General features: G+C 31.9%; 1 pseudogene; it reads right to left on the reverse strand.

The window, feature by feature from the left end:
* Positions 1-35,407: 35,407 nt before the first annotated feature.
* Positions 35,408-43,493, reverse strand: LOC144250066 (lys-63-specific deubiquitinase BRCC36 pseudogene; annotated as a pseudogene).
* Between the last annotated feature and the right edge of the window lie 28,596 nt (positions 43,494-72,089).

The raw sequence follows: 72,089 nt of genomic DNA on the forward strand, positions 1-72,089 counted from the left end.
TTTACTTTAAATGATATTTTAGTTAATTTCAAGCTTGGCAATTATGAACGAAGCTGCTATAGGATCCACATGCAGTTTGTACAGACAAAAGTCTTCAGCTCATTAGGGTAAACTGGAAATAGTGTATTTGCTGGATCACATGGTTACAATATGATTCTCTTTCAAAGTGACTACATGTACCATTTTGCATTCACATCTGCAATGAATGAGACTTCCTGCTGCTCATGTCCTTGTCAGCATTCAATGTTGTCAGTGCTCTTAATAGTGAATATTCTAACAGGTGGGACATCTAATTGCCATTTTATTTGGCATTTCCCTGATGGCCTATAATGTGAAAGATCTTTTCATATGATTATTTGCCATCTATATATTTTCTTTGACCAAATGTCTGTTAAGGTCTTTTTCCCATTTTTTTTAAGACTGCTTAGTTTTCCTATTGCTTAGTTTTAAGAGTTCTTTTTATATTTGGGGTAACATTATTTTATCTGATATATCACAGATATTTTCTCCTTATCTGTGATTTGTCTTCTCATTCTCTTGAAAGTATCTGTCACAGTGGGAATCTTTAACTTTAAAGAAATCTATAGTTCCAATTGTTTTTTTTTTTAAATAACAATGCACCTTTATTTTTGTAAATAAAATGAAATTTCTAAGATTCAAAGTCATGTAAATTTTCTGATTTTATCTTCTAAAATATTTTTACTTTGGCATCTAACATTATATCTATGATCCATTGTATGTTAAATTTTGTGAAGTTTCTGTCTAGAATTTTTTTCTTGTTTTTCACATGGATATGCAGGTTTTAGTACCATTTGCTAAAACAAAAAAGCCCCCTATCTTTGGGCCATTGTATTGTCTTTGCTCTTTTGTTAAATATCAATTGTTGTTATTTATGTGGGTCTAGTTTGGGCTCTCAATTCTCTCTATTGATCTATTTTGTGTTAGTACCTCACTATCTTGATTACTGTAGCTTTTGGTATGTCTTGAAATTGGTAGTGACTCTTTTCCAACTTTTATTTCCTCCTTTAATATTATGGTGGCTATTATGGGTTTACTTCATCTCCATATAAACTTTAGAATCAGTTTGTCTCTGTCCAAAAAATAACCAGCTGGGATTTTAATTAAGATTGAATTGTTTCTATATATAACTTTTATCACCTTGACAATATTGAGTCTTCCTCTATCTAAGTGTGGAATAGCTCTCTAACATGAGATGGGAGGGAAAGGGAGAGAAAAGGGAAATTGCATGGAAATGAAGGGAGACTCTCATTGCTATACAAAATTACATATAAGAGGTTGTGAGGGGAATGGGAAAATAAACAAGGAGAGAAATGAATTACAGTAGATGGGGTAGAGAGAGAAGATGTGAGGGAAAGGGAGGGGGGATAGTAGGGGATAGGAAAGGTAGCAGAATACAACAGTTACTAATAGGGCATTATGTAAAATTGTGGATGTGTAAGGAGGTGATTCTGCAATCTGCATTTGGGGTAAAATTGGGAGTTCATAACCCACTTCAATCTAATGTATGAAATATGATATGTCAAGAGCTTTGTAATATTGTGAACAACCAATTAAAAAAAAATAAAATATTTAAAAAAAAGAATAGCTCTCTATTTAGTTTCTTGATACTTGTAACGTTTTTATACATTTCCTCATAGAGATTTCATATATTTTGTTGAATTTATACCTAAGTATTTAATTTTTATGCTAATATAAATTGATTGAGTCTTTAATTTCCAATTTCTTTTGTTCATGTACATTATTTTTAACCATATTTTTGCAATGCTTTTCATCAAAGTAGATGAAGAAGTAACTACATAGGTATACCCACCCAAATTTCCTACAGAGACAGCCTGAAAATAATTGGGGAGGAATAAAACATAGGAAACATTTGTTAATTTCACAGCTTCTACCAGTTGTCTACCAACCTGATAGTACAAAGATTGGATCACAATTAACAGAGCCTGAGGTTTACAACCACCAACCTAAGCCAATGTCATCTCTTCCTCACTATAAACAGATAACACTAAACTTGAGAAGTATGGAGTACATTCCCATTTCCTCTGATCTCTACATACATTGTACATCACATGGTTTTCATTGAATCAGGCCCTTTGAAAATGTCCTGTCTCAACTCCTTTTCTCCCATTTTCCTTTAAACTGGTTTTAAATAGGCTGTCTCCCAGTCTTTTTGTTTTCCTCCTACTAATTGAGTCCATTCCTTTTTCACTTTTCTTGCTGAAACCTCAACTTTCTCCAGCTTATGACAATTTCAGCCTATGGACCTTTTCTGTTCTTTGTTCCAGTAATAGCATCCTGTCTAGTGGTTAAACTACTTTCACAACTAATAACTGAACTCAGATATCTGACAGCTTATTAGACTTCACTTAGATATTTAGAGACATCAAAAACTGAATTCCTGAAACCCTTTCTGCAATATTTATTCCATATTCTGATGTCTTTACCTGAGGAACTCCACATTTCCAGTTTCTCAGGACACAATAGGTGTTTCTTCCTTTCTATCCTTTCTATCCCACAAGCACTAAGTGAAGAAATCTTTTTAAAATGTAATTTGGGGGATGAGGCTCAAGCTGTAGCACGTATGCCTGGCATGCATGCGGCCCGGGTTTGATCCTCAGCACCACATACAAACAAAGATGTTGTGTCTGCGGAAAACTAAACGATAAATATTAAAAAAAAATCTCTCTCTCTCTCTCTCTCTCTCTCTCTCAAAAAAAAAAATCTAATTTTGAAAATATATAAAATGCAACCAATCCTTTCTTCTTTGTTATGGACCTAGAATGAGCCAATATATCCTCTCATCTATTATGCTGAATGTAGTTGTTCTGTTATATCATGCCCCTCTTTTCAAAAACCTGTACTGTTCCTGTTTCCATTAGAATACAATTTAATATTCCTAAAATGACCATATTACATTTCTGAGTCAATTTCCCACAGTTATACCCCTCCCCTAACTCTTTCTGTCATGCTAAGTATGGGCTTGCAGTAGAGCATTTCCACTGATTGACTGCTCTGGATGGAAATTTCTTTCCTTTGAATATCCATTCCATTTTTTTCCAAGTCTTTGTTCCAGTATCATTCTCATAGTAATATTTCCCAAACTCTCATATATAAAACTGCTAACCCTCATTGCCTACCCTTATAAACTTTACTTTTCATTTTTCCCACATAGCATTTATCCCATTAAAAGAGAAGGCATAATATATTTTACTAACCTAAGAATGTTTTTCTTCTATTTTGTCTTCACATTGAATATAAACTTCAAGAGAGCAAGAAAGTCTATCCCTCTTATTTTTTTCAGTAGTTCCAGATGTCAAAGATATAGTAAGCTTTCAAAAGATATTTGAATTTATTAACTAAATCAATTTCTAGTAATTCACATTTTATAAATCACTATGAAACATTTATGAAATGTGATCATATATTAAGACCACAGAGAAACTTAGTGAATTTTTGAAGATAGGAATGGTAAGCACCAGTTTTTCTAATCATAATATTAAAAGTCTAATTTTTAAAGTAGGTGAGGGGAGAAACTGTGCATATAAAGACATTTTATAAGTATCTACTAAACAATGGTTTCACAAGAACAAAATAAAAATAGAGATAATAATGTTTTTAAAATGCACTTCAAACCCAAGGATTATTTATTAAGCATTAAAATTAGTAAGTTAAGCAAAGGAATGAAAAGTAATAAATATGAAACAGAAATGTTTTATTGAGAACAATTAGGCATCATAAACAAAGAGTTGACTTTAAAAATATAATAAAAAGGAAAGCAATAAGCTGAAATTAACAATAAAGGCGCAAGGAGGAAAATATATGAAATTATAATTATGTGCAGAACTCAAACAAATAGAAAAGTGCAATTGTTTATAAAATATTTTAATCACATTTGAAAATTTTTATGGAATTGATGATGTGTAGGAAATTAAATAGCTATCACCAAATCTCAAAGATACATGTAAAATCTCAATAGATCAATTATTATAAAATAATTAAAATGTTGTCAAAATGTAAGTACCTAATAAAGACAATGCCAAGAAAATTTCAGTTTATCTAATTAAAACAAAAATTTTTTCATTAGTGTTTAAACTTTACCATAGAATAACAAAAAAGAAGTACCAAAACTATTTTGCAGAACCAACAGTATACTAATTTATTAAAAAATAAAAGATTAAGAAGAAAATTCTATATAAATTTATTATAATATGTGGTCTTGCTGAAAATGTATGACTGTTATTAAAGAATCTTTATACATATAACATTGATAAAATATAAATGCAAATGAAAAGGGGAAAATAAACATGTGCAACAGATTATTAATATTACAAGAAATCTTTCAGGGTAAAAATATAAGAGAATCAATGTATTCGTAACCTCATGTAACTATACTAAAATGCATAACCAAATACATAGCCAAAGACATCTATTAGAATATCAGAATATCCACTGTAGTACAGTTAAAAGTAGCTAATAACAATAAATAACCAAAATTTTATCAGGAGTAAATACTTGTAGAATATTCCTACAATATAATACGATATAAAAATGAAAATAAATTATTGCTAGGTCTGATATAATAAAAAATTTCTCATTAATCATGATAATCTTAAAAATTGGGGCAGTAAAATTTTTATTAGAAGCAGAACATGGTTAAGGCGAGAATAGTGATTGAGTTGCTGCAAAAAGCGTTTCTGGAGTTCTGTTTTTTGTTGTTGTTGTTGTTTTAATTTTTAACCTCTTTGTACAAATATGCTCACTTTATAATGATTTACTGATCAGAGTAACTTTGTTTTCTAAACACAATTCTGTTTTATATGGATGAAATATTCTGAATACACACAGTGTAATTAACAACATTTATGTTCAAAGATGTACCAGAAACTGACCAAAGTACTTGTTTCTCTCCTACTTATTCCATCTAGAATACCAATTCCAATTAAGATTGAAAATCCCCTTCCTAAATTTTTGGAACTAGAAGTGTTTCAGATTTCAAATTTATTCAGACTTCGAAATATCTCCACATACATAAAAAGATATCTTTGCAATAGGACCCAAGTCTGAACACAAAATTTATTTTTATGCACACCTATAATATACACCAGAGATAATTTTGTACAATTTTATTTGTAATTCTGTTCATGAAACAAAGTTTCATGGTGCAGAATTTTCTACTTGTGGTACAAAGTCCATGTCAGTACTCAAAAAATTTCAGATTTGGATCATTTTATATTTTGGAATTTTGAATTAGGAATGCTCAACCTTAGATCATCAGTAATATCTGAAGCATCAATCCAGTGAAAGTAAAATTATTTCCCACCTCATGAGATTTAGAAACAGATTTTCAGGATTTGACAGAGCTCCGTCATTTATTAGAAAATCAAATTTCACAACCCTTAATTGTCTCAGTGTGTTTATATGTACAACTGGGGAAAATACAACATCTGCCTTATAGGGCTGTTAAGAAATTTAAATAGGTGAATTTTTGCATAGAACTTAGAATAGCACCTGGCACACTGTAGGACTATGATTGATAAATAAATAAGTCTATTAATATGGAAATTTCCAAATACCTAAAAAGATTATTTCCTTTGTTTCCTCATACATGTTTTGAAAATGATAACTCTGGATTAATCTAATTCATCACTTCTTAATAACCATACGAGTGCAGCTGACTGTGGCATGTTTTTCATGTACACATGGGCTTATGCTGAGAAATTTCACTCTGGATTTATGTATACTGTGTTCATGAGGCTTTTAGGGATTTAGATAATCATACTTTTTGTCTCCATTCATTTCACAATCTCCCAAACGCCCATCTCCTTACAGTATCCTGTATTTTTCTAACCCCTAATTTCTCAGTTCCTACACTCACACTCAGTTGCTGACCTATTTTCTTTTCCCTGAAAAAGAAAGAAAGAAAGAAAGAAAGAAAGAAAGAAAGAAAGAAAGAAAGAAAGAAAGAAAGAAAGAAAGAGAGAGAGAGAAATAGGATACACTGCATTGGAAATTCTCTAAATTCCCAAATCCTAGGTTCATGTATGTATACCTATGTAATCTTTCCTTCTAAAATTATTGAATGCTCCTTCTCCATAGCTAAGGCCAAGCCTTCTTTTAGGCATTTACTCCTGCTTTCTCTCAGCTAGTAACAGACAGATTGATGTGACAATGCTCATTATGTTTACCTCTACTCTGGATTATTTTATTCAGCATACAAACACACTTAAATTTCTTTTGTATTTTAACACATAACAAAACTCCTCCCCACAGTCAGCCCTTCTCAATGTTGTCATTCTATCTGTTTGAAAATACTCTTCCATTTTTTTTCCAAATTCATCCATTCTGATTTCACCCAACATTTCTAATATCTCCTGTGTCCTTCTTATTAATAATTAAAATATTTAATTCCACAAACCCAACCTTCTTCAGACTACAAGCAACATTGCACTCCTTTGGTTTTTATATTCTTCTTGTAACACTCTCTTTGTTTGCTGTTACAACACTGTCTCAGTCCTCATTCCAACTGGTTGCTGGTTCTAAGTTTTCTTTTTGTTGTTGTTGTTTTTTTTTTCTTTTTGTTTTATTTTCCTCGAAAAAAGTTAAAGCAATCTATGGACCCGTCTGGTCAATAATGCTTCAGTTTCATATCTATATAAAATCCCTAGATGATCAAACAGGTTCTACTTCAGTTTTTCCTAACTCAGTAAAAATTAACCAAAACATACCAATTCTGATCACAAAATCTTTCAGTTATCCTTAACCATTTTTTTCTCAAAAATCACATCTAAGAAATCATTGCATGGATTAAGAAATTATACTTGTTCAACATTCAAAAGTATCCATAAAAAGATCACCTGTATATACATCCATGATGTACTCACATAAAAGCTCTCAAAATTTCCTTCCTGGATTGTTGCTGTTGCCTCCTAACTGGTCTTACCACTTCAGATCTTACTCCACATCACTTTGTTTTCTACATAACTTGAAGAGTAAATGTACAAAACCATTAGATATATCATTTCATTCCCCTCCCAAAATATAAAAATTAACCGTTCATTTCACTCATGTTAAATGACATTCCTTACGAGAGTTTGCCAGTTCTACATGAGCTCTGATTGCGTCTTTCTGCATCATCTATTTTTGTTCTCCTTCTTGCTCATTCCTCTCCAGTGCCTTTGGACTCATTTATATTACTAGAGAATGTTAAGCACATTGCCATGTCAGGACCTTGGTTCTTTAGTGTTCTCTCCACCTGTACAGTCTCCCCTACCACTCCTGCAGTGATAATCATAGATAGCTCCTCAATTTTCACAGTTTGCTCAAGGAAATATCTTCAGAAACCTCATAAATACCCCATTGGTAGGGTTAAACTCTGTTTTGAAAGCTTTTTCAGTTTGTTTGTTTCTCTTGTAAATCCATATGTTTTACTCAATTACATTCGTGATCTCTGATTTCTCCACCAGAACACAGGTTGAATGAATGATATAATGGTGGCAAGTAGGAGATTTATTAGCATATAATGAGCCCTAGTATCAGCCTATCATGGCTGACAGGAAATAGAGTGCATTGGAATCCAGTAACTCAAGCGAATTACTATTCACTGAAAGGTCAACTAGTTGGGTCAAAAGAATGCTGTAGAGAAAGCCATCACATTAGACTTGTAGCTAAAGAAATGAGGATCTAGCCAGCTCATGAGGGAAATTTTGCAAGCATAGAGTTGGGAGATAATGTATCATTTAATTACATCCTTTTTCTTCTCTGTAATAGCATTACAGAGTTATCCATTGCCCATTTCCAGCCAGAAGTAGATGGCAAAGAAGCTCTTGGACACAGTGGAAAGATACCAAGAAAGATAAATTGAAGGTATTTAACATAGTACTCAATAAATAATGATAAATGGATGCTTTGGAGAATATCTGGGTAAATGCCTTGGGACACAAAACGATTTCCCTAGTTGTAGAATTATTAAACTTGAGTAAAACTATGTATTGACATAATATTGTGAAGTAGCATTCTTTAAAATTCAACAACAACACAACCCAATACAACAACAGAGTATAGGTTATCATTTTCTCCTCATAGCTAACCGTAAAATCAAACATACTTTTTGAACTTGTTTTAATTTTCTCTATAGCAAATGACAACAAAAATAATTGGGCAAAACAATAATTAATGAGAATTGGAACATAAACTAGTTTTCTCTATCCTTTAGCATTTTTCTCTTAGATAAACTCTGAACCATTTCCTAGAAATCCCCACCAGCTCTGAGACCTTATATTCACTAATGCAAACTGTATGGACTAATTTTCTTCATATTTCACTTGCTTATTCCATTTAGATGCTTCTCAGAATGCTCCCAACTTGCACATAAATCTTAATTGTCTCAAGATCTGCTTTTAAAAGGGTCAAACAAAAAGCATTAGTAATAGTGAAAAAAATCTATTGAAATTACATGCTGCAGACCACTTGGCCAGCATGAGTTAATAGTCAAATATTTACATTTTTCAAGTGATTTTATTTCATTTATGTTGACATAACAGTTTGTGGTAGGGGAAATAATGGTACAGATTTTTCAGAATTATTTATACACGGTTTTATTTGTTTATCTGTATATGTAGAATAATAAATGCAGAAATTTGCTGCTGCTAGTTCAGAGATATAAAACAAGAGTTGCAATGATAATATCGAATACTGCCTTCTCATCTTGTATGTACCACAACTTTCTTTTTTTTTCATTTTTAGTTGTAGATGGACACAATACCTTTATTTGTTTATTTTTACCACAGCTTTTCTTATAGATTAATAAAACTAATTACCGCCTCTGAGTTTCTCAGGAAAACAGTGCATATGTTCCACCTAAAAGAGACCTAAACCCCTCATCTCACCATTTCAGGTTATTTGAAACTTAAAGGAAACTCTTACATTTGAATCACATTAAATTAATTAAAATTCTGTGCATAAACACAACCTGGATGATTCTGATACAGTGTTTTAAATCAACTTTTTCACTAGTGTGATCGCAAGACCTAGAAGGAATAATTTTAGGAGGGAAAGTTCATTTGGGGGACTCATGGTTTCATAGGTCTATAACCATAGATGGCAGACTCCATTCATGGCGGCTGGATATGAATCTTAATAAACAGAGTTATGTTCAATTGAAATAATATTATACAAATATTTAAAAGATAACTGATTCATTAAGCTAATATACCATATTTTTCTCTATTAATTTCATCCTTTTACAGTCATCCATGTGCATCTTGATGAAGTATTAAAATTATTTTTAAATGATTAAAGTTTAAAATATCTTTACTCAGTAAATAAACTTGTATTAGTTTTTATAATATAAATAAGTGTTACAATAATGTAAATACAAATCTAGGATGTGAGAAATCACAAACCCTATTGTTATTTCAATTGAATATTTTGGGGGAGTGATTTAAATTGAAATCTATCATTAATTAAATTGATTTTTACCTCTGAAATGATACAACATTGAGAAGCTGTCTTTAATCAACCAAGGAAAAGTAGGTTTACTTTTTTTTTCCAAACCATTGTTCACCAGATCAAAGAGACTTGATATATCTTTGATTAAAGACAGAATAGTTCTTTGCAGATAACTAGTTTACCTTTTGAAGATTTTTTTTAAACTCATAAGTGAATAATTAAAGAATTCTGGATGACAAGTATCAATTCTTCATAAAAAAAGATACTTAAAATAAGAACAGCATTAAAAATATATAAGTGCAGGAGAATGATGTTTAGTTTTCTTAAATCAAACTTGGCTTTTATTTGTATATGATACAATAATGAAAGAAATTAACATGGCTCAGAAATGTATTATTTTCAAGAGGAAAACCAAATTTTTTTTTGTAAAATACTCTTTTTCCTAATCTTTGGAACATATTTGTTTTATTTTAATTCTTTCTATTTATTAGTCTTCAGAAAATTAACGGATGGAATGTAAGGTGTTGAATTTATGATAATATGTTTTAAAGATATGAATATATTTAACTCAGAAGAACAAATGTGCATAATATATTGCTGTATTTACACAGTAATTATCCTTAACTGAACTGAGTAAAAGATTATTTTTAAAAGATCATTTCTAGTGAAAAAAATGAACAAAATTTATGCCTATGATTTACATAATAACTACTTTTGATATACCCATGCTTTGGTCTGGATAACGAATAATATAATTATTATCATGTAAATAGTGCTAAATTGTAATACAAATCCGTGAGTTTTTCCAAAATATCCAAAACAGCTATTTGTATTTCATGAATTGATCACACTATTCCTCAATCTACAGTCCATTTTTAGAATAAAATCTGTTTTTGCATTTTTACAGAGAAAATATGTCACTGCATTTTACCCCTAGTAATTCCTTGTGAAGTTTCCTTTGAATACTTAATAATCTCTGAAGCAATAGTCTTGCTAAGTAAGCAAATAGTATTTTAGTGCAGCTGTTCTGGTACTACTATATTTTTTCATATAACAAGTTTAAAATTAGTTGAATAGTGGTGATTTGCTTTAGAAATATAGAGTAAAATCAGATCATTGAAATAGTTGTAGAAGAGAGGAACATTTGAAATGATTCCTATGGAGTGAGAGCTACTAATTAATTTCCTATTTTGTAGACTCTGGGCCTCCTTTTAAGATCCTTAAAACACTGGAGAATAGTAAAGATAAAGTACTATCCAGGTACACTATGCAATCTGCTCTGGAAAAACATTTACCCAAACAAGAGACAGAGAAAGGATTTTGTGGTATTTGAGAGTACAGAAATTCTAGAAAAATCATCCAGGGTGGGTTACATTAAAGTAGCATAAGAAAATTTAAAACTGAATTTATGTAACTTGTGACTTTCAACAAATGAAGATACCAGCATTGTTTTTTGTGTTTTTGTTTGTTTGTTTGTTTTCATACAAACAGTACACATCCATGCAAATAATGTTGGTAGTGCCCTAAACTTGAGCACCCTGGTGGCAATAGGACATGAGACATCTGACTATCTGATGTGGGAATATAGAGGTCACCTCCTTTACACAATAAGGAGTCATCCAAATTCCATCCAAATTGAATAACTGTGAATTCAAGCTGAGTCATATCTCTGTTTAGCTTATTTTCCTATTCTGTTTTGCTTCCATCACTCTCTTGTAGCATTTACCTGAGAGCACTTCCATGATAAAACATTAGCATATAAATTCCCTTTTCAACTTTCATGCTTTTCTTCTAAGGAATTATATATCAAGGAAATTGTGTTAGTCATATTTTCACCACTGTGACCAAAACACCTGACAACAATTTAGGAGAGGAAAGACTTATTTTTTTATTTGTTTGTTTGTGTTTCAGAGGATTCATTCCATGGTCAGCCAGCTCCATTGTTATGGATCAGAGTTTACAGAATTACATTGCAGAAGGGCATGGTGGAAGAAAGCTACCCAGTTAATGGTGACCAAGAATCAGAGAGAGTGAGAAATTTGCCTGTTCAAAATAAACCCTTCCATTGTATTGTCATGAGCAACTAATAAAAGAAAAGAAAAGAAAAAAAGAAAAGAAATCCTTCCAGGGAATGCCCTCAGTGATCTACTTCCTCCAACTAAGTCCAATCTTCCTATAGTCAGTGCAGGTATCAATGAATTATTAATCCACCAAATGGATTAATCCACTCCAATCTTTGCTTACAAACCCCATTTCTAAATCTTACCTCCATTGGATACCATGCTGTCAACACATGAGTTTGGGGGAACATATCAGACAAAACCATAACAGATACTAAGAAGATGAAATTAAAGACTTAAAATACATATATTATAGAAAAGACTGAAAAGTCAATAATGATTGATGACTTGAAATAAATTCATTTTGTTTCTTTTCTATGCATCAACAAAGATACTATTTCTTTCAAAACTGGATTATACTTCCTTTAGTGTTTAGTCATATGATTTGATGAAATTATTTTTCCCAAAATAAACCTTTATTTTACAGTAGTGTTAGGTTTACAGTACAATTGTGAACATAGAACACATAGTTTTCATATATTCTGCATTCTAATTCTCCTGCTGTTAACATATTTTAATAGTAACATTAGTAAGATGCTAACTTAATTCTGATATTATTTTAGCTATTGCAGTTTGTTTTTAATTTATATTAGCATGACATGTCTTTCTGCAGTTCTTCACTTTAAACCTTAGTATTTGTATTTAAAGTGGATTTCTAGTAGACAAAAAATAGTTCATATTTTTAATCCACTCTAATGATCTCTACCTTTGATCTGATGTATTTAGAGCATTTATAATTATAGAGTTTGTAATTGATATCTATATATTGCATTGATCTTTGTTTTCCCCTCTTTTTCTATCCTCTATGGTTCAATTTGGCCTTTTACATTATTTCATTTCATCTCTCTTAGCATACTAATTTTTAAATTTTAATTTTAGTTGTTGTCTTAGAGTTTGGAATATACACATTTATCAATTTAAGTCAACCTTGAAGTAACATTACGTAACTCCATAGATACTATAAGGATCTTGTGACAGAGTAATTCTAATCCCTTCTTTCTTTCTTTTATGACATTGCTATCATTAATTTCTCTTATTTATTTGCTATAATTATTCAGTATATTCTTATTGTTAATGATTCAAACAAATATTAGTTGTTAGCACATTATTATTATTAATGCTTTAAATAAATATTATCATTAAAATGATAAAGGATAAGAAAAATTACTATTGTATTCCCAAGAATTCACTTACTTAGTGAGTCCCTGTCTCAAAAATTTAAAACAGGGAGGGTTGCTGAGAATGTGGCTCAGTGCTAAGGTACTCCTGGCTTCAATCCCTGCTACCCCCAAAATAAAAAATATAAAAAATTACCTCTTTCACTTTTATACAGTTAATTATTATTTGACTTTCAGACAAAAACTTCCTTTGACATAATTGCTTCTTTAACCTCAAGCATACAATTTTAATAGGTTATTTTTTTAAAATCACAAGAAAACTTAGGTTTTAGGTGGATACTTACTCCTCAATTTACTCCCACTTATGTGACATAGGAATGTTCTGTTTTGTTGAACTAAAATAACGGTTAAGAGAGTTTCAGGGATATAAGGTCAGTAGGATATGTAAGAAATTTCAGGCCCTGATACTCCTCAAGAAACATTAAAGGTGGGTGGTCAACTAAAGACTAAATAAGTTTGTATGAGCTTAAGAAAACAGTCAAAGGTCTATGACTAACCAGGAAAAGTCCTCTTAAGAAAAAAAATAAAGAAAGAAAAAAACACTTAAAATGATAGGAAAAGCAGTGGTGTTTTGCTAGCTACTGCCCAAGCCCACCCTAAACTCAGAGTAGTGAGGAAATGAAGGAAGTGGACGGAAATGATAGCTTGGCTCCTTGTTCTCACCTTGAACTGAAAGTAGCAGAATGGACACTATTTGTAAAGTTCTGATTTACACAGAGTATGTCTGACTGATATCTCACCTAACTCAGAGCTCAGGTAGGGAAATTGAGATCTGCATAGTTAGAATCTCAGGCTAAGAGAAGGCTTTGTGAAGAAACAACTGAATTGAAGAAACTAAATTCAACAATATATTCAAAGGATTAACTATCAAGACCAAGTGGAATTTATCAACACACTAAAATTAATCAACATGAGGCAAAAGAAGAAAAGCAACATATGATTATCTCAATGAATGGAGAAAAAACTTTTGACAAAATTCAATTTTTTTCGTGATAATTAAAAATATGCAACAGATAAGGAGTAGAAGGAACTTACCTCAACAAAAGTCTACATTCATAAAGTTCACGGATAACATGATACTCAGAAATGAAAGACTGAAAGCTTTTCCTTGCTTATATAATTTCTATTCAAGACAATATTAGACATTCCATCCAGATTAATTAGGCAAACAAATGAAAGACATTCTTATTGAAAGAAAAATTAAATTATCTTTGCTCATAGATGACCTGATCTTATAAGTAGAAAACCCTACAAGTTAAACACACACACACACACACACACACACACACACACACACATAAAATGAACTCAGCAAAACTGCAGAATATAATACCAACATGCAGGCTGGGGATATAGCTCAGATTAAAGTGCTTGTCTCCTATGCACAAGGCCATGGGTTCAGTCCTCAGCATCACAAGGGGAAAAAAAATACATGCAAAAATCAGTTGTATTTCTACACACCAACAATGAACAATCAGAAAAGGAAATTAAGAAAACGACTTAATTTACAATATCATCAAAAAATAATAAACTTAAACAAGGAGGTAAAAGTTTTACAAACTGCAAGCTACAAAATTTTGTTGAAACAAAGTAAAGACCCTTATATGTAGAAAGGCATCCTTTGTTCATGGATGGAAGATTTAACATTGTTAAAATGTCAAAACCACCCAAAGTGATCATCAGAGTGAGTGCAATCTCTTTCAAAATCCTAATGGCATTTTTGAGATATTAAAATTGATTCTAAAATTCACATACAATATCTAGGGATCACAAATAACCAAACAATCTTTAAAAATATCCAATTTGAAGACCTCACAATCCCTGATTTAAAAACTTACTGTCAAACAACAGTAATGAAAACACTGAGGTACTGGCCTAAAGACTCATGTGTAGTCCAAAGGTATAATATAAAAGATCCCAGAAATAAACTTGCACATATAAGACATTTTAAAGACATTTAAGGATGTCCATTCCCTGCCATCATGAAGTTGAACACTTATTTTACATCATTTATCAAAACAAACTCAAAATGGAAGAATGAACAATTGTGAAAAGTAAAACTATGTAACTCTTAGAAGAAAACATAGGGGAAACTTCATCAGATTGGAATGAGCAATTATTTCTTAGACAAAACAACAAAAGCACAAACAGAAATACTAAACATAGATAAACTAGGCTACATTGAAGATTAAAGCTTTTATGTACAAAGGGAAATTTATGTCCACAAAGTAAAAATCCAATCCACAGCATGGTGAAGAAAGAATGATGATTTCCAGGAGCTGAGAGGATAGATATTGTCTCTACAGAATGTTAGAGATATTTGATAATATTAGATAACAGATTAAAATTTAGAATACACAAAGAATGCCTATGACTCAACAACAAAAGAAAAAACCCAATTGAAAAGTGAAAAAAGGAATTGAAAGATATTCCTCCAAAGAAGATACAGAAACAATCCACAAGCATATGAAAAGATGCTCAGCTAATCATTAGCTAAATATAAATAAAAACCAAAATGACATACTAATTTATGCCCATTAGGGTGGTACTAAAAAATAAGTATTGGCTAAAGTGTTGAGAAATTAGAATACTTTGCATTGCAGGTGGGAACATAAAATGCTATAGGTACTGTAGAAAGTGATATGGTATTTCCTCAGAAAAATAACTATGAAATTAGTATCATCTTAGCTGAGCATGCTATAGCAATGTACCTTAGACTGAGTAATTGAAAAATAATATAAATTCATTTCCCTCAGTTCAGAAGATTAGTAAGTTAAAGATCAGGACACCTGGGTTAGTGTCTGGTGAGGACTGTTCTTCGTGGACTGTGACTTTCAGAAAGGACAAAAGAGATGATTCTATGCCTTCATATGGCAGGGAAGATGGAAAGACTAGGTCACTGAAATTTCTGTTATGAGGACATAAATCACTCTCATAAGGATTCAGCCAATGTTAGTACCATTGCCTCACATTCAACATATGAATTGTGGAGGGACAAAGCATAACATATATGTTCCAGTGATTCAACTTCTGGGGATATACTCAAAAGAAAGAAAAGAAGGAACTCAAGAGGGTGCAACAATGTACATAACAGAGTTAAAAACATTAGTCCACAAGTGGAATAAGACCAAATCATCATGGGAAGATGAGTGAATGAACAAAATGTGGTATTTACATTTGAAGAAATATTATGCAGCCCTTAATATTGGAATTCTTGCACCTGTTACAACATGGATGAACCTTAAAAATATTATGCTCAATAAAAATATGACTAGAGTATCCAGGTTCTTAGGGACAGAAAAAAAAAATGATGGTTTCCAGAAACTGAGGCGATAGCTATAGTAATAAGTATGAATTTACATTTTAAGTAGATGAAAATATTCTGAAGATGAATGGTAATAATGGTTGGGAAGAAATGCAAAGTACTTATTGCAATTTACCAAATTTATAATAATTTTAAATTTTATGTTATTTTATATATATGCATATATAAGCATAATAAAACTATTAAAAAACAGACCAAATTAAAAATCCACATGATTTTTAAGACTGTGAGGAATGGGGCCTTTTTGAATATTTAATATTTTAAAAGTCATTTATATTTTGAAGAATTGCATCAAATTGGTAGAAAATATTAAAGCACTGCTAGAGTCTCTAAAATATCTTTCTCCCTTTAGAGCTTTGGTACTCCTTTGCCATGTGCTAAATTGAGATCATGTCAATATAATGTATCAAATGTGAAATAATTATACTTAAAAGTTACCATTGCTTAAGATCCTTAGACTATTTAGGTTATCAGGTAAAATCTATGATTAAAATTTGCAGGTTCAATTGCAGAACCCCAGTTAGAACCAGTACTTTCATTTCCTTTTTGGTGTAAGAAAGATGTAATTCAGATGATTAAATAACTTGTCCAAAGCTACACAGCAACAAAATCTGATTCAATGAAGGCCCTGATTCTTAGCCATTTTTTCAAAAATACACATTCTTTTTCCTCAATACTAAATGGCTGGCTTTAGTTACTGGTTCATTCTTCACATTCCACTATTGATTATGTACATTTCTAGTATTATTCTACTTTTATTCTACAAGATTTTAATAATCCTTCTGTATAACCTTTTAAGAATCATTTATTTTAAAGAATTAAACTAGACCTTTTTCTACAAAGGAAAAAGGAAATCAAGACATTCATTACAATTACTTTAAACATTCATGTGTAAGATGAATTGCAAAATTTGTTAGAGATTGAAAAAACATTGTAGTTTAAAGTTAACTCTTATTCTTATACTTTATTTATTGTTTGTTATCTGTCTTTTAGACAACTATGTGCTAGTTCCCTTCATTCTATTTGGACTGTAATAAGAAAAACACTGTTACCAAACAAAATCCTGGTACCTAAACTGGGATTTTTTCGCAGAAATTTCACTGCATTCAGGGATTGTAGTATGTTCTGTCTCATGAGAAATTATCTTCTACGTAGAACTGATTATTATTAATACTGGTTAAATTTTCATTTGGATAACTCATAATATGTGGATTTTTAACAAGTTGAAAATTTTAAGAATTTTATTTGTTAGTCTGATAGATTGATAAATTAGATTGATTGATAGGTATATGAAGAAAGACACATAAATAATAATAGGTATTACCATGACCTGCATAGCCTTTAATTCAGGTTCCCAGACCAGGTGGTGAGGAGATGGAGAAAAGACAAACAGACACACAAATAGGGAAAAGCCAGGTCTTGGTGGTTGACTACAACCCTCCTGGTATGGAGGTAGCAATGCAAAACAAGCTCAGCACTTTTATTATATAGATATAAACTTCAAAAGGATTTATTGTGAGAAAGTTCTTCAAAGTAAGCAGAACCAAGGTCATGAGTATGAGCAGCCCATGCCCATAACTTTCTATCCCATCCCCAACAGCTGGCATCTGAACCTGAAGGTCAGGAACTTAATAGCTCCATGGCTGGCACACAACATCTTATTGAACCTAGCATCACCATAGCAACTGGTCAGTCTCAAGTCAAGGTCTTCACACCCAGAGTTACCAAAAGAGCCATTGCCTCTGTCATAGGACAATTCAAGACCCATAATTCAGTTACTGCTTCTGACAGGCATGAATAAGAATACTGTTGCTATAGATATAGATAAACATATGTATATATATGCATACATATAATTTATGTAGGTTATATATATAATCAATATGTATAAACTGAATGAAATACTTGAGAGAAACTTTAGATCCTTATAATTAAGTTTATATGTGATGAATTCACTTTTTGAGTCTAAACAATTGAAAATTATATATCTTAAAGTTAATTCTCGTCTATTATTTCCTTATGATTAATAGTTTTTGCCTTAGTTATTTTCACTAAAAACTTGATTCAATTCAATATAAGCCAGTTGAAAGCAGGTAAATAAGTATGTGACATTGAAGCTGTTATCAAAATTAATAAATTATGTTTATTTCTGCATAATTATAGTGTTGATTTAAACATCTTTAATACTTTTCCCTCTTGTAGCTGTTTTTTTTCCTCTAGATTTCTATATCTAGTAAGTGAACTTTGAGGCACAGCTGTGCCTTTCAAGACAGGTAAAGTCCATGTCAGAGGGCATATATTTAAAATCTATCTATATTAGTATAGAAAACGATGCCTTATTCAAAAGGCCTTATCTATACCATTTTTACTTTTCATTCATTAATAGTGGCCTTCTCAATAGAACCCTGAAAGAAAGTTGTGGCTTTTATGTTGGTTCAAGTTATTATATTTCAAAGATTATTTTACACATATATAGTATATAAACTTAATTATATATATATGCATGTGTACATATGCGTATATATATATATATATATATATATATATATATATATATATAGAGAGAGAGAGAGAGAGAGAGAGAGAGAGAGAGAGAGAGAATCACAATTTATGTTCTATGTACTAGGTCAAATAATTGAGTTAGTTGCAGTCCTTGATGAAGTCAGTATATAAACTTTAACCAAATATTAGGATGTTTAGTACATGTGGGTAGGACAATAGAAATATTTCAGGTGTTATAAAAACCCTGACAAATGGTACAATATTTTAGTTGGATACCATGGATTCCTGTTAATAGAAGAACTTGGATACATTTGCTTTGAAATTCTTTAATACATTTTCCCTGTGAAAGACATGTTTTATCCCCACCCATTTTCCCAAATAACCATTAGACTACTCAGTATTTTAACAAAGAACACCTATTTGTGTCATTACTTTATAAAAAAGGATTTTCTTTCTGCAAGTATCTTAAATAATTTGAACATACAAATTATCTCTCTGGCATTTATATTTGCAAATGTATCTCCATCAGGAAAAAAAAACATTCACTGAGAACTAAACATTGCTAATGATGATTGCAATAAAAAAATATCAAGTACTTATGAACTAGATTATGGAATTATCTGTAGATATCCATCCTTCCAAATTTTGTTCTTTTTTTTTTTTCCTTCACAGTAGAAAGTCCATCTGTGGATTATGGCTTTTGCCTAATAAATACGGGGGAAAGGCAGGTGCGGATCTGTAGACTGGAAACTCACAGAGGAAAAGATTGATGTGCTGATTTGTTTTTGTATACCTGCCCAAGAGCTGAGGGATGAGTGTAATCTAATGATCATAAATAATAAATAACCCTCATCAGCTGGGATGGGAAAGGGAATGGTGGCCATCTCCATCAGAGAGAGGAGAACCAGCTGTTGCTGCTACCATGGAACAGAAATAGAATAAAGCCTGATTGAAACCATCCAAGAAGAACTGGGAAGGACAATGAGTAGCTATCCCTTCCTTCCAAAAAAAGCAACCTTACGAAGTTAAACAAAATGAATGCATTTTCCCTAAGATGAATGGAAATTTGAGAATAGATTTACAGTACAAGAGAATATAGGTTACGGAGATATTCATCAAAATCTCTCCCACTCTCAAAATGTTTAATAAGTCTCTCAGTTTTTCTCCTTTCCAGTATCAAGAAGTGCTGAGCCCAAGTTTCCCTCTTGGCTCCATAGTAATGAATGACAAGTTCTTCCGAACTGCATATATATTATTACGTACTGATGAGAATCTGTTTTAAATTACTTGGATTATTATAGTCATCATGACTTTCAAATAACAAACATTCTTCCAGAATTACAAAATAGTGGGTTCAGTTGGTGTTTTTAAAACTCTCAAAACAACATCCCTGTGTACTTCCCAGTCTTGTCCTTAGAGGAAACACTGGAAGGAGGTAGGGTACATGTAATTATAACAAGTTAACATCCAACTAAGAGAAAAAAAAAAGTCATACAGCTAATTAGAAAGAGAATCTAAACAACAGGCAATCTAGGTATCATAAGTTCTTCAGTATTACCATATTGTATTTCACTTGATTTTTAATATGTTTATAAAAATCTATGCTTACTATTTTTTTATTACAGACTGTTATGTTTTCCTTACAAATGACAAGGTTTCATATTTCCCTTTTCAGGTAATTAAGGATGTCTCAGAAAAAAAATTCTATCCTGTTTAGCCTTACATTTACATATTCATAAACACTTCATTGAGAAGTGATAAATTTTTTGTCTTCTTTCAAATGAAATTTAATTTCCAGGCTGACTATAGGCACAACCAATTGAAATACATTAACATAAAAATGTGTTAACTTGTATTGAAACACATTTGTCCGCATTTCAGAGGGCTACTGACAAAAACTCAGTTGCAAACAAAAACATACATGTTATAAAGTTTTACTGAGTAAAATATACAATTTTAAGGTAATGATATTGACCATAAAGCTCAGCTTCAATTCATTTCCAAATGTTGGTGAAAGAAGGAAAATAGATAATTAATAGGTATATATTTGGATCAAAAGGGAAGTTTTCTGTAAGTTATATAATTTCAAAAGGGAATCTTAGTCTAGCTCTATGATCTGTCTATGCTGTATAAGTAAATAATATTCTTGAAAGTCATATCTCATTTATAAAATAATAAAATAGCCAGGAATTGTTTATTAAGTAGTATAGAAATTTCTGATCTTCTTTTCCAAGTAACTCAAACATGGCAATATACATTAGTATTTCAAAGAATCTTTGAGTTGTTACCACTGGTTGTTATTTATTTCTTGAGCACAAAGTATACTTTGTGCTTTGATTTTATGAAATCAAAAGAAATTTTAATCTGTAGTACTTTGAATTCATGAATCTAAAGAAATCTTTTTAGTGGATTGATATTGTATATTGCTAGCTAATGTTTGGATTTGTTAAATTTTATAAATCTAGTTCTTTTAAAATTCAAATAGAATGTAAAAATATTTACTTTGGTTATTACTAAGGCTTGGTTTCAAATGAAGTCAATTAAGTTTACATGTTGTTCTGGATTTTTAGAATAGTTAATAAATGTACTGGTGAGTTAAAATTCACACTATATAGGTGTTTATGGGTTAAAAGCAAATCTCTCAGTGAATTTTTGTTGCCTGAGTCCCCAATTTCCATATTAGTTACCACAGAGGAAGAAGTTATTAGGTTTGCTCTTATAAAGGCTCATGGTAGCCCAGCCCTATAATCCCAGTGACTCTGGAGGCTGAGCTAGGAGAATCTCAAATCTGAGGCCAGCCTCTGCAATTTTCCAAGGCCTTAAGTGACTTCACAAGATCCTGTCAAAAAATGTATACATGGGTTGGGACCTGGGGTTGTGGCTTAGTGGTAGAGCACTTGCTTAGCATGTGTGAGTCACTGGGTTCGATTCTTAGTACCACATATAAATAAACAAATTAAATAAAGGCTCATTAATAACAATAACAACAATTGTTTTTAAAAAAATGATTGGGGATATAGTTCAGTGATAAAGCACCCCTGGGTTCAATCCCTAGTACCAAAATAAATAAATGAATAAATTAGGGGAAAAAGTTTCCTTGCATGTGAATACAGTAATCATCATTCATCTTTTCCTTTCCTCTTTCCATCACCAATGCTATAGGCCATAAGCCTTGTTCTAGGAGGTGCTTTATCAGTTAGCATAATAATTTAAGGGTAAGGTTCATCTCAATAGTAGTGGACACATGTTTTGTGCTTCTTTGTTTTAGTTTGTTTTGTTTTCTTTGTTTCATAGCATTCCATTTCATGGATATATACTTTAACCAGATTTCTGTTGATGGACATTAAATTTGCTCATCATATTGTTACTAAAAGCATATTGTAGTGAGTGGCATTTCATCTACTTATTTATACGCATGAGCCTCTGGGTTCAAAGTTATATGTGAAAATATTCCTAATACTTGAATTGCTATGTCAAAGTACATGACAAGTTATAATTCTGGTAGCTATTAAATGCTCACTATGTCAAAACTAGATGAAAGTATTACTTATCCCATACTCTGAGAAACATGATTTTATCTCATTGAACTTTCTTAATCTAGTAAAAAAAAGAAAAATATATTACATGCTTTTAATTTGCAATTTAAAGTGAGATTTTTTTATTTGTTTAAAGTTTGTTATTGCTTCCTATGACCTGCCAGCTAAGACACTGCTCATTTTAAAAGTATTGAGTCATTAAAAGAAAAAATGGCCAGGGATGTAACTCAGTGGTAATGTGCCCCTAGGTTAAAATACCCAGTACCTAAATATATATATATATATAAAAGCAGTGTCCCTTGTTATCAATTCAGATTTCTACATTTGAGTGTTCAAAACAGAACAAGAAAAGGCAAGATAAATATTTGTTATCTTATCTCAATCTCTTAAACATTTTACTTTTGATTCACAATTCTAACTGCTTAAGTGTTAGTGATTTCCCTATGTGAAAAATAAACAGGAAAAGCAAATTTTACTGTGAATGACTATAAATCTCATAAAATTCAGAAAGCTCCATGGAGGAAGAAGTTTGCTCTGATGTCGTAATTATTCACAGGTTAGTGCCTGTTAACTCCCAAATAAACTGTTTATATCCATTATTTACATGAATAGATATGCAGATGTTGCTTATTTGAGAAAAGGGTATAGTCTTACAGTAAATTTTATGAATAGATACCATGGTAACACAAAACCTCTACCCTAAAAACAGAGTAGCACTAAAATTAGTAAAATGTATAAACTGTTATGTTATGTGGTGACTGCTTCTAAAATGACTATTAGAGGAGAGTAATCACAATAAATGTTACAATTATATTAAAGTCGCAATGAAAATGTTATTTCCCAAAGCTTCTTCAAATCTCAAATAAAACTGATGGACCTAAAAGGTATTGAAATGTAGATAGTAATGAGTTTTTATTCCCAGGCTGAACTCTCACGTTCTTTATAAATACAGTTCTCAAGGCAAATAACATTTCCCTTAACACAGTCCAAATAATGTGGAGAAAACTCAAGTAAGAATGACTTTACTCTTTATGAATATTAAGATAAAGTATGTCATTATTAAATTGAGACTAAATCAAGGATTTCCTCTTAGATGAAAAACATTATGCATTGTGATATTCACAGTCCTCAAAAGAAATGTTGGTCTTCCTAAATTTACATTTATAAGATATAGAAGCAGGTGCAATAGAATCAGAAGAAAAGGAATCAGATAAGTATGGTGATGATATGCCAATGATTTTATTCCATATATCATTTTAAAAATAAAAAGAATTATAAATTATAAATTAATAAACAATCAAGATTGTTTAATAGTTAAAAACAATCAAATCTCACAGAAATCCAATCATCTTAGGTATCAGGTTGACTCATTCTCTGCAGTGCTCCTGTGGCCTCCTACAGTAGAGCTTCCCTTACAATGTGACACAAGTACCTATCTTTGCAAGAATTAGTCTTCATTAACCAGAAGACTGATTGCAAAGATTTTTCACTCAATCTTTATAACACTATGTGCACCACCCTAAGTAGAATACTTCCATGAGTTCAAATCTAACAATTCATAAAGCTGTGAATCGAAATCAAATTTGTTTGAATCTTAACTTTAGTTCCACATATATACAAAGTTTTGCTAGGTTGTAAAGGAAGTAAATGAGAGCAAACAATCTTATGTGCTAAATTGGTCTGCTGCAGAAAAATAGAGCTGTAGTTCTTCTGTGAATTCCACAGCAGAACCAGAGGTGATGAATAAGTCAAACACGTCATAAAAGAAAAAGAAGCAAGTGAATTCTTGTATGAGTTTCCACTGTCTTTTTTTGTTCAATCATCTTCAATTTGGGTTCAATGTGAACAAACAATTTGGGTTGTGAGGAGTACAAAGCCACGTGGCCCACAAGCCCACACTTTCTGAACTTAAATTTAGATATAGTTTTTATTTTTGTTGGACTCAAGTAAAAAGAAAATAGCACTCCTGATGTTTTCATATCCTTCACTTCTTACATTCAGTGAGACTAAATAAGCAACCATATTAAATTATCCTGATTCATCACTCAGTCCATAAAGACACTATTTTGTTTTCACCATGTTTCCTGATTATTTTTGGTTCCCTTCCTCCTTACCAAGGCTGTTCATTGATTTATAACCAATCCTAAACCCAGGAGATAATCATTTTAAGTATCTATGTAATTTGTGTATAGGCTGCACAGGTTCTAACAGTCTCTGAATTCTAAACTTAAACCTGAAACCCACCTGTTTTTAAAATTATAACTCTGACTACACTATATCTAGTATACACTTCATTTCCTATATCTAGAGAGTGTCTCAATATATAGTGACACATGTTCTAACAAAACTCAAGGGAATTTGCACTACCTTGCATTGGTAAGAAAAATCAGTGTAGATCAAACATCATCCAATGATAAATTCTGCCACAATATTTACAGAATTTAAAGTAATTTATATTTCATCTTTTAATTGTTTTATTGAGGTTAATTTTTTTTAGGGATTTAAGCCAGATGCTGTGGCCCACACCTGAAATCCCAGTAACTAAAGAGACTGAGGCAGGAGGATGGCAAGTTCAAGGCCAGCCTCAGCAAATCAGCAAGACCCTAAGAAAATTAGTGAGACACTGTAAATGTGAAAAGATTTTTTTTAAAAATCTAGAAAATAAAAAGCAGGAGATGTGGCTCAGTTTTTAAATACCCTTGGATTCAGTCTCTGGTACAACACAAAACAACAACAAACAAAAAGAAAGAAAAAAGCAGCAGGGAGAAATTAAATCTGATAACTCTGTTTATGTATGAATTGAATTGGCTAGACTTTGGGCATTACATAGATACCCCTTTTTTGTTGTTCTCTCTTTTTTAAAGATATATAACATTTAATATTTAGACATTTATGAAGTATAGTGTGATAATGGGATTAATATATATTTTTGGATAATGATCAACTCAGGATAACATATCACTTTCAGTTTTTAAGTTTTATCATTTTTTTGTGCTGAAGTCTTTTGCCATTACATAGGTAGCCCTTTTTTGTTCTCTATTTTTAAGATACATATAATATTTATTGTTTAGACATTTTTGAAGGATAGTGTGATGTTGGAATTCATATATATTTATCTAATAATGATCAACTCAGGATAACGATATCATTTTAAGTTTTATCATTTTTTTGTGAAGTCATTTCAAATCTTCTATTTTGAGATATACGATGCATTATTATTATTATTAATTATATTCATACTACTTTTCTACAGAACACCATAACTTATTACTCTTAAGATGAAAATTGTACCCATTAGACTGATCTTTCCCTATCTGCCCTCTTCTCCATTGTCCTCCATCTCTGGTAACCATGATTCTCTCACTTTCTATGAGATTAACTCTTAGATCCCACAGGATCATATTAACTCTGGGACTTTTGGAAGCAAAGACAAAGGTTTTATTCTGGCCAGAGCCAAGGGAGCATAAAGAAGACAGTTCTGTAGCTGAAGACACTGAAGACGGGTGAGGGGGCCACTTAAAAATAGAAATACCACAAAGAAAGGGGATGGGAGGGGAAAGTGCAATCACAAGACACACTTCATAAAGTGTCACCAAGCTCTCAGAATTGGCACCTTTTTTTTGTACATATTCAGGAAGCAATCTTGCATTACCTCCAGAGTTTAAAGACATTGTGGTCAGGGTGCAAGTGGGTAAGGGTGGAGATATCAGCTTCTATGGGAGTGGGCTCAGGAAGAAAGAGGGAACAATTCTGCCCAGGGTGAGATGTCTGAGCAGAATGGGATCAAACCCACTTAGCTTTCAAATCAGCCCATAACAATATAATAGTGTCTTTCTCAGCCCATAACAATATAATAGTGTCTTTCTCTGGCTTGGCTTATTTTACCTAACAGCGTTCTCCAGATTCATCCATGTTATCACACATGACAGGATTTCAGGGTTTTCAGGGCTAAATGGTGTTTCATTGTGAGTATATACATGTTTTCTTTATCTATTTGTTCATTCATGGATATTGAATTGATTAGTTCCATTTCCTTTGGGTACTGGGATTTCTGTATTGTATGGTACTTTTTATTTTAGATTCTAAAAATCTTTTCAAAATATTTACGTTATTAGCTATGCAAATTTACATTCCCATTAAGTAGCATAACAATGTGTGAGAGTTCCCTTTTTTCCACATCCTTCTCTTCTTTTTAAACAGTTTATTTTGGGGGCGAGTTTCTGTTTCACAAGACTATGCTAAATGTACAGAAATTCCCTATATATCCCCTGCCTCTCTCACTCAAAGAAAGAAAAAGAAACAGCTCCTTACCATCAACACCCTGCAATAGACTGGTACATTTGTTCAATCAGTGAACATAAACTGATAATTTATTACCTAACATCTATAGTTTACATTAGGGTTTGCTTTCATGTTGTACATTCTACGTTTTTTGAAAATGTATAATAACATGCATTTACTATTAAGGCACCAAAGAATAATTTCAGAGCCTTAAAAATTTTGTGTTCTACTTGCTCATCATCCCCTCTTCTGACATAATATCTAGTGATCACTTTTTTCTGTATACTAATTTTGCCTTTCCCAGGATATTTTACCTGAACAGACACTTCTCAGAAGAGAATATACAATCAATCAACAAATGTATGAAAAAATGTTCATCATCTCTAGCAATTAGAGAAAGGCAAATCAAAACTACTCTAAGATTTCATCTCACTCCAGTCAGAATGGCAGCTTTTATGAAGACAAACAACAATATGTGTGGGCGAGGATGTAGGGGGAAAGGTACAATCATACTTTGTTGGTGGGACTGAAAATTGGTGCAGCCAATGTGGAAAGCAGATTTCTTGGAAAACTGAGAATGGAACCACCATTGACCCAGCTTTCCCTCTCCTCGGTCTACACCCAAAAGATTTAAAAACAGCATACTACAGGGTCACAGCCACATCAATGTTTATAGCAGCACAATTCACAATAGCTAAACTGTGGAGCCAACCTAGATGCCCTTGAGTGGATGAATGGATTAAAAATGTGGCATATATAAAAGGATTTGATGTCCTAAAAACACTATACAAACAATATATATGTTACTATTAGAGTAACATATATATATATATGTTACTCTAATATTATTTTTAATTTTTTTTATTAGTTGCTCAAAACATTATAATGATCTTGACATATCATACATTTGATTCAAATGGGGTACATAATCTTATTTTTCCACGTGTACAGATTGCAGGATCACATTGGTTATACAGCCATGTTTATACACAGGGCCATACAGTGTCTGTTGTATTGTGCTGCCCTTCTATCCCCCCATCCCCTCCACTCCCCTCTTTCTACCCAATCTACTGTGACATGTTTCTCTCTCTCTCTTTTTCTTCCCCCTCACACCATCTTATATGTAATTTTGCATAACAATGAGGGTCTCCTACCATCTTCTGTGCAATTCCCCTTCTCTCTCCCATTCCCACGCACCTCTCCTCCCTATTTAATGGTAATCTTCTCATGCTCTTCCTCCCTGCTCTGTTTTGAGACGCCCCCCTTATATCAAAGAAGAGATCCTGCATTTATTTTTTAGGGATTGGCTAGCTTCACTTAGCATAATCTGCTCTAATACCATCCACTTCCCTGCAAATGCTGTGATTTTGTTGTTTTTTAGTGCTGAGTAATATTCCATTGTGTATAAATGCCACATTTTTTTTTATCCATTCATCTATTGAAGGGCACCTGGGTTGGTTCCACAGTCTAGCTATTGTGAATTGTGCTGCTATGAACTAAAAAGAGTGTATATACACTCTTTTATATATATATATATATATATATATATATATATTAAAAATATGTATTTTATAATATATATATTATTGTCCTAAATGAAAGAATAAATATCTAGACTTTCCCTTATAAATTTAACTTTGAAATGAACATATTGTTTTTGTAGCCCATCCATAAATACACTTTGGAATAATCTACTTATCAGATTCTCTTATATTTTGTACTGAAAAGAGATATTTTAGGCATGATGTTACAGAGAACAAAATAAATGTAAGTTTATAACAATTATGTCTTACTTTTATAATAGAATCTTCGGAAATAAGAGAAATCAAGCCTCCAAAGGGTATTTTATTGACTTTTAACCTAAATTTTCTTGTTTATGTCTCTACACAGTTCAATGAATCAGATAAATTTCAGTTCTTTGCTTTTTAACAATATCATACTGTGGATAAAAAGTCTGGAATTGCCATTTTCTATGAGGTGAAGCATTTAAATTAAATGGATAAAACAGAGGCCACAACATTTTAGGATGAATGTAGTCAGAAAGCATAAGCACTAAATGAAACAGATATAAGCATTAAATGTCTAAAGAACAGAAAAAACCTAGGACAAAGCAAAAACAAAAGAAATGTCAGCAGCATTATTTTACAAATAGCTGATTTTCATTATTATTTGGTCTAACCCTGAAGCACATTCTACCTACATAAAGCAGTATGAAACAAAAGAGAACAAAAAAAAATAGATGCATTAAGAAGAAAGTATAGAAGTGATATAAAGGTTACTGTAAAGTGTGAGTGAACTTCCCTGGATATTAAGACTTAACTTTCATATTTGTTTGTTTCAACTTTGCTGCTTATTTAATGTATATATATATTTGGCATTAGGTTTAAACAATCATTAGGTTTGATCCTAATTCTTGACTAAATGTATCAATTCACATCATGTAAAATGTTTTTGTGAAATAAAATGAACTAAATTTTAAAAGGTAAAAATGAAATAAATTTTATTTGGGATCCATATATTGTATCCAAAAATATTTTAACAGCAAAAATGTATAGCACTTTCACTATAGTAGATAAATCAATTGCCCTAGAATCAGATGCAAACTAATATTTATTTTAGAAAATATCTTTTTTCTTTACTATTACATTATTGGATGCAGAAATCACACTATAAAATATTAAATGATTTCATTAAGATGTATTTAATGATATACTGATGCAATGAAAGAATAGAGTAATAATGATAGAGATTATCAAATTTGATGTCATTTAGGTTACTTTTTGAGCTCTAGATCTAACACTGCCCAACTTGAATTTGTTATTTAATATTTCAATTTACTGAAGTATATGAGGATAGGAAGATATTTGCCTTGTGGAGTTATGAGAATTATAAAAAACAAGATGTGCAGAATTTTGTCTGTATCTGGCACATTATGAATGTTTGGTAAATATCAGAATATATTGATAAATAATTGTTAATAGAATGAATCCATTCAAGGCCTATATACAATGGTACAGAACAGGGTAGGTCAATGTTATACTGCTATCATAGAATTATGTACAATCTAAATTCCACAGTACAATCACCTAACCCATACCTTGGGGACAAGATTCTGATATAGTCACTCATATAAGAGCTAAAAATTTTCTTTCTTCTCAATAATACTGAAAATTGCCAAAGGGAACATATTATTCAACCCTTCAGATGTGTTGGTAAATATATATATATTTGTAGAATATTCTAATAAATCCCTATATCTGCAGTAGAAAACACATCTCATAAAGTATTTTCAATTATTTTAAATATGGATCTCCATTCACAGAGAGAAAGCTTAGTACTCTAATATATGTTCCTATAAAATTGAATTAAGTCATTATCATATGCAAATGATATCTTCAAAATCCAATTTAGATTGCACTAAAAGGAGTGTATGTACATCAAAAATTGCATTATAGTACTAACTGTTGGTTTGTGTTTTTTGTTGTTGTTGTTGCTGTTGTTGTTTAGTTCTTAGCAATGGTAGGGATTGAACCCAGGGTCTAGTTCATGCTAGGCTAGTGCTCTAACACTAAACCACATCCTCAGCCTTACTATTAGTTTTATTAACAGAAAAAGCACTGTTCTGAAATGTCAAGATCTCAGAGGGAACTTGTCTTCATTAAGGCACACATACACACACATACACATGTGTATATACTTATCAGAATGATAGAGAAAATCAAGATATAAAGCATTATATAAACTACTGAAAATAAATTTTTATTATATGGTTTTCTAATTATCTTTTTAAAATACAGAAAGCATGTACTTTGTTGCATACAAATTATGTATGATACATATAATTATCTCAAAAGCCAAATAAATTCATTTTTACAAAATTTCATTTTTTCAGTTTTATTTTATTTCTTTTAAGAATAATCTCTTTGGCCCTGCAAATTTCTCACAAGAGCAGAAAAAAATAAAATCTTTACATTACTTAGTAATGATTTCATGATGTGATAATACTCTGCAACATAAATTTCAGTCTTTCAGGTACTAAAAGAAAACATTTAGCTTTGAATATTGCTATGTTTTAAATGTGCTCTCCAAAAGTTTATGTGTTAGAAACTTCATCCTCAAGTTCATATTTTAATGGTATTTGAAGGTGGGACCTTTGGAAAGTAATTAGGATTAAATGAAATCCTGAGAGTAGAGCATCAGGATGGTGTGAATGGCTTTATAAGAAGAGGAAGAGAGATAAATCTACCATATTTGCTCTGTCCAGCCATGTGATGTCCCCCACCATGTTACCATGCTGCAAGAGGACCCTCAGCAAATAAGCAGATGCTCGGCAAATGTCTTGAATTTCCCAGTCTCTGGAATCATGTGTAAAATAAACTTATATTCTTTATAAATTATGTTATCTCAGATATTTGGTTGGAGCAAAAGGAAACAGACTGAGAGAAATATATCATCCCATGAGGAGGCTTATAAAATAAATCTGTGGAAATATCAAATAATGATTCTTCATAGCATTTTTTAATTTGGATTGATTAAAGTTATTCAACATCATACTAAAAATGTTGATAGCTTATTGTCTTATTTATAATCAGGGCAAATTTAAACTTATTTAAGAAGAAAAAAATAGCCACTATGTAAAATTTTGCTAAGACTACAGACATTTCTTATCAGTTTTATGGCTGTACACAACCAAGAGATATCAGGCATTTCTGTAATAGGTATTTATTTTTCGAAGAAAACATTTATAGCCATCTCAATCAGCTGGATCAACTGCAAGAACATTCCTGCAGAACATATTACTGATTTTTTTAAACGTGTCTACTCAGCTCAGAAGCAATTTCTTTCTTGATGTGTTCACTTTATAGTGTCTTTAAACTATTGGAATCCATTACAATTTTGATCTCACAGTAAAATACGAAACATCATCACTTCAGCACTTTGTGGATAGTACCAAAAAAGATAGTTTATAAATGAGGATAGACTGTTTGAAACTTCAATAAAAGCTTTTGAAAGTTACATTTTAAAAATAGAGTATTTGAAATTATTTTGAAGGATGTTTCTCACTTAGATGAGAATTTTCTCTCTACAGACTCAATGTAGGTGATAAGAATCAGACTAAGGAAAAGTAGCACCATGATGGGAAAAGATCTGTTGATTTAGTTACAGAATTGGAAAACATAAGAAGATTTGAATCCTATAACCAGACCTTTTATAAAGAAACTATTCTGATTTATAATTAAAAATGTCATTATTTTGAAATACAGCTAATTTCTGTGTAGATACTCTAACACTATTAAGTGTCTCAATGAACTTGAACATTCAAAAAGGAAACAAAATGGGCAGTGGAAAGATAAAGCTGTCTGCATAATAGAAAACAATTTACAGTTTAAAGGGCAAAGTGAAGATGAGGTGAGAAAATGAGAAGAATAAAATGGAAGTAGTGATTTGGAAGATGCTGAGCATTATATAAAATGAAGAAATAGTGGGAATGTTTTAAGGGAATGTTTTAAAAAGACCATTATTTTCACAAATGCTTTATGTAAAAAGTTTTGTTTATGAATAATATTTTCCTTTTTGGTAAAAAATAAATAAATTTTGGGATGCACCTAAATTTTATTTTCTGGGACTTCACAGTATAAAATAAACTTAATAATTGTAGAATTTACAACCACATCTAAGAAACACCATGATATTATTGGTTCTTCAGTATTTGTCTAGAGTATTCTCTTTCCACAAGTGAACTAACTACAAGATTTCAAGGAACCACATTGTGGCCATTGATACTGAACTCTAATATTAAATGGTTTCCTTTTGTGGCTGTTTTGAAAGTCAAATAAAAATATAGAATAATAAATTGAGATAGATGAAATTTGGGAGAGAATATATAAAGGCATGAATATTTGAAAAAAAAGAAAATTACAGGAAGTCTATTAATGTGATGTAGAAATGGCATAAATCCCAAATGATAATTTGGAATAATTAGATCAGTTTCCAATTAATAAAGAGAAAATGGAACAGGATGACACACAATTGAGGGAAAAGGGGAATGATTTGAACATTCAAAGAGTTTTGCTTCAAATGACAGTTTTACTTTTAACTCTAAATAATATTTCTTTATATATATATATATATATATATATATATATATATATATATATTACACTTATTACCTAGGTTAATCATCCATCCTGGCTATGTGACTAGTACTGCAATAAATATGTTAGTGCATATCTATTTCAATTCTTTGGGTATATATTTAGTAATGGCTTTGTTGGATTACATGACAGTCCTTTTTCTAGATTTTTGAGTATACTACATACTATTTTCTATAAAGGCTATACAATCTTCATTACCATGATAGTTTTATAGTGTTTGAAGGTTTCTTTTATCCACATCCTAAAATTATTATTATTATTATTTTACTTTTTGATTGTAGCCATTCTAAATGGGGTGAGATGATTTCGATTTGCATCTTCCTGATGGTTTCAGTCATATTTAAAATTTTTTCATGTATTTTTTGGTTATTTATATATCCTATTTTAGAAATATCTATTCATGACATTTGCACATTTTTAGGGAAGACTGGGTTTTGTTTGTTTACTATTGTTTGATATGTATTCTGAAAATAAACCCCTTGTCAGATGAATAATTTTCTCCAATCCATACCTTGTTGATTCACTCTGTTGAATATTTTCTTTGCTATTTGGAAGCATTTTGGTTTGATGTAATATCATTTGTCAATTTGTTTTTATTACTGTACTTGGGGGCTCAGATCCAAATACCTTTGCTCAGACCAATATCCTGAAGCATTTCCTCTGCATTTTCTTATAGTAGTTTCCTAGTTTCCTGTGTTACATTTATGTCTTTGATCCATTTTTAGTTGATTTGCGTATATTGCAAGAGGAAAGGAGTTTAAATTCTTGATTCTGTATAATGTATATAATAAACCTTTTTTTCAAGTACTGTTAATTTTGCAATAAAACTGCTGACTCATGTTTCTAAAGCAAAAACAAGAAGTTGTGGTGGTTTTATTTCCCATAAAACAAATGTCAGCAAACTTATTTTATCCCATATACCATGGTATTTATCAACAAGTATTTGATGATCTATCTTCTTTAGGCTGTTTTCCAAACATGAAGAGCATTATTTATTTGAGAGCCTTCAACAATAATAAAAAGAAATGAGTAAACATATAAAAACATCTACGTCATCAAGCGCCATCTATATTTTCTCCTCTGTTTTTTTCACTCAGGGGAAAAAATGTACAGTCTATGCTCATTACTTGCAGATTCTATATTTGCAAATTTGCCTACTCACTAAAATTTATTTGTAAGCCCAAGATCAATGCTCATGGTATTTTCATAGCCATTTGAGGACATAAGTTGTCTTAGTCCATTAGAGCCACTATAACAAAATACTACAAACCAAATAGCTTATAAACAACAAAAGTTTATTCCTTGCATTCTCAAGGCTGGGACATCCCATATCAAGGTGAAAGCAGATTTGGCACCTGTTGGAGGCTCTCTTCTTGGCTCATAGATGCAGCCTATTGGCTGTATTCTTAAATGGTGAAACGGGAAAAGGCTCTTTCTTGGATCTTTTTTATAAAAGCACTGATATTGATGAGTGCTCTTTTTCCAAAGGTCTCATCTTCTAATACCAACCTCTTGGGAGTTAGAATTTCAACACAGGTATTTAGCAGGGATCATAGAATAAGCAATAAAAATTTGAGATGTCCAATGAGCACATTCTCAACTGAAATCAAAAGGTCAATGATCTATCTTCTTGTTTCAGTTCTCATAATATAAATAATTGTTGCTTTTGGTACATTTAGGGCCATATTTTTTTCAACTTTGTGCATTTTGTTAGTTATTCTGGTATTTAAAATGGCCCCTAGGGTAGTGCTGAATTGGTGTCTAGTATTATTATTTGCAAGAAGGTTTTGGTGTGCCTTATAGAGAACATAGGCATATCTTATAGCTTTGTTCAGGTAAGATTTTCAGTTCTGAAACAATAGTATTTATCAATTAAATTGTAAAGCAAAAGCTAATATAAAATAATCATGTATTGTTGGTTGATGAAAATATGATAGAAGTTTCGTAGGTACTTAACTCAGTAGCTCTGGTAGGACCAAGAGTTTAATATTCACTGTTCGAGTGAACTTGATAAAACCTAGCTACCACAGATAGTGAGGATATGTGTGTATGTGTATCTTTTATGAAAAATCATATCTTCTTACTACCTGCTATGCATTAAAGCCCATACAAGAGTGAAACAAATACAAAATTATTTATTCTAAACAACAGTCACATTTTGGGTGTGAAATTTCAGTGACATGTTTCTTTTACATTAATTGGCTTTTTCCATAATAATTTCAAAAATTCATCTCTAGCAATATTTCATCTTATCATCTCTGGATTACAATCATGTTTAAATCATCTTCTTCTCATTCTATATTCTGTTTCCTAATTTTTCAATTCTTAATACCAATCCTTAAGTTATTCTATTTTTCTTGTTCAAAAATCAAATTCTGCAGCTGTTTATAATTCCTCTGCAGGTGCCACTGATAGATAATTATTCCCTATGAGTTTCTAGTGAAATTCCACCAGGCTCATTTATCACATACAATTACATCTATTCTACTTTTAAAATGTTTTTTTTTTTGGTTTTGTTTTGTTTCTGGTAGACTTACAAGACACACCATTATATCAATTTTCAACTAACATCTGTGGATAAAAAGCATTATAATACAAAAGAAATGTCTTCGGGGGTGCAGCTCAACATTATTTTTCTTTCTTCACTGCCTAAATAGCACTATGCTCATTTTATTGTCTTGAAATTTTGGAGGAAGAAAGAAAAGAAGAAAGAAAGAAAGAAAGAAAGAAAGAAAGAAAGAAAGAAAGAAAGAAAGAAAGAAAGAAAGAAAGAAAGAAAGAGAGAAAGCAAGCATATTTTACCATGATAAAACTTGATAGAGTATAGTTTGCTATTAAGGACTTAAGGTTGGCAAGAAAGGAAATAAAGACTAGTGATTTCTTGTACAAAGTTCTTACCATAAAAAGCAGCTGTAGTCCTTGGTTTTTTTTTAAGTATAAAAATAAGCAGTATGATAATCCTCTCCATGCACTTACTTCCATTCATTCTCAGGTATGTGTATGCATGTTCTATTTAAAAATTATGGATAACAAATAGGAACCCATTATATTCTCCAGGTGTCTCTCTTGCTCTTTATGTTAAGCCTTTAAAGAAGAAGAGGTATTTCAACCTGATGCACTTATGTGGAAAACTTTCTTAAATTTGTTTATACTTGTTGCTTTTTTTAATCACATGCTAGCATATGTTATATTCATTAGAGAATAATATTGCTTGAAAAAGAAATTATGATTAGAGGAACATGTCCTGTAAGTTTTAAGAATTGAGGTGCTGGCTCTAAAGACATTTTACATCAAAATGTCTTAACATTAGAAACAGAAACTTCTTTATTGCAGAATGGCAAAATTTGGAAGATATTGATGTAAAAGTATCAAACTGTTCTGAATGTGTGAAGTCAAAATAAAAGATCTGCTATTTAGTTGAAAGAAACAATTTTAAGAACAATTCCAAGAATCCATTAAAAAAAAAAACTAAGGCAGGTATATTGGTATATTAACCTAGGTTATTCTTGAAAGAATGTTACTAGTCAAAGTGTTTCCCATTAAGAGGATAAGATAAAGCACTTAACAGATCAACTTATCTCTGCTGACTTGTGAGAAAATTTTTGGTTTGGGGGGTAGAAGAAGAAAAGAGGATACTTTAGTGAAAATTTTTGATGTATACAAATGAAGGGTGGATGTAGGGGATTAAAAACATATGTGTAATCCAACTATGTTCTAGGGCCTGATACCCATGGAAAGGAGGTTACAGAGAGGCTGAAGGAGTATATGAGGAAGGACTCTGGGTGGGGAACACAAAGGTTCAGGAATCTCCTTGAGTCTCAGAGGTAACAGAGTACAATAAAATGTAGGCAAATCACATTTTTTTTCCACTTGTGGACAAACTGCAGGATAGATTTCACACTTGAAATTTAGGGAGAACATGGGGATTCCAGTATTGTGAAATAATTAGCATTCTCATAATACTGTCAGTAAGAATGATGATGTTCCCCACCTCCAGGAAGTCTCAGCAAGGGTGGAGAGACAAGAATTAGAATATGAATGTCTCAAGAACTCATAAGACACATCTCCTGGGGATAGTTAGAACTTGGTTGGTAAGATTTGGGGGTCACAGAATTAACATTTAAATAGCTTACTTAATTTTTTTTTTTGAGGAACTATTGAACATTCTTCACATCATACTCTAATCAATAAGAGTAAATGATCAGGGGCTGGGGATGTGGCTCAAGCGGTAGTGTGCTCGCCTGGCATGCGTGCGGCCCGGGTTCGATCCTCAGCACCACATACAAACAAAGATGTTGTGTCCGCCAAATACTAAAAAATAAATATTAAAAAAATTCTCTCTCTCTCTCTCTCTCTCTCTCTCTCTCTCTCTCTCTCCTCTCTCACTCTCTCTTAAAAAAAAATTAAAAAAAAAAAAGAGTAAATGATCAAACACCAGTTGGATAGAACTTAGTGGAAGAATAAGGAAAAGATTGATTTTGAAGGGAAAAATTTAAGAATCACATATTATGGGAAACATGGAAAATGTCTGGGAGTTAAAATAATTTCACTTTCATATTTACTGTACATTCAAAATTAGTTAGTTCTATGACTTCAACTACAAGAGGAAGCCATGTGAACGCAGGTGAAAAGCTGGAGTGCTCAAAGTTAACTTGATTTCTCATGATGTTACAAAAAATAACATTAAAAAAGTAGTACTCATTTCCTATCTTTTGTGATTCAACCTAATACTTAATTTACTTGTCTTTGATTCTCTGTGTTATTATTTTTATAATTTTCATCTACATGCATTTTTCTATCTCCTTAAATAATATTATGCTCCACAATAATATTTACATATGTTTTAAGTATATTTTGGAATTTCAAGCTTACCTTCCTTTAATAAAAACAATTTACTAATAGTTGGTTATATTTTAACAAGGTGCATATTGTCTCAGAGTCATGATTTCCTACCCCATAACATTTAAGAGCCATAATTAGCTATTCTGGATATTTTCAAGTTAGCACTGCCACCTGGTAGCAACTTCTGCAAATGTTGGTCTATGTCCATAAGGTGATTTAGAGATTCAATATTAATTAAGTGTGTAAATTTCACACCTACTATTTAGCACTTTATAGCTGCTTTATTAAATAGATGAGTGTCATAAAATAAAATGGACTAAATATGGAAAAAGGTAACATTAAACTTACCACATTTAGCAATATACAAAGTCACTTTGAAAGGAAAAGCTGGTCACCAATTACTACATTTTCAGCTATTAATATGCACAGAATGGAATGTTATTTTGTATGAAGAATTATAATTATTTTCAATTTAATTCCAATAGCATTTTTAAAACTTAACTAAGAGTTAACAAAGAGAATATTTATCAATTTTATCAATGAGTATTTTTGCTTCCAGTTAAAAGACTGTTCTGTATAAAATCACATTTTTTAAGCTATCAGAGGTTTTACAACCTTAAATTAATAAATTAAGACCAGAAATAAGTTATGTGACTACCTATTGAGGAATTCTAGGAGAAAGAAAAAATCTTCCATAGACTGGGATATAAAATATACAAATAATTTAAATGAATGTCTAAAGGCTGCATATGGACTTTTATAACAAATTGGAACCCAAATAGAAATAAATTCTGTCTCTATCTGCCAATTCTTTCTCACAGAGCTAACACTGTGTGCACAGGATAAGGGTGAAGGTAGGAAAGAGGAATTTCCTTTCACCTCATCTTAAGGATCAAAGGGTATTCCTAAGAACACACCTGCAATGCACTAATGGCAAGAAGCAGGGCACCAAAGCAAGCCAAATTACCTACAGGTACATGGGAACCCACATAGTGTGTCAGATGTGGAAGTAGAACTGAAATTTTCACCAAGTACAGTACAGTTCTTAAAGGTCAGAGAAGAGGGCAAAGGAAAATGTTGAAAGATTCAGAAATGTAGGTAACATAATAAAGAACAATACCTAATGATACAAAAGGCAGGTATCTGCGCTATAAAGTAGAGGGAAATCTACCATGATTGAGGAAACTGGTATCTGGACTTTAAAATATAGAGATTTCCAAATTCTTATCAATATTTAGATTCCAAGCACAGCTCCCTCCTTTTTCCCCCCATCTTTGAGTAAAATTGAAAAATAAAAATTGGACATATTTAAGATGTACAGCATGAGGATTTGATATCCATATACTTGTGGAATGATTACTACATTCAAGTTCATTAACACATCTGTCACCTCAAATAGTTACCATTTTGTGTGTGGGTGTAGTGAGAATATTTTAGATTACTTTCTTAGCAAGTTTTGAGTATACAATATAGTATTATTAACCATAATCATCATGCTGTATATTAGATCCTCGGAACTTACTCATCTTACCGCTGAAAATCCATGCCCTTTGATAAACATCTCCCCATTTCCCACCTCCCAACCCCAACTCCTGGCAACAACCATTCCATTCTTTGCTTCTGTGAGTTCATTGTATAGATCTATAAGGTACATAGGATCCTGTCATGTTCAAGAAAGATTGCAACAGGGCCAGCATGGTTGAACTGAAGTAAAATTTGAGCAAGGATGGTAGGAAAGTAGCTCAAAGTTTACTGAGATTCCAGATTATATCAAACTTCACAGGGTATTTTTTTTCTTGTTGTTGTATTTTTTTCTTGCTATAAAAAGTATTACATTCAACTGAAAATCCATTTAATGTGTACATGGGTTTTGTGAATTCTGATTCCAAGTCTGAACATTAGAAATGGGGAAAAGACCAGAGAGGAGATTGTATGCTTAATCTTGATTGTAAACTGGATTGGATTGAGAGAATCCTAGGAAGTTAGCAAAGCACAACTTTGAGTAGATCTGTGAGATTGTTTCCAGAGCTAATTGGCATGAGAGACAGCAAATTGAGGAAGGAGATGCAACACCATCAAATGGGTTGGGGGCCCAGCAGGAACAAAATCTGAAGCAGGAATCCTATTGGTGAGTGAAGTATGATTGTTCTTAAACAAGTGAGTCCATTGATCTCACCCATGAATATCAGAGTCAATTCGCAAGTGAGTCCATTGATCTCACCCATGAATATCAGAGTCAATTCGCATCAGTCTTTTAACATGCAGTCACACTAGCAATTCCGCAAGGAGCTTCCAGGGTTTCAGCTGTGGACTAGGGCTGCACCATTGATCTTACTATGAGGCTATGACATGGTGAGAGCAACCATCAGGGCTCTTCAGCCATTGTGGGTCTATCCAACCTCTAGTCAGTCACATAAGCCAATCAAATAAATCCCCTTTTATAACCGAATATATTTTTATGGTTTGTATATGAGATATACTCCTAAAGCTCATGATTAGATTATGAGACCTGTAACCTAACCTGTGGATTAATCCACTTGATAGATTATTAATTTAAAAAGATTACTGTTCTGGATGATATCTATAGTCAGGCAGGACATGGCTGGAGGAAGTAAGTCACTGGAGGTATGCATTTGGGGTTTGTATTTTGTACCTGGTGGCTCATGGACACCCTGCTTCCCAGATGTCAGGAGATAAGTAGCTTTCCTCACTGGCACACTTCTGCCATCACTTGGACTCAGAGCAGTGGAATCAACTGATCATGGACTGAACTTCTGAAATTGTGAGTCCCAAATAAGATTATCCTCCTATAAGTTATGCTTGTCAGGTGCTTTGGTCATCCCAGTTTACAGCTCACTAACACATGTCCATATTTCACTGGTTCTGTTCTAGAAAACCTTAATTGTGAAGGTAAGCACCTTTTGCAATAATAATAATAGACTTATAGGAAGTTGTGAAAATAATAGAGAGTACCATGTACCCTTTGCTCAGTTTCCTCCAATGGTAAAGTCTTACACAATTGTAGTCCAACTTCAAAACCAAAATAGTGACAATAGTATAATACTACTAAGTAGACTACAGAATTTCTTAAGTGTCACCAGATTTTACATGCATTCATGTGTATATAGGTCTATATAATTTTAGCACAGGTTCAGATTTATGTACACAATAACACAATCAAGATACAAAACTATTCGATCAGCACACAGGAATGCTTTGTGCCATCCATGTGTAGTCTTAAGATAAGTCTTAACTGGGATTCTCCAGAAATCTTCACCAGGCTGATTTTAGGACTGTCAGCAAAAGAGTCTCTACAAAGAGTTCAATGTAGATAAACTTCCAATTTTCATGTTGTCTATTTTACTTGGCCACTGGCTGGGAGAAATCAGCACTCCAGGTGCTGGACACCCCCTTACTTTGTTTTCACAAACATGTATCCAGTATAGTAGTTTGTAGAAATGTGTAAACAAGGTCTCTGGCCTTGAGCTGGAGCTTCACAGAGATGTCTACATATCTAAAATAAGTTACCAATTGGACTCCATGGTAACAGTTTCAGGGGGAGTAAAGAAAGGGGAGAAGAAACTCTCCCCTTCTCAGGTGCTGTCCTTGAAGGGTTAACTTACCCAGAACAATGGAAGAAAAAAGCTGCTTTATGTGAGCTTCTGCAGGTTGGGAATTTCTGAGCCCCTCCCCTTACATACTGGGTATAAAATACTGAAACTATCTGTGCCCTCTGAACCTAGGCTGCAGCCAAATAAAATTGTTTCCTGCTATCTTCGGTGACTTGCCTCATCTGTCCCTACAACCCATGTACAGTCATACATATGCCACACCAAACCTCGTGCCTGGCAACCATTAATTCATTCATTCTATAATTTGGTCATTTCAAGAATGTTATATGAATACAATTATACAGTATGTGAACTTTTGAGATTTTTTTTTCCTTTGGTGCTGGGGATTGAACCCAGGGCCTTGTCCATCATGCAAGGCAAGCACTCTACCAACTGAGCTATATCCCCAGCCCCTCATTTTTTTTCTTTTTGTCATTCACCACACCATACACCTGAGATCCATTTAAGTTATTGTTCTTTTCATTACAAAGTAGTATCCCATGCTAATGGACAATTTGTTTACCCACTTATGCATTGCAGGACATCAGGGTTATTTCCAGTTTAGGGCTATTATTAAAACAGTTGCTATGAAATTTGATGTATGAGTTTTTGTGCCAGCATAGGAATTCATATCTCAAGGATTGATGTCCAGGAAGGCAATTTCTAGTTTGTAAGGTATGAAATTTCATAAGAAATTTCTAATATCTTTTCCAGAGTGGCTGTACCATTTTACATTCCTATCATGAATATATGAGAAGTATAATTTGTATCCTCAACACCATCTTCTCCTTAAGCCTTCTAAAAAGTGTGTAAGTCATATATCATCTTTGTTTTAATTTCCACTAATGACTATGAAATTTAATTTCACTGATGACTATGAAATTCAACATCTTCATGTGATTATTTGCCATCCATATATCCTCTTCAATGAAATGTTTATTTATATATTTTTATCATTTTCTAACTGGACTGTTTTTTTCTGTTGAGTTTTGAGCTCAATACTCCATGTTGATTAGATATTATATGGTTTGCAAATAATTTCTTTCAATCTGTAGCTTGTATTTTGTTCTTAAAAATTTCTTACAGAATCAAAATTTTTAATATTATTGAAGCTTAATATAGAATATTTTTTCTCTTATGGATTGTGCTTTTGAAGTGAAGTTGAAGAACTTGTCTCCTGAAAAATTTTCTCCTGTGTTTTTTTCCTAAAAGTTTTGTAGCTTTACATCTTATATTTAAATCCATGGTACATTTTGTGGTAACTTTTATAGAAACTTTTAGTGAGGTTTAAGTTGAAGTTCTTTTAAAAAATGAGAAGAAAGGAAGAAAGAAATAAAGAAGAAAGAAAGAAAGAAAAGAAAAGAAAGAATTGTGTATTTATGATTTCTTCATTGAGTTGTCTTTGTTATTTTTGTCAAATTAGTTTGGCGTATTTATATGGGTCAATTTCTGGGTTCTCTTCTGTTCCATTGTTCTCTGTGTCTATACCTCTGCCAATACTTTAACATCTTGCTTACTATATCTTTATAGTAGGTCCAAGTCAAGTAATGTGAGTCCTCCAACTTTTTCTTCATTCAAAATTGAGTTAGCTAAATTAATTTTACACTGAATATTTCCATTCCCATTTTGTCTCTTTATTCTAGGGAAGAAAAACTTCTTTCATAAGTTCTTTTTTTTTTTCTTGCAAATGCTGTTGGTTTTGCTCCAATCTGTCTTCCAACCACTTCAGGAGAGGCTACTGACTGCTGACATCTAACTGAACAGATTGTTGGTAAACACTCAACCATTATGGATCATGGTTACTGAGTCCAGATGTGTAAGGCTGTGATCCTTCTATATGCTTCCTGCTCCTCTTTGCATAGGATCTTGGGCAGCTCCACCACTGATTCAAGGCATACTGTTCCCATGGTGACATGAGGTACAATATGGATTGGAATTTCAATTCTCTCATACTCTGAGAGCTTTGGGGCCTGTATGGATTGGAAGCAAGTGTAAAGTACCCGACCAGTCTTTGTGTTTTTATCCTCTATGAAACAGGAAAAAATAAGTCCTACAAAACCTTGGTCCATGATCTTGTTCCTGGCTTAGGTGCCAACATCACCATGTGAAGGCCAAACAGTTATATGAGGATGTGATTGATACCAGTGCACAACTCTCCTGGAGACTTGTTAATTCAGCCAACCTCTCTGCCTCTGTTGATGCTACAGGTAGCTGCTCTGGAGAAATTTCTATTCGGTCCATCCTCTTAACATGGCAAGATGATGACAGGATGAATATGAACAATTCTGAAGGTGCCAACCTTTTCAGCAACTCTGGCATTTCAGTTCTGGTATATGCAAGTTTCGAGTCACTCCCTGTGTCAGCATTCAATTCTCCTATTCACAGCCCCATTACCTCCTCCTTTTCTGTGCTCAGACTGTGGTTGAGACAAACTAGGAAAGCATTAGACTTGAGATGAACTGCCTGCACCGCCATCTTGATCCGACCCTGTTCACCTCTGCCTGGTGCCCAATGTGGCCTCACTACCAGGGCACTGGACACAGCTTCTCTGTCCCTGGCACTAAATTGGGAGTACCCAATTTATTCAATTTTTTTAGCTTGATAGACACTGAAGTTGTTTCTGCACTTGTACTATATGGGTTACTAAGGACAAAATTGCATGTATGTTTTTACCTACTTCTGTATTATATCCACAGAAAGACTCCTAGAAATCAAATTGTTAGATCATGTTGTTTATTTTTATTCTAAATAAAAATAGATACAACCAAATTACTTTCCAAAGGCTTGCAAGTTAGCTTCCCTATAAACCTCAAAATAACCACATATTCCTATTTGTTTTAATAATGGAAAATTTTACGTATTTTCACTCATCTTGATATTTTGAAGTCACAGACAATTTTAGTTGTTTTAAGGTTAAATGGTTTTCACCCATCTTGCTCTACTGTAAAACTAAGGGTCACTACTAAATGTTGCAAGCAAAATAACTAAATAAAATTTATTTATTGGTAATGGCATAATCTATTCATTTTGACTCAGTACAAATAACAAAATCATTAGAAAAATAGCAATGACTCAAATTTCACATGTTAAATTTTTAATTGAATAAAAGCTAATAAGAGTAAAATTACAATTTGAATTAAGATATTTTAACACAAAATGTGGTGGGTTGAAATAATGGCACAGAAGAAATATATAATAGCATTTCTTAGTAAAAATTGACATACTCAGAAGGAATATCATCAAATCAATATTTGAAATTTTCACACAAACACACACACACACACACACACACACACACACACACGGCTGCAAGGCTGGGATGTCATAGTTTAGCTCAGTGGTAAAGTGCCTTATCTAGCAACTGTGACACCCTGGGTTTGATCCAATCATTGCAAAAATTGAAAATAAATAAACAATATATATATAAATAAATAATAAATCATCTAATGAAAATCATGATTTTCCTCCTCTACATTGTTTTTATTAGGTCTATTGTTCACAGTAACACCAAAGCTGACTAAAACAATAGGTTTGGCATTTTTGCTAAAGTTAAACTAATCTAAGCATAATTAGTATATTTGGTCCCAAGTCTACTGAGACTAGAGGCAAAACTAAATTGAGTTGGTTTTTTCTATGCCCTGACCAAAATATCTAACCTGCTTTTTAATAGAATCAAAGTTTTCAAATACAAAATTCTAAAAGTAATATGTTCCCTTGGTACTCATATGAGTGACAAAGACTAGGATAAAGAAAAATGCCTTCAACAGCAACTTCTCAGCAATGCTGGATCATTCATTCTTCATGTGTCCATTTATTGAATCTAACCTTAATAAAAGACAAGGGCATAACATTAAAAATAATTCCATGAAGGCATCTCTGAAGGAATTTCTGCAGAGGACTGAGCCAGTCAGGTAAGCATTTAGATAATTCAATTTAATAAAATGATAGAATTTACACTAATTTGAGTTATGATGGACAATGGAAGTCTAACACTTGAGTTATCTTACTAGAATATCAATTTTCTCCTTTGCATGAAAAAAAGTGACTTCAAATGAGCCAAGAGCACAGGGATTCTGGACTCTTGAAATAGTAGCATAAGCCTTTAGAAAAGATAGAATGGTTTATAATTTTCTACAGTTTTACAGACAGGAGGGCCAGAATTCTTTAAATATGTTTTTGATCACTTCATAAAGGTTCCAACAGACAACATAATTTGCAGAGACTTCAGATAAATAATAACTCACAAATATCAGTGTGGGTTCCACAAAACATCTCCTCTACCTACAAACTTTTATTTTTTCCCAAGTTCTCTATGTTATTTCCTAGAACCATTTTTCATTCGCATTTCTAAGAATGAAACATGATGAAAATAATTTGGTTCCCATTTTCCCTGACTCATTCATTCTCTACTCTTAATCCACATCTAAACACTATCAAATTTATCTCAAAATTATGTTTATACTGGGTGCAGTAACCCACTTCTCTAATCCCTGAGACTTAGGAGGCTGAGACAGGAGGACTGCAAGTTCAAGGACAGCCTCAGAAACTTAGTGAGGCCCTAAGATATTTAGTAATACTCTGTATCAAGAAACAGAAAGAACTTGAAATGTAGCTCAGTGGTAAAGAACCTATGGATTAAATCTCCAGTACCACAAAAAAAAAAAGAAAGAAAAAGAAAAAAGAAAAAAAAACATTTATTATTTTTTCTCTATTTCTTCACTAAATACACCTTTAGATATAGTTACCTTTGATTGGTCATTATTTCTATTTACTTGGTTTCCCTTCAATCTATGCTCCATCTTTCCATTAGAGTTCTTTAAAGACAAATAATTTATTGGCCCTTAATCCTTGGTAGTCACCTCCTTTTCTCCAGCCATTAGAGAAAAAAACAAAAAACTAACCTTGGCATACAAGATACTAAATGGCATCTGATAATGTCTCCAGTCTCAAATCTGCTCACTCTAAACTTAAATGCCAACAAACTATGGAAACTATCAAAAATTTTCTTGCCTCTGCTTTTCCATGTTCCCTCTGTTTCTATACATATTCTTCCTGTCTTTCTGGGAAAGTACTCTAAAATACTAAAAACGATGCTCAAATGTTTTCCTTATATGAGACACCATTGACAAAGATTTCAGTGTCAATTGCTGAATGGTTGGAATGCCAGTAAAATATTGAATGAAGCTTGTCCAGTTATGTATGATAAGGCTAATATGAAGATTGCTTTGGTAAGAAAGATTAGGGACTTTGCAGGGAAGAGGAGAAACTTGGGTTGAATGAAGGAGATGCACAAGATAATTGCATGTTAGCACTGAGATTTGAATTTTTGAGATAACCAATTTGGGAAGAAAATCATTGTAGGTAGTACTTATCAGTTAGTGGAAGGGGACTAGACAGCCTCTACATATGAGGAAGAATTTTAAACATGGTAGACTCTGAAGGCCAACGTTAATTATTGATTGACTGATTGTTGTGGTACTGAGGATGGAACCCAGTGTGCTATACAATTGAGTTGTACACCAGCTTTTTTATTTTGAGTAAGGTTCTTACTCAGTTGACCAGGCTGGCCTGAAACTTTCGATCCTCTTGTCTCAGCTCCAGAGAAGCTGGGAATACTGGCCTACACTACTGTGCCCAGCTAGGTAGATTTTAAATGAAGTTGATAAAGTATAAAAGCTCTGTGGCCTCACCCAAAGCCCTATTTTTTTTTTATTTATTAGCAATCTTGTGCTCTCTTATTTAAAGTAAGCCCATAAGATTGTGGAAGGATCAGGCCCTGAAAAACCTTGACCAAAAAAAAAAAAAAAAAAATAGCATTAAACCTGCCAGCTGCTATAGCACATGCCTGTAATTCCAGCGACTTGGGAAGCTGAGACAGGAAGATTGCAAGTTTAAGTTCAGCATCAGCAATTTAGTAAGGTCCTAAGCAACTTACTGAGACCCTGTCTCAAAAAATTAAAAAATTAACAAGGATTGGAGATGTAGTTCAGTGGTAAAACACCCTTGGGTTAAATCCCCAGTACAAAAAAAATTAGAATTAAACCCAATTGGAAAATACTGGGGCCTTCATTTCTGTTTGTTGCCTTCTCCCAAATGACTAAAATTTGGCTGTTGTCATTTCCTGTTCATGCTTAGAGGTGAATAGTACAGGGGAAGTTACTAAATTATATTTTGTAATATAAAAGATTCTTTGAGTATATGGAAGCAAAATATATCCAGTAAAATCAGAACAACTATTCTGTTGAACAGATGTGGGTATGTCTATTGGTTTCTTTTCAACTTTTGTTTGAAAATATATAAAATGTGTATTTTATAAGTGTATAATATGCATATCAAAACAGTTGTCCTCAGTATCTGCAAGCTATTCATTTCAGGACCTTTACAGATATCAAAATAATCAGATACTCAAGTCCCTATAGAAGGACTTAGTATTTGCATATAACCTATGTACTTCCTCCACCTACTTTAAATAATCTCTAGGTTACTTATAATACCTCCAAAAACATAAATTCTATAAAAATAGCTGTTATATTATAGTTTTAAGGAATAATTATGAGAAAAATATGTTTAGTACAGATGTGTTTTTTAATAATATTTTTAATCTATGATAAATCTGTTGATGCAGTATCCAAGGATACACAGAAATGACTATACTTATGTGTGCATGTAAATGTGTACATATATACATATAAAAACATACATGAATATTTCAGATATTTTTACATGCAGAATGTCATATATATGTTTCTCTATATATTCATAAATACATATACTTACACATATGTATATATTCCTAAATAATCTCTTAAAAATAATTCAAACCTTCACTTCACCAGTTTTCTTTTAATTCAAGCAAAGTAGAATAAGTTCTTCCCAAAGTTTCATTGAATTTATATATAACCTAGTTATGATAATCTATCAATAATAATAATCATTAAACATTTCTTTGCCTTATTACTTTTATCCGCTGTGTTAAAAATAAGTATTATTTTCACCTTACACATCTGTAAATCCTTTTAGAGACCTGTGCTAGGTTAAAAACTGTTTTATATTGATTTGGAAGCCTAATTTCCTTTCACTATTTCACCACATCACTGCTTGAAAACAAGTCTATTGGAGCATTCTGGTATCAAATGAATCTATGATACTGCTTTTGGACACTCTGATATTTACCTCAAAAAGGAATTGGCAAATTCAGAAACACTTAGTTATTTATGAAAGTTAGATACCATAGTATACAAGAAAGTTTTGCTCCCTGAATAGGACTCTTTCTTTTCTTTCTTTCTTTTTTCTCCCATTATTGTTATGGACCTCTCATTATAAAATTGTACCTCATACATTTTCATTATGAGACTATATTTTTCACGAATGAGAAAATAATATTCTAGTGCCTAAAAGCTGGTGAATTTTAATCCTGGCTTTATCATTTGTTAGCAGTGTGACCATGGACAACATCCTAACCTCATTTTGAACACCTGTTAAATGACAATAATGATATTACATATATAATACTGTTCTAAAAATGTGATCATACACATAAAGTGTTTACACTTTCCCCTTCCCCTTTGTCTCCTGCTTTGGCTTCCTTTCCCACTGCCTCCTGATTTTCAGGGGGAAACTTTAAGTCACACTTCACTGTACTATGTAACAGGTGTCTAATATTTCATTGAGGCTGAATGTACTATCAAACAATTCACATGGAATGAAGAGAAAAGGACTATGTATGTTCCGCTAAAGGAGCCAAGTGCTTCTACTTCCCACATGTCAACCTTAAAGTTAAGTACTTTGTTAAATACACATATTAAAAATGGATAAATGATAAGACATCAGTGGCAATGAATACAAACCCAATGGCTCAGCTTTAAATAGGGGGCAAACAATGCTGAGTATATTATACTGTAAATAACTGAAGTGTTTTACACAACTATATCTTCAATCTGAGGGATTGTCTCTTTGAAGAGCCCACGGTGGACCAACAAGGTAGAGTGCCAATACCTTAAGCAAACCAAAGGCTCAGACCCTTAGTTTAACAGTAACATCCCTCACATAGGGGTATGCATATTCAACAAACTTGAAATAAATTATGTGAGCTCTCCACTATAGAATAGCCTAACTAGTCAAAAAAAAAAACAAAACAGAATTTTTTCACAGAACTTTCCTGATTTTTGGAGATATACACAATACTGATTTGATATTTTTATCCTCCAAATCACACATGGATCAGTATCAGTGAGTCGAATGATGTTTTAAAACCCCATTTTCTCTTAAAATTTGAAAACAACAACAAATCCAAAACCAAGTGGAAAGATTTATTTGTATTCTGAAGAGCATGAAATTATACATGAACACCCTGAATAATCTCTCTGAATGACGTTATCATGGGTTTTATTTCTAATTTATTTTCGAAAAAGTATTTTACATCAAATTTGCATCATTTGAATCAGAAAATAATAGCATTCTTCTATTATTATTACACATACACACAAAGGGTGGATATTTACTAAAATAATATTTTACTACTTGCATCACTGTCTAGAACAGTCAGAGGGCACTTTAAATTCCAAATTGAAACCCAAATTTAAAATGTGCTATATTTTATTACTTACTTTAAACATTTACTACAGACCAACAAAGCATACATGTGTCTTAATTGCCACCTATTATTTCTTCTCTTATGAAATAGTACTTTAATCAGAAATGCCTTTACCTTAAATTGAGGATGTAAGTCTTGAGAGACTTTTGATCCTGTTGTTATATGAACTATCAAATGCAAAGTCTGATGAACAGTAATAGCTATACACCACTTGAGATTTAATAAAACTTGAAACTTATTTGACATAGATGTGCCAAATAGTTGCAAGGCATTCTCCAGTATGTTATCACTATACAAGATTTGATCTATCTGATGGTGATGTGATTTGAACAAGATAAACAGTAACTACTTTGATGGTATGAAGACTTATCCACAGGACAAACATCAAATGAATTCATAAACCCCTTATATATATATTTCAGATGTGTAATATCATCTCATTGTGAGTGGCAGAACAAGATTAAATTAGCTTAATAGAAAATTCTTAATAAAAGGAAGTTTTCTACATTAGCACTTTTCAGATACTGAAAAATCTGAAAAATTATGCCTTCTCATGAACCTGAGAAGAAGCATATACTGGGCTACCAGAAACCCAAAAGAGCTCACCTTCACATTTTATATTTATAAACAAAATAAACAATATCCTAAGTAGACTGAGGTAGCTAAAATGATGAATTCAGAGGTGCAATTCCTGTCACAAAGAAAAAGGGGCATTCTCAACACCCAACTGACCCAACATGAATAGCCATCTGAACTAGGGCAAGAAGAAAAAGCACAATTTAGAAACATTTACATGCATTGGGTTTTCTGTAATCTTTCTAATATAGAGAGGGCTTTGATAACAGTCTATTGTACACTGGAGACCAACTATAAAATATAAAGATTTTCTTTATATTTCAACTACTAGATATATAAATTAACTTCACTTATGTGTACATTATTAAAATATCCTGTTCAAAACTAAAGAAAAAATATTATTGATAATTTAAGGACTTTCTAATACATTTATTATACATGAAAGTAAAATTGAACAAATTGGTAGTTTCTATGCCAATCTTTTATTTTATATTTACTCATGTTCTTCAGATTGATGTATTTGGAACTTTAAAAATTTTTATAATTTTCCATGTATGTGGTTTATGAATTTTCTATAACTTTTTCCTCAGACTGATTAATGGGGACTCAAGGTCAATCCAATCATTAGTAACAACCATTCATTTCATTTACAGATAAATGTTCATATTTGATATTTCAGATCTCAGTACAGAAAAGTTTCAAGACCTATATATGTATTTTTTAGTATTAGCACAATCTACAGTTTTTAGGAGAACTGTCAATCTCTTCTTAATACATTCAAGGTCTTGGAGAAAAGTGTGGGCCAAAGGGAAAAACCCAAAGTGGAAATTTCCTGAAGCTGATTATAGAGAAGACTGAATGGTAGTCAAAGGTAAATTTCCAAAGGGATCAGATTAACATTGCTCTATCAAATAAGAACTGGAGAATAAGTCATTAATTTTATGACATTTTTTTCTTCTACCTGGTTTTTCATAAGTTGGACTTCCTTCCAGGCTAATTAACCACTAAACATTTTACAAGCAATCCAAGTGCGGAAACAGTAAAAGATGAATTGCACTTATGAAGTAATTGACAAAGGGTATATTGGGCATTTTAAGCAATGATGGTGTGCATCCTAGTACCGGAAGAAAGGCTTATGTACTGCCATTTGACAGGTCATTAGTTAATCTCAGACCTCAGCTTCAGATAATAGAGACTTAGAGCTAAAATGAACTTATACACACTAGTATGGGGGTATCTGAATGCCAGGAGCTTCTGAGAAAACAGTGTTCTTGCCTTGGCATTATCAAAATACCTGTGGTGTTATCTCAGATGAATTCCCAAGTTATTTTATTTTCTTTTGACAGTAAAGTCAGACCTGACAAACCAAGGCAGTTCTCAAAGAAATTCAATTACTGAAATGTCTGACAGTTTGCTTTGCTTCTTCTTACTAAAGTTTCTAAAGTTGCTTGCAGCATATAGAATATTGTTTGTTTTGTAAAATATGCACTGTATTTAATATATAATATGAAAATACTACCAGGTAGTATAAAAAACATTCAGAAGCTAAGATTGCTAGTTGAAAAAAATAACACCATGATAAATAATATGGAAATAGTTATAATTTTTTATTGAAACCCCATTAACTTTCTCATAGAGTTCCTGGCAGTCAAGAGACAGAATACTAAATTGTTTCTGTCTTACAAAGACTGAAATCCATCAAATATTTATTGCCACGAACCTGAATTTATAAAAATAGTTTCAATTCAAGTGCCACATTCCTAAATTTAAAATGTACTTTTCAGTAAGTGTTTCTCACTGTGTTAGAATTACAGGAGGACCATTGTTGCTTGTCTGAGCAGTATATGAATCATATAACTTGTTTTCTAAAGTTGTAATAAATAGCAAGTGAGATAAAGCATACAATATGTGTGTTTATAACATTGTGTGACATATATCATTATTAAAATATAATTATTATATAAAACAGGGTGGCATAGATTATACGTGTGTAATAAATGATTAAAAAAATAAAATATGCTTTGGTATATCGACTCCAAAACTACACTGATTACTATGTTTAATTTAAATTCAGATTTTCTTCTACTAATTATGACTAAAGAATATGCTGCAAAGAAACATCAAGGAGAAGAAGGGTATTGTGCCTGTATGCCATCACTGTGCACTTAGGCCCAAGTGTAACTAAATGGATAATAAAGAATTCATTGGAGAATTCAATGTCTTTCTATAGCCTCCCTTAACCAAATGAATGGAAATTTTTACTCTGATTACCAAATTAATAATTTGCTTTCTCTTCTCTTTCCCCAATACTGGACAGTTGTTTGAAAGAGTTAGAACTTAAAAGTATTACCGAAGCTTCCCTAATACCAGTTTTCTACCATCCCAAAGTTTGGCCCTTCTGTATATTAACATTGTGTCATTGATTCATGGGGCACTTAGAAATCATCTGTCTCTATCCTCTCCATTGAAAGTATGATGCTTTTAAAATTAGATAAATTTCTAAGTTCCTATATTTGTTTTTCAGTAAAATAGTGGTAAGGCCAATATCTAATTATTCCAAATCCAAAATGGTTTAATAGTTTCTTTCATTAGTATATTCATCTATTCAACAAACCATTTTTTTCTTTGAATAAATTTCAAAACAATATCAATGCATTTCTTGATTCTGTTTGATGTGTACTATCTAGATAAGGTATGCAGCTTACTTTAAACTATATTTCGTAATGAAAAAAAAATCTTTGCACTGAAATTCCAAAATGTATTCTTTTATCCATTTCTAATGCTTGGCTATAAGCAGAACAAACAATAATAAATTCTCAGCTGTTTGAAATACTACAAAGCTTTTCAGACCAAGTTAATAATAAAACAATGAACATGACATAGATTCTAACTTACTGTTCCTTGGACAACCCATTAACTCCCATTTTTCTCCCTCTCTCCATCACTGTTCCCCATGGGGAAAACACATACACACACACACACACACACACACACACACATCTGTGTTTAAAAATCTAGATTTTGGGTCCTATATAATGGACCTTGGCAAGAAAAATGGTTTAACTAACTGTTTTGGCTTTATCCTCAAAGATAAACCTCAAATGAGATTAGCACAGATTTAATAACATTATTTCATAGAAAAATTTCTTTTACACTGTTGTATATGACTGTTTTCATAATCTTTTTTTTTCTTTTTACATTAATAGCATCCTAATCCAAATCACCTTCATCTCTGGTGAGGAATACTGTGCTTTCACCATAACTTGTCTGGTATGAAGCTCAAGTCAATCTACTAACATTAAATATTGCATCTCCCATGCTGGTACCCCTAATAAGGCCTCATATCTCACTCAAAAAATATGCATTGCTCTTGTTAGAACATATGGTGCCTGAATGAACTATCCCACAATAGCTCTCTGATCTCACTTCTTTATCCTCCCCTCTTATTGCCACTTGTCATTTGGACATCCCAAAGTTCTGCTACTTCAGTGTCTTTAACTTGTTCTCCATGTCTGAAATACTCTTGGTATAGTAGGTATGCTCACAATTTGCTTGCTTGTCTCATGCATTAGAGGCTTAAAATTTACTCTTTTGGAGATTGCATCTTTAAATACTCTGCCTGAGCATTCTTTCTCTTAACTCACATTACCTTTAAAGATTTATGAATGTAATAGGTTTATTATGTTTATTTATTTGTTATCAGTCCTACCTCCTCAGTTAGAATAGAAACTCACTAGAGACAGGATTTTACATGTTTTTTTTTCAGTGCTTTTTCTACAACTAAAACAACATTTCCCACATTGTAGATACTCAGTTAACATATGGTAGATAAATAAGTGGACCACAACCCATCCTATTTGAAGACAAAGTACTTGAAAATTTTAAGAAAATTTTTAAAAAAGCTTCATTTGTCTTTGAATTTTACTTTGATATACTTTTCCAATCCAGGAAAAGGAACACATCTTCTTTACCACATATTTTCATTTCCCATCTACTAAAAACGAATTTAAGCCATTAGTGTACAAATATAAGTAAAAACAAATTTTGAAAACTGATATAACATAAAATAAATAAACATAAAATAAAGTGAAATGTGCACTGTTGACCTGTCTTCACACAGAATAAACAAGAGGAAGAAAAATAATACATTTTGAGTCTCAATATTTACAACAAAGGAAAGATTTGTGTCTGTAACACCGTATAATTTGAAACTTGAAATCTGAACAATAAATTAGTGAAGGGACATTGGGAATACATCCTCATACAGGAATCTTACTCTGGCAGGTGGTCATCTAATTTTTGTTAGAAATGTTTTAGTAATGGAGAAATCACTATATCAAAGAAGAAACCAATCTCATTGCAGGACAATTGTAACTATCAGGAAAAAAATATCAAAACTGAATGTGCCTTCTTATCACTTTCTTCCTGTGAGCTTTCTACATTTAAATTTTTATAAGAAAAGGTTTCAGATATATGAATATACTTACCATCTTATTTTTAACATTTTTAAATAGAGCAAAATCCATTTGTTTTATTTTATGCATAAGCTTACAGGCTTTATAAACCATTACTCTCTCGAATCTACTGAAATCTGTTAACATCTGTCTTATATTTGGCTTCTGAGAATTCTCTGCAATACATTATGACAATACGTATTTAAATATACTGATCCAAACTAGCAATTAGAATGACCACACAAGTATCAAAATAGCAAACAGCTGTACCAGTACTAAAAATTAAAGTAACGTTTCATATATTCATCAGATGCTTGAATCAATTTCTTGAGAATTTCAAATAGGTGTTATTAGATAAAAAGACATTTTCACCCTCTGACTTGGAAATTCTACTGACTGAAAAAGACTGCACAGCGTCAGGGAAACAGGTGCTGTCAGAATCATATCACTCTCTGGAGGGAAGCAGAGACAGATGTAAGATATAGGAAAGTTAAGAAGGTCATTATTCATGACTGAAGGCTAATTTGAATAAGCACTATTTGAGCAGATATGCTGGAAGACCTCACATACACAGGATTGTAGATGTTTAGCAGGCATAACACCTTTGCCTTTCTAAGTATGAACTGCAGTTGTTGGGTTAAACTGCATTCAGATTCATTTTTCTTCTCTTCATATATAGGACAAACCACATTGAGGGAATACTCACTTCCAAGAGACTAACCCTGATGCATTACATTCCCCTGCCATGTTTTAGGCTAATGCATGGTTGAACTTGTGTTATACACGTGTCCCAAATATTCTTCCAGGTAATGTTCTTAAATTCTTAAGTAAAACAGATAAGCAAATGGAAATTCAGGAATTTAATTTAAATTAATTCTCCATTTCTGTTGTGGAGAATTGTTGAAAAATGAACACAAAAACAAGAGAGAAAATCTAAAGCAGCCTTGGAAATATTTGGGGGAAAATTGCTTGAAAGCTTTCAATCATAGTGACATTGTTCCCATAAGGCTTTATAGATAAGATATATCAAAAATTCAGAAGACCTCTTAATTTCCTAGCTATTGAATCAATTTCAATAGAATTAATAAGGAATAAAATATTCCAAATCATTTACTCACTTGAAGTAATCCCCAAATCCTTAAAGATAGCTTGAAACTAATCTTATTTGTTCAAATATATGAAAAAATCTTCAATTGAATATTAAAAAATCAAACATGTCACAGTGTTAAAAACTAGACTGCAAATATGTTGGGATTTTTCCAGAGATCTAAGGATCATTCAACATTAAGTAATCTATTAATTTAATTAATGTCAGAAGATGGGATAAATGAATAAGTGTAATCTCAGGCTTCTGAATATTGAAAAAGAGCATTTTAAAAAATCCATTAATATTTGGACAAAAGCTTTAACTGTAATAAAAGAAAGATAACTCCTTAATTTAATAAGAATATCTATATGAAATACAGTCAAAACATCATTTAAAAGTGTAATACTCAGTAGCAGTCTCATTAAACTCAGAGAAATATATACGGTCACAACTCATTTTCAGTTTGCATTGTTTTGCATGTTTTTTTGGCAAAGTAGTAAAGTAACAATAATAAATAACTGAGATGAGGAAACAAATATGCATTATTTTCAGATGACATTATTTTTTTAACCTGGAAAATAAAAAAAAATCATCTACTTATTTATTAAAATTGTTAAAACCACTTAGTAAGATTTCTAGATACAAATCAATAGAAAGAAATCAATGCTTTACAGTGAGAAAGCATATTTCAAAAAGAAAAGAACCCATTAACATTAGCAATGATCAATATGGAAAACTCTGAAATATTCAGGAACTGAACTTTTCAAAAAACACTACAGATCTTTATTGAAGGTCAATAAAATTTTGAATGAATACCAGTTCTCTTCAGATTAAATCTTTAATATGATGTAATCTTTAATATGTAATCTTTAATATGATGTACTATTTTTAATATTCACTTATTTATGTATTTATTTATTTTATGTAGTGCTGAGAATTGAACCCAGTGCCTCACATGTGCGAGGCAGGTGCTCTACCACTGAGCTACAGCCCCAGCCCGGTGATATACTCTTAATAAGAATATTTGTGATATTTGGATGGGATCCTACAAATACAGAATGCAGATTATATAGTTGCTAAAATCAGATAAAAATGGGAGAATAAAATTTGAAAGATAGTTATCTCTTAAATTATAAGGAATCACATTGATTGTGTAGCTATAATAGTAAATAATAATTGACTTAACAAATATTAACAATTTTAAATTGTAATAAATATCACATCATAACTTTTTAAAAGGGAGGGTTATAGGATGAGTGGTATGGAATTTTATGTCATGATATTGTTTATGTTAAGATGCAAAAAATACATTTCAGAAGTTTTAACCAAGTTCAAAACAAAACCAAAATGATTAGAATAAAAATGGGAATAATAGTAGAATTTAGGATGATAACTGTTATTCATTCAGGTGTGAAGATAAAGATATAAAAACAAAATCAAAACTCAAAAAAAAGTTCAGAGAATTTTTAAGCAAACACTGAATTAATAAAAATTATACTATCTTAAAATATATAAAATAAAAAAATATTTTCAACCTGTCTAACCACCATATGATTCTATTAGAGACATGTAAAATATTAATCAATACAATCATTAGTTTAAAATAATGAGTGAAGTACATGAAAAGGTAATTAAACAAAATGGAAAAATTAGGATATAGTAAACATATTTATATTAAATAGTAAAAAAATGTAAAATATAAATTTCTCAAATTGGTTAAAGTTTTGAGAAAATAAATAAAATCAATAAAGTAGACAGTCATAATAAGAATCAGTAGAAATTGTTATTTATATTGATTTTCCTATACATTTATATAAATTTGTCAAAAACATGTCATATTTACAAATACTGTGAATGTATATAATTAGATTTAGGAAGAAATTGTTAACAAAATAATTGGCGATTAATATGAAGCTCTATTTTTGTAGTGTTATTTATAGTAATAAATGTTAGGAATTTCCATAATAAAACTTGTTGATTCAAATGGAATTTATATTAAGGGATATATAGATCAAGGACATTTTGAAGCAATAATTTATCTGAATGAAGTGGTAGAGTAAAGCTGTTTCATACTATCTCCCTTAAACTTTACAAAATAACAAAAACCAGTAAAACACATAGTAGCAGAAATCAAACAATAAACGTAGTATAAATTTATTTGATAAATGTTGAAAAGTATTGACCAACAAATATTTTTAGCCCACTTTTCACCAGCAGTTTGAGAGAATAATGATAAATCAAAATATTACAATTAAAATGATCTCTACTGCTTCATTGCTGATATGATAGTCTTCATAAGTCTCCATAACTCATAACCATTTTCCTGGATATGCCTGAGAAGCCTTGGGACATAGAAGAACATAGAACTCCTCCCTTTGAAGTGCATAGATGGAGGGAAGAAGGGTCTGAAATCGTGGAAAATGCACAAAACTCTGACTGGGCAGGTTTTCCTTAAGTAATGCATGCCTTAAATCCCTGGAAGGAAGTCATAGACAGTGCCACCCCAAATATTTAAGTGAAGATTCACTATACATAAGGAAGGAAAAATAATTTAAAAAAATACATTCCTGCTATCATTTGGCAAAGTTAGGAAACCTATTGGGCCCCAATATTTAGAGGTCCATGAGTCCATAGCCCATATAAGACATTTACAAACTTCCACATATTCCTACTATAAAGAACTCTCAGGAAATAATAATGAATGAGGTCATCAGCCCACTTGGCTCACTGTGAAATTATCTTGATCTCAACCTCTATTTGATTTATCAATTGACCATGCTATGTTAATCAGTGACTAGAGCAAACATGGTAGTAGTGCTATGTGTTCCCTAGCATTAATAATATTTTGTAGTCATGGTTGATTAAAGATATGAGCACAATAGTTTTAAATGTCCATAAAGCCCTTTAGAAAAGACTGGTAAGAAGTTTTCCACCTACTCATGTGATGGTAAAGGATTTTAACAAACCTTTTTGACATAGTGTGCTGGCATTGTTAAATGCTTGGATCTGGAAATGAAGGAAAAGTTGTGATCACCTTGGTAATTTGAAATACACTTCGGTGACCTAGCCCTTCATTGGTTATTAAGACCAAGGAGGACCTTAATTTTTTAACCTGCTTATTTCAGTTGGTCCCTCCAATCTTGAAGACTAGTGCGTAACTTCTCTATTTCAGATGGATTTTGTAATTTGACTTCTATCCATCTCCAAATCCCATCATTTACTTTGAAGTCAGAGGAACTATACCAAGGCCAAATGTAATGATTTTGCTCCTGGACTACTGATAAAAGCCACTGGGAACATTTAAAAGCTTCTCTTACTTACTTACTTACTTACTTACTTACTTCACTTAGCTTTTCAATAATAAGGTAAAAGGAGAGTCCTCCTCAAAAGACAGACCATACTGTAGTTCTGTTAGTATGTACTCATTCTCATTTCAGCTTGACTCTTCAGTTGCCACCTCAGCCGTTACTCTTCTCTTTAAATCTATAGTTCCAGATTTCATAGTAATATAATTTGAACACATAGCTGCCCTATTGAGCAATGTCTCACAGCCTCTCCTTTAGCTATGACAGGGTTCTAAGTTCTTAACAACTGAATATGTTCAGAAATCATGTGTGAATTCTGTGTCATCTCCTTAAAAAAAAATCATTTGCCTCACAATTCTCCTTCTTTATACTTCCCTGGAGCAGGACCTGGTTATAGAACTTATTTTCTTTTTATTTTCACAGAAGTTTTTAGAATAACAAAAGAGATCTTCCTCAAAACCCATGCCAGCAAAGATTACTCATATTTTAACCTTACTTGATAGGAAATATATTTTATTTGGAGGTTTCTTTATTAAGGCAGCTAAAACTATACCCTTCTCAACCCTCTACAACATGGAGAGACTAAAACCAATAAAATATGGTAGGGGTGGGTCATTTAAGAGCAGGGTAATTACCTCAGATGAGGTTATTACAAAGCAATAAGTAGTTCATGAGATAATTCTTGAAATTATGGAACTTTTCCAAAACTCCAATGCACATGCATCTCTTGAGATAAAGATAGGAACTTTAAAAAATCTTTTCCTAGATTCTAGAAGGTAGTGAGAGATCTTCCAAGACTATTGAAATTAAGTAGACACACTGAATCTGCAAAACAGGCTGCTGACATTTCTGGCTCCCTTCTTGAACTTTGAGGAGAATGAATATATCCCCATTATTGTAGGGTTAAATGGAATAGAGAATGAGAAAATTCAGGGGTACCTCATCTTCCTTTAGAAAAACATTAAAGGCAATGGAAATATTCTTAAAATTCATAATATCTTACAAAAAAGAATTGAAACCAGTGGATATTATACTCAGAAAAGATGATCATCAAATATAGAAGAAGCAAGCAGACAAATTTAAATGTGAGAATTTTAAGAAACACAATAAAATTTTTGCACAAAAATGCATCTCACAATAAATAAGACAGGAATGGAAACAATGATGGGGTGGGAAGTAAACACTGAAAGTGATTAAGTAAAAAACTAAAACTAATATTTATTGGATTTATGAATTAGTATAAGGAATCATCTAAAGACTAGTGAAAATTATTTTAGATATATAAAAAAGTATGTGTTATTTTCTTTTAGAGTGCTATTTGGTTATTTAAAATAATTAAATATTTTTAAATAATTATAATGAAGTCATTATTCCAAGAAAAATGAAATGAAATTATTTTATAAGAATTTATACTAGTAAAATAAACCCATGCTGGCTTTCAGTAATTATAGACTTCTCATTAAAACACAAAATCTGATATTACAGGAGACTCCCTATTGAAGGGGCTATGTTTCAAGACCCCCCAGCGTATCCCTGAGATCATGAATATAACACTGACCTATAAATACTGTTTTTCCTGTACAGTCACTATGACACTACCACAGCTGATCAGAAAACTAGGATGGCTACTAAGGCCAAGCAGGGTGTGCATCATATATACCATGGCTACAGTAAATAAAGGGATGATTCACATGTCTAACAGGAAGAAGTGAGATGGCTTAAGACTGTGATACAATTTAAAATCCATGAATCATTTATTTCTGGGATTTTTCATTTAATATTTTAGACCATGGTTGAACTCAGGTAACCTAGATCATAAGAAAGTGAAACTGCAGTGGAGGCTACTTTACATATTTAAAAATTTGATGAACCTAAAGTTTCTCTAAACAAGTGCTTATAAACAAAATTATTTTTTAAATAATTTATCAAATATAAGTAATTGGGACTTCATGCATTGTATCACCATTATTGGAGTTTTATAACAATCCTTCAAATTTATCCTAGTATAGTTCTAGGACTTCTGTTGCTACAGTTTTTTTCCTCCTTGATCTTAAGATCTGTATCTTGAGACTGGTCATTTGCTCTAGTCCCCCCTCAGCCATGGATGCCAAGAAATTTGGTCACAGAGGGTATATAGCATGTCCTCTATAAGATGCCTCTTTATCCTGTTGAAGAGCTTAATGTCTCTGTCCAATTTAATGCCAAAGTGTCCTTTTCAGGGGATTCAATTATACTGGCAGGCGTCCTTGAGGCTCTTGTTTGGTCTTTGTCCCATTTTTCCCTACCATGAATAGCCACCTCTCTAAGAGGGACCCTGACCTGGAAAAAAAGTTAGATTCAAATGTGTGTATGACAGGTGAGACACATTGAAGAAATGAAATTAAATGCATGAAACAGAAGAAATTTATTATACATTGGTCCTAAGGAGGTTAGGAGTGGCAACAGGAGGCCAATGGTAGATGCAAAGGTGGTGAGAACTCTATCAGCAGATTAAGAGAGAGCCATCTTTTGGAGACTATGCCTTTATTAATTTATTATGCATTAGACTTTCCCATGGAAGCTGTGTATTGGCTAAAGGAAACTTTTGTGCAATAGGAGAATTTACAGACATAGTCCTGGTGTTGACCATTAGGTTTTAGCATAGCTAGCAGGTAGCCATGTTTGATTGTGAATAAATGAGAAACAAGTGTGATAAACTGCAAACAAGCACAGAGAAGTTTTAAGAAGGCCAAAGGTGACCAAGAATGACAGTATTGAACCACTTATGTGAGACCTGAAAATGGATACAAGGCAACAACTTCATTAAACAAACTTATGGCACTCAGGATGCCTTTGGGGAGAAAAGTTTCCACATATGTAGAAAAAGATTAATTGCTTTGTAGTGATGATAAAAACTACCAGAAACTGCTAACACCTGTTCAGTGGATTGTTGACAACTCAGTGAAGATCTTTTCGTAAACCAGTCATCAGTGTCAGAACTTTGCTTTGGAAAGTAAGCAATCTGGTACAGACATTCCATAAACACGTCTCTGTGTGCCAACCCAACATCTCACCTGAGGAGCCACACGTCTACAGATATGTCAACATGCTTTCCCCTCTGAAAATCTGTCAATTGCTGTCTCCACGATTTCAAAAAAAAAAAAAAAAAAAAAAAAAAAAACCACATTGTAAGATTGCCGGACTGCTCTATTTAGGGAGACTGTGTCTGACTTTACTATAAGAAGAAATAACTTCAAAGTAGTCTTTTTGTTTCAGACATTGAATGGTGATCTTATGAGCACTTCTAGGGCTTCTGTTAGGTATGTTTTGAAGATGTTCAGTTGGCAGAATCCCAGGAGACTCTCTGACTAACAGATTCGCTCACTGGATGACTGACAACAAAACTCCATCTTTCTTTTTAGACGTTGTGTCATGTCTAAAGATGGTCTTAACAAAGACCCAGCCTCTAACCAGTTCCATTGATCTGTTGTAGAAAAATTTATTTTGTTATCCTAAAATTTGTGAACAACCAGGTTTTTGTATAAGACTCTTAAACCTAGATCCTTATATTTAAAATCAAACCTCAATCTGTGTATAAAGTAATTTAGGTTTAAAGGTGCATCATTTGAACAGATAGAACTAGATTTTTATATAAATTCAAATTCATTAGACTTTATGTTTAAAGGTGTATTAAAAGTTAAACTTTTATTAAAATGGCTTATTCTTTTGCTGCTTATAGTGCCTTTGTTTTAGTTTATCTATATACACTATTTTCTACATAAGAGCTTTGGTAATTTTTCTTTTTCTTTTTTGAACACAAGAAGTGAGTCTTTCACAGAGAAAGAATGGAGACAATGTCCCAATGTATCTACATATCCAAGCCTAGCCATCTCTGAGTGTGAGTAGTTGGAAATTTAGTAAATCAGTAACCAGTCTTGAAAAAGCATTAGTCAAACTGCATCCTACATGTTTTATAAAATCTCCATGAAGACACACTGTGTCCTACAGATTTGTGGAAGAACTGTTAATCTTATGATACCACCCTAATATCTATTTGTTCAGGGAACCCAAGCCAGTGTTAAGTATACAGAGTGAACAATTGCAGTGCTTCTGGTTTTTAATGTGTCACAGGTTCGTTTTGCCAAAAATACCAACTTCCTTCTTAAAGAAAATCTGATTTCTAGTTAAAGTTGTATTATCATCCTAACACTTGCACTTTTCTTTATTTAATGAATAAAAACAAAGTTCACATAGAATAAAAATTCTATTATGGGGAACTTCTGGCATGCAAAATTTATAAACTGATGTATTGTATGGGAACTCTGTAAAAAGAGGAGAAATCAACAGGAATTCAAAGGAGAGTATTTGATTGGAATACAAAAAACCTTAAAGTTTTAACCTTAAGAAAATCTCTCTAAATTTTTTAAACTTTTGAAATTTATCTTTCTTTCATCTCGCATACTCCTATTCAGTTTTACTTGCTCTTTTAAATAATCTATACATTATTTAGGATTTCCTTAGGAAAAGAAAGATTGGGTTATAAATTGTGTTGTATAAATTCTATAAAATTTTTTAATAATACACACAAAAAAATCAAAATCAAGACTGATATGTTAAAAGGAATCGAACAGGTTCACATCCTAGAGGTTTTTATTATGATATTTTAGTATTTCAGTTGTCAGAAACCCTGACATGTAAAGAAAGATAAAATTTCATGTAAAGAAAGATAAAATTTTAGATTTTATATTCCTAATTTTACACTTTAAAAACCTAAATTGCATTTAGTCTTTTGCAAATCAAAAATACATAGAAAGAAATATAAGTTGATTTAATGAAAAAGTCTAAAATTTCATGGATTATTAACATTATTTTGCAGTGCTGATAATTGAAACCAGGGCCTCACAATGCTAGGTAAGAGCTCTATCACTGAGCTATAGCCCCATTCTTAGGGATTGTATTATTTTAAGGTGTCAAATAAATGTTTATATCAGTATTTGTTCTCTACCTAAACCTTGGTTGTATGCATTACATACATCATAATATAGAATATATTATGATATATCTCATTATATTATGATGTATACATATGTATATATTACAAATATATATACATACACCAGGTACAGTGTGTACATAATATAGAATTCACATAATATTCTATATCATGATATATATTGTATATACAAACATATACCTGTTATGGATATATATATATATATATGTATGGATATATATATATATATATATGTCATATATATGAATATATATAGAGAGAGAATATATACATATATATGTGTTCTATGTATATGGTGTTTACATATATATATATATATATATATATACACATACATACACACATATAAATGTGTTATATTAAGGTGTTATATTAAAGTGTTATATTAAGGTGTTATATTAAAGTGTTATATTAAGGTGTTATATATATATTAAGGTGTTTTATATATCTATATCTATATATATATCTATATATAGATATATATATACACACACACGCGTATAAATATGTAAGTATATACAAATTTGTATGTATATTTCATTAAACACTATTATATACCTTGCCAGTACAGGTAGATGTGAAAACAGCCTTAGCTTGGGTTTCAACAGGATGAACAAGTATAATAGGCCTTATGCCTTTCTAACTTTACCACAGCTCTCCATCATGTCATATGGCCCTTAATGTTCTCATTATTGTGTTTTAGGACAAAAGCAATCCAAAGGAAAGTATATTCTGCTATTTCTGTCCACCAATGATCTTCAAAATCCCACTTTCTCCTTTTCTTAAATTGATCTTCCCTTCCCATAAGAAGTGGTGAAAACTTACATTTTCAGTCTGCATCATGGTAACTTTTATGAAAGGAACTTCAGGTAAAAAATTTCTAATCTTGTATTAACTAATAAACAAAGTCAATGTCTACAAATCTGTGCATTTTTTCCTGTTTGACTGTTACGCATAGAATGCAAGATCATGAGAGCTTTCAAAATTAGAACCATTGATTTCAATTTGATTATGAAGAAGGAAACTTAGCAAAGATACATACATAATAGATATCAATTTATTTCTAGATAAGATGAAATGTGTTACAAAGCTATAAAGCAAATAAATTTGGAAACAGCATATATTTCAGTAGAATTGTTTGCTGAATTATAATTATGTTCTCTTTCAAGCAATAAGGGAAAAATATTAAAATAACCATGCCAAATTCTACAACATCATATAATACAGAAAAATATTAGTTAATGTTTCAGGGATCAAAAGTAAAAGCTAAAATTCTGGGGCTTTGTATAGAGTCGATGACCTATTCTTTTCAAAGTCCTTTATCATCAGTATTACCCTTTCCTTTGTCTCATTATTTGGGAAGAAAACCTTGCTACAGAATTCCTCTCCATCTTTGTCATTTGAGTGTACACTCTTCTTCATTACTTTCAATTTCTTCAGTAGAAACGTATTAAAACCACCTGAGCCTGTGTTTTTGATGGATAGTTTCTCACAGAACCTTAGAATTGGTTGATTTAAAGGGACCCTTATCAGGTCACCTAGTTTAGCTCTCTTCACATGCTATTTATTTTATGATGTTATCACTTAATCATTTCTAAAATAAAAATTAGTTGGATTCTGCAACTTTTTTCTTGTTGATTTTCTCCACAAGTTGAAATATGTATTTTGTGTTAGCAGGATTTTAATATTAATATATTATTATCATTAAAAACAACAATAAAAGGATGGATTTTATCAGACATCTGAAATAATTTGTGAGCCATTACTTTCTTTTTAAAAATTTTTTAAAAGAGATAGACAGAATTTTTTAATATTTATTTTTTAGTTTTCAACAGACACAACATCTTTATTTTATTTGTATGTGGTGCTGAGGATCGAACCCAGCGCCGCGCGCATGCTGGACAAGCACCTTACCACATGTGGCACGTCCCCAGCCAGAGGAGCCATTACTTTCTAATGATGCTTGTTTCCAGGGCTGGAGTTGTGGCTCAGAGATAGAGTGCTCACTTAGCAAGTGCAAGGCCCTAGTTTCAATCCTCAGCACCACATAAAAATAAATAAATGAAATAAAAGTATTGTGTCTAACTAAAACTGAAAAACAAATATAAAAAAATAATGCTTGTTTCCCACAGTTTTATCCTTTTTTTTTTACCTTGGTGATATTTTTTCTATATTTTCATAGGTATCATATTCATAACTTAGAACCTTAAAAAAAACTGACCATACAATATTTAAAGAAAAAAAGTTTATGTGTTTGCAATTTAATAATATTTTAATATATAATGCTCACAATGTTATTTATCAGTTAAAAAACAAGGATTACAATACCTACAAATTGAATTTATTACAGTGTGCTATTATAATATTGCTATAATACTATATGGCAGTTCATAAGATTATAAGACAAGCTTCGCTTCCTATTCCAATGATTCTGAAGTAAGCATTAAAAAATTACATTTTGAAAATCATAAATAGAAAGTTAATTTAGAAACAATAGCATTTTAATGAGTAAACAAAGATAGTATTTGGAAAGAAGAAAAGATTTATAGACTATAATAAAGTTAGAGAAGAAGAAAAAGAGGAATATTAAGACAGATAAAGAGAAGAGCAGATTAATAGGTGGTTGATAATACATGGAAATTGATGTGGGGGGAAAGTAAAAAAAGAGAGAGCAAAAAGAGTATTACAAGCATGTTGGAAAGTTGATATCTCAGTCTATACAAATAAATTGTTTAATCTCTTTAAAAACAAGTGAAACCTAAGTTAAAAATGAAACACCAACACAGACACACAGAGCTAAAATTTAATGGATTGTCAATTTTAAATTCTTCTGAGCAGATGCAGCAATAAATGTGGTTCTGTAGAAATCTCTGCTATTATCTACTGAAATTAACTTTGTGCACCCTATGATTCAACAATTTCATTCCTCGGTATGTGCAGGATAATTACACACAAACATACGTCAAAAGGGAGGTACAAAATGTTTGTAATTTAATTGTTCAAAATATCCAAAATAGAAAAATATCCAAATATCCATAGACATTAAGTCAGGTAAGCAAAATTATATTTATAGTGTGATAACATGCAGCAATAAGTAAACATAAAAATAAAAGGTCATGAAAACCACAACACTGTTATACACAATAACAGGAAGGAATTTCACAAATACTATATTGAGCGAAGAAGCCAGACCAAAAATGCTATTCAAAGAAAATACTGTATAATTTCATGTTAGATTTAAACAAACCAAATCAAAACAAAACAAAACAAACAAACAAACAAAAAAAAACCACAACCTCTGATGTTAGTGATCAGGACTGAGATAACATTTTAAAAGAAAGGGGGAGCCACCATATTAACAAGGGTAATGAAGGAATTTTGAGTTGCAATACTTTCATGATTTGGGTGGTGGTTATAGGGTTTCTTTATAATTCATTGACTAATATTTTATGATTTTATACTTTAGGACATTTGAATATATTTTGGCATAACGTTATATAAAGTAAAAAAAAAATATATCCAGAGAGTATATGTAAGGAATCTATCTATACATAATTTTTAAGTATAAATTCACATAAATACAAGGAAACATCACCTGATGAATAATGTTTCAAAACAATGAGATTAGAAAGTTGAAAAACAAGGGATTTGTTGTTAAAATGTAGGACATACTAGTTATATATGTTTTATAAAAGTAAATATACATATTATATAAAATATTTCTTTATTTATATTATCATGCATATTACAAATAGGTAAAGAGAAATTAGATGTAAAAATAAGTAAATGTGATATATTTTTCAGGTAATATCATTTGTTTCTACAAAATACAGATTTAAGATGAAGGGCACTTTGATATAGTAAAGTAAAAACCAGAAAGACTCCTAAGTTATGCAAATGAAATAAGAAGAAAATGAGACCTTAAGAAAGATGACATTAAGAGAGAAAATGAGTACATGCTAAAGAAAAGCTTAAAGTTACACAAGTGGAGAATTCAGATGTTGCTTTCCAAGGATTTAAAGTAATGAGAGATGAGTTTTCAGGAGAGAAAGTAGAGGCCAGAAAATGAAAGATATGTTTTAAGATACTAGATAAAGCTTCCCTAATCCAAAAATCCCCAATCCATAACTTCTGAAGACCAATGGATTGCTACATCATGAAATTTTAATTCACGGGCAGAATTATGAACAATATTGTATAAAATGAACTTCAGGCTATGTGTATATTGTATATAGGAAACATATATGAATTTCCTGTTTAGACTTGGGTCCCATGATCAAAATGTCTCATTATGTATATGCACATGTTATAAAATTTTAAAAAATAACAATAATCTCAAATCTGAAAGTCTTCTGGTCCCAAGCATTTCAGACAACGAGAGCTCAACTTATAAGCACAAAGGAGGGAATATTGCAAAAGGAGTTTATCGCTCAAGTGAGCTGATTAGGAGTATGTTAATAGCAATTCTTTCTGTCCTGGCACAGTGAGAAGACATTTAAGGATCAAGAGGACTTCTGCTTATAACTAAGGAATGTGTTGCTTTTAGGATCTCTTTTCCATTCTGTAACCTTTAATCCTCCTTTAAATTTCACTCAATCATTGAACTAAGTTATCTTTAAAAAAAAATCACAGCAAGAGGTTCTGATTTAATGTGTCACTGCTTAGTTGAGAGCTTGAATTTTTAAATATGACAGTAATTATGGCAGGCTCGGGAGTTATTAAAATAAATAAGTCATGCTCCCTATCCTTGAAAGCTTATAACCTACTGAGGATAGAGAACCAAGAGATGATTCAAAAATGTCTAAAGAAAGAAAGTCATAGCACTGAAAAAGGCATCCCAAGAACAGAAAAAAAATCAATTTTTCAATATGGTCATAAATTGAAATCACAATATTCATTTTGCCAAAATAAAAATTCATACATGGGATAAACCATTGGATATATTATTCAAGCAATAGGAGTTTCTAGACAGTGACAATTATGGAGTTATATTTTAGGGAGTGGAAATTCTCTCATTTTGTTGGGAGGAATATTAAAAGTTGTTCTTCCTTGGTGGCAGTCTTTGGAATGTCTCTTTATCATTTTAAATTGATTTCTCCTGCATATTTTCTTTACTTGGCAGTTGGTTCAGAAAACTGGGCTTGTAGCTGCCTCACACTTGGAAAGAGACTTCAATTTAAGAGTTTTCATATAGGCCATTTATACCTGTCTATTCTAGGAAAATTTGCACCTGACTCATTTATACTAGAACTCAGTTCTCTAGGGCACTATACTCAGGTTTGGTGATACTTGCAAAGACTGATTTTATCTGAACTGTCTTCCCTTATGGACATGTAAGAAGTTGCCTGCAGCTATTGCAGAAAACTGACCAATAGGTCTCTGTTGCCTGAAAACTGGAATGGATAACTACAATGGACTTTAATTCTTTTTAGCAGGACACAGTGGTACATGCCTGTAGTCACAGCTCCTTAGCTACTCTGGGGGCTGAGGTAGGCAGTTCACTAAGTTTCTGGTCAGTATTGACAGCCTACCCAGACCTTGTCTTAAAATCAAAAAGGACTAGAGACATAGCTCAGGGTAAAACTCCCATGGGTTCAAGCCCCAGTACTGCAAAACAGACCAAAAAAATATGATTTTTTTAAACTTTAAATAGACTTATAAATTAACTCAATTGATTAAAAATTAAATGTGTCTACAAATATTCTTAAAAAATGGTCTACATTCCTAATAGAGATGACTAATAGAACTCAAAATGGTAGAACTGAGCTGAAACAGATAAAACATAGCTCATTAAGTTGGAAAATACTAATTTTGGTAGAGAAAATAACCAACTATTTGAGTTCAGGAAATTAACTGGGATTTAATTAAATTCAACAAATAATTATTCCCTTATATTTTGGTTAAATTAAATGCAAGTCAAATTTAAAATGTATCCCCAAAATACTTGAAGCCATAGCATAGACAAATATTACTTAAGAGAAACGCCTTTGATGGATAACACCTAACGGTTTTCCTAAAATATCACAGGCTAATGAAACTTTTCTCTATTTCACTATTTTATGTTAGTGACATATCCAGACAGCATTGAAAAATAACATCCAGGCTGCTTAATTTACGGTAGCTCATTTGTTTTCCCCTAAGCTCAAGTTTACAGAAGATAGAGTAACATTAACTAAATACATAAATCAAATAAAAGATATTCAAGTGTATTTCTAAATAGCTATATTGGCTTTTATTAATGCTATTGAATAGAAAGTTTTCAACTTGAGTATCATTACTAAATCTTATACCCAATGATATTCATTCAATCTCCAATATTCACATAAAATGGAAACAAAGTATCTTACCAAGTTAACAGCTAATTTATCATCAAACTCCATTTTATCATGACAATTAATATGAAAAAACATCCAACTTCTGCCAGGTCTGCAGCTTATCATTCATATTGTCTTCCCATTGAAGAAATTACAGAAGAGAGAAACCTGACTTCAACAGTCAAAGGATTTAAACTCAATAACATTTTAAATAAAGGGAAAACTACAGTTTTTTTTTAATTTTTTCTTTAAATATGAACTTAAAAGAAATGAATTATAGTGCTTTCTCTACAAAATGTTTTTTAAAAAGTGGCTTACTTCTGGTCTATATCTGGAATCTCTGCCTCACTGCTTTTCAAAGAGTTAGAGTTATAATAGTAAATAAAATGAAGGTGTTACAATATATATTCATTCCCTTATTGCTATCCATGTGGTAGAAATCTTATCTACACTGGATTAATAATGACAGGACATCTCACTATTATGGAATCTAATATTGTTCTATTAGGTATATAGAAAGATGGTGAGACTGTTAATTTTGAGAAACTGAAAGATCCATTGTTGGCACAAATGGAATTCTCAAGGAAAGGAACAAAACAGAATATTAATAAAAGAGAAATTTATTATAAAATAACTATTATAATAAGGATTATTAGAAAATCATATTGCTAAAGCTTAGTTCTAAAATACAAGATTTCTCCCAAAATCTGATGAATAACCTAAAAGAAAAACATAAATTGACAAAATTACAAAACTTTTGAAATAAAGTCAAATTTGGAGTATACCTAATCCAGTAACCCATTGTTGTAACAAGAATACCTTACAAAGACATTAAAAATGGTGATCCTGGGGACAAGATGTGGAGTGGAAAAGGGAAGCAGGCCCATCAGCTCCTCAGCATCAGACTTACAAAGCAGGAAGCATGCTCCCCAGTGAGGTGAAAAAAAAAAAAAAAAGAACTTCACTGAAGCCTGACACTGAACTGTTAAAAAAAAAATTATAGAGCTACAGAAAATTGAGCATGAGAAACAATGTTTTAGAGATATGCCAGATCCAGCCACCTGAGATGCAGATAAAGAAATTAAAAAAATAAAGAAAAATCAACTTGGGGAAAAGTGTGGATTTATAGAAGAAGGCTGATTTTAATAGACACAGAGTTGGTAGGCTAAGCCTCTCAGTGAAAACAAATCCAAATCCAAAGCATTCTGCTTCAGTGAAAGCATTCTGTAGGGGTAGTGATCCCTCCTCAGGCTTGGCTGGAAAGCATCTGCAAGCAGCCTTCCACAAGCATGGAATGGACATTCCTCCCATCCCCTGCTAACAATTTTACAGCCATTTCTGACTGCAGGACATGCTGGAAGGTGAGGAAAATATTCCTAGGAGCTGAAAGCTTTCCCCATGCAACTTGTGCAGATGTGAAGAGAGATGGGTGGAGGAGGTGGACATTGGGAATTCATAAAGGAAATTACCAGCAACTCAAGAAAAAATCCCCAAAGGGTCACTGAACCAGAGATATTGAAACAGGTGCAAAGAACATTTTGCCTAAACCATTCAGCCTCTGGATCCCAAAGGAAGAAAAATCCCACGGTAGCTGGCATCCCGTATAAGCTATTGAGAAGATGCTTTCTGAAGCCACGTTAGCGCATCTGCACTCCAGGGCTGATACCTTGATTATATAATCCATCAGCCCTCCCAAATCTATCTCATCCAGTACTAGGAGATTTGAAACTGAGAGCTGCTATATCCAGT

This window comes from Urocitellus parryii, chromosome 14 (genome assembly GCF_045843805.1).
Source record: "Urocitellus parryii isolate mUroPar1 chromosome 14, mUroPar1.hap1, whole genome shotgun sequence".
In the NCBI taxonomy this organism is placed as follows: Eukaryota; Metazoa; Chordata; class Mammalia; order Rodentia; family Sciuridae; genus Urocitellus; species Urocitellus parryii.